The sequence below is a fragment of the Triticum urartu genome, chromosome 7A (genome assembly GCF_056163025.1).
Source record: "Triticum urartu cultivar PI428250 chromosome 7A, HENAU_Tu73, whole genome shotgun sequence".
Taxonomy (NCBI): Eukaryota; Viridiplantae; Streptophyta; class Magnoliopsida; order Poales; family Poaceae; genus Triticum; species Triticum urartu.
In genome coordinates this window covers 37318221-37390309 of record NC_141879.1, presented here as the reverse complement: position 1 = coordinate 37390309, position 72089 = coordinate 37318221, and the positions used below count along the sequence as shown (strand labels likewise).

General features: G+C 46.0%; 1 protein-coding gene, 1 long non-coding RNA gene and 2 pseudogenes across 2 annotated transcripts; all 4 read right to left on the bottom strand.

Annotated features, from left to right (window-relative positions):
- Positions 1–34483: 34483 nt before the first annotated feature.
- Positions 34484–35796, bottom strand: LOC147957420 (uncharacterized). Its single transcript, XR_015609713.1, has 3 exons — positions 35776–35796; positions 35449–35682; positions 34484–34815 (listed from the first exon to the last, which is right to left on the bottom strand). It is a non-coding gene; the product is annotated as an uncharacterized LOC147957420 (long non-coding RNA).
- Positions 35797–36483: 687 nt separating this feature from the next.
- LOC147957419 (uncharacterized) lies at positions 36484–37794 on the bottom strand (annotated as a pseudogene).
- Positions 37795–46321: 8527 nt separating this feature from the next.
- LOC125523795 (uncharacterized) lies at positions 46322–47266 on the bottom strand. The gene is made up of 2 exons (XM_048688868.2): positions 46932–47266; positions 46322–46852 (listed from the first exon to the last, which is right to left on the bottom strand). Exons 1-2 carry the CDS (start codon positions 47060–47062, stop codon positions 46507–46509), a joined length of 477 nt encoding a protein of 158 aa, XP_048544825.1. The 5' UTR covers positions 47063–47266; the 3' UTR covers positions 46322–46506.
- Positions 47267–48412: 1146 nt separating this feature from the next.
- LOC147957418 (uncharacterized) lies at positions 48413–63368 on the bottom strand (annotated as a pseudogene).
- Positions 63369–72089: the final 8721 nt, after the last annotated feature.

Genomic DNA, 72089 nt, shown 5'->3' with positions numbered 1-72089 from the left:
ATTATGCATATTGAAGATCGCAGAATTGAAGAAAAGACAAGTCGGTGATATTGGGTTCATTAACACATATCTCATAGATGCAACTGAGGTTAAATTTCATGCCACAGATACCGAGGCCAACTTGCTATGATCGTTGGTAATAAATGAAAACAAAGATATAATACTCTTTCCTTACAACTTCAAGTGAGTGTTACTGTCTTGTGCGTATTCGGTTTCCCTTATATATTAGTCAAGGTTATAGTAATGTAATTGATGAGTTATGCATGCGTGTGCAGTTTCCACTATATTCTCCTAGAGATTAAGCTTGAGCAGGGACTAGTAACCGTCTTAGACTCAAGACGAAAAGATCCCCAGGACTATGCGGACATGACTCAAATGCTCGAGAAGTAAGTTAAATCGATCATTATCCACCATATCAGCAACTTTGTTCATTTCCTGATATATCAAGTAATTGTTTTCTTTGTCTGGCAGGGTTTGGAATTTTTTTACCAAAAAAGCTCCAGGACTCCCGAAGAAGCTGCAGTTTAGACACCCGAAAGTAAGTACTATAGTAGCATGTTCCACGCATCTCCTATTGATTCAAGCGCTAGTTTCATCAATACCATTTGGCATTCTTGCTTATCAGTTTGATTGACCTCTATTTCTTGTAAAGTGGTTGTGGCAGGAAAAAGGGAATGATTTCTGTGGATGCTACGTTTGCGAGTCCATCCGCCACACGACCTGTGAGCGGGGCTACACTGACAAACAATATGAAGTACGTAAATAACAACATTCACAATTTTATTTTATTACCATCATTTGTGTTGAGTTTCATTCATTCATATATATATGTATTGACCCCCTTCTTCAAATTAGATGTTTCGGAAGCGGGATGAACTCCTAGCACCAGCTCGCATGCGAGCAATTCAAGAGGAATTGGCGGCATTCTTTCTTGACCACGTGATCGCTGAAGACGGAGAATACTATGTGGACCATGAGTCCGTATGATTATATTTGTAAGAGATAATTATTGTATATATGTAGCCGGTAGTGTCGGATAGATATACGAGAACTTGTTGTTCAACCAATCTCTCGGAGAAGGAGAGGTGGTCGATAGAACTTCTCTCTGTATGCATATATGTTCATGACGATCTTCTGTTTCCTTCGTTTGCTTACTAGCTAGCTAGTGTGTCTAGTCCTCTCTATACGTATGTATAGTACGTAGCGTCGACCAAGCACGGACATAAGAGAGGACACTTCTCTCTATTAATTATAGCTAGCTAACATAATATATGAAACACTTAAATTATCCCCCAAAACCCCCACCCCCCTTTCAAAAAAAACCAAAACCCCAGCCACAGAAATGCTGACGCGTGGATGCCTATTGGTCCCGGTTGGTGCCACCAACCAGGACCAAAGGCCCTCCTGCCTGGGCTCCGCGCACAGGCCACGTGGAGGCCCATCTGTCCTGGTTCTGGATTGAACTTGGACTAAAGGGATAGGGCATTAGTACCGACCCTTTAGTCCCGGTTCAGGAACCGGGACAAAAGGCCCTTACGAACCGGGACAACAGGCCCTTTTTCTACCAGTGAAATGGGAAGGAAGAAACAGTTCCCTTACATGGTATGCAAGAATTTTCTCACCAATTCAGTGGTTTCTTAGGTTATATATCTGTCGCTGCAATATCAAATTTTATCGTATCTTTGTAGCATGATCCCAGTTGAATCACAATTAACTAATACTCCATCTGTTCCAAAATGTATCTAGTTCTAGGTTTGTTCTAAGTGAATCTCCTTCATGTATAGGGGACTTCTTTTTTATATACAAGGCCATTTCATTTTTCATTTGATCTATTAACGGTAAACATGTATACTGCTTGGTCTATTAATCATGAACATAATTGGGACAGTTCCATCGACAGCCACTTGGTCTATTAATTCTGAGCAGCTATCGATGGAACTATCCCAATTATGCTACCGCTTGATCTATTAATGGTAAGTAACTAAGTATTCCAGAATCTATAAGTATATATATCCTATTGTTTTTCTCTGTATACCTTTGTTCAGAAATACATCCTTTCACTAGTGAAGAACCGCGCTTTAGCGCCGGTTCGTAAGGGCCCTTAGTGCCGGTTCTACAACCGGCACTAAAGAGTGGGGACTAAAGCCCCCCCCCCCTTTAGTACCGGTTCGGCACGAACCGGCGCTAAAGTGCCACCACGTGGCATGAGCCTGGCCCCACGTGGCACTAAATGTTTGGGGTGTTTTTGTTTTATTTTATTTTAATTTTGTGTTTTCAATTTAATTTAGTGATTGTTTTACATTATAATGAGTTGTTAAATCATTAGGTGAAAGTACCGCATATTAGTTTCGACTGGATGCATGTGGATCCTGGCAGCTAAGTGGTCAATTGTATATGCCATATCCATATTACTTGATCACTTAGGTGATCAAGGTAATATGGATATGGCATATACTTGATCACTTAGCTAGGATCCATCCAGTTGAAACTAATCTGCGGTTTCTTTCACAAATGATATAATAACTCATCATCATCATCATCATCATCATCATCATATTAATATAAAAACTCTTGCATCATATATATCATCACCAACAACAGTATATACTAACTAGCTAAAAATCATCATAGTCGTAATTACCACTATTTAATCATCATATAGTCATTACCGCTATCTAATCATCACCAACACTAGCTTAAATAAGAAACATTCACTTGTACCAGAGGCAAAAATATCATCGAGTTCAACATGGTAATGATATTATAAGCGTCATAACACCATAAAAGCAAATCACTCTTTGAGATTAAGTTCAGGACGAAGAACACGGACATGAGAGGACAAGTACTAAGAGCATGGACTAGCTAATCACTCCTGCTGCTCTCTCTCAGGTAAAATAGCATAGAACATGTATAGCTTTCCTGATTCATCATATTGGAGCATGCAGATGAACCCGTATCCTAATCGTGGGTTGCGCTTATGATTACTGCCCCCTAGTACTTCTCTGCGATCGTTCACAATTTTGCTCCAGTCTTTTACTATTAAGCATTCCTCACTATTAGAAATCCTGAATGCACTAAAGTGCGTTGTACGATATCTTGGTGATGAAGCTATGTACCTAGGGTAGGGTCATGGACCTGTCCAGCATACCCTCCCCAAGGACATCTTTACAAAGAATCAGAAGCAGTCGAAGAGAAAACATCATCCACTCGACCATGAAGATGTGCTCACTCGACTTCCTTGAAGACACTCGACCACCTTGAAGACACTCGACCACCAAAAGACGAGAAGCCCTCCACTCTGCAACGGTCGTGACTTAAACTATAGCATTATGGGCATTTATAACACTTTATTGTAGACGTTACCAGTAACGCCCCACCTTTATGAACATTGAACCCTGTGTAACGGAGGGGAGCTAGGGTCCTGGCGCACTCTATATAAGCCACCCCCCTCCTCTGGGACAAGGGTTCGCACTTTTGTAAACACGCACACATATAATCCAGTCAACCGCCTCAGGGCACCGAGACGTAGGGCTGTTACTTCCTCCGAGAAGGGCCGGAACTCGTAAAACTCGTGTGTACAACAGTTGGCGCCCACCGCCTCCTCATACCTACCCCCCATTCTACTGTCAGTCTTAGATCCACGACAGTTGGCGCCCACCGTGGGGCAGGTGTCTTAGCGACTTATTGGAGAAGTTGCAATTTTTCCGATACCCATCATCATGGTTCCAGGCGGAGGTTTGGCTGAGGGCCGCGAGATCCGTCTCGGCGCGCTCGTGTTTGTCGCCGACGACTCCGCTTGGCTTCAGGAGGCACCACTCGACGTCGATGCGCTCCCTGCCCGCGGGGCAACGCACTTTCACGCGTGCGTCCGCTGCGTCCTCCTGCGGCAACCGTCGACCCAGTACCAGTCGACTCCTACAGCTTTCCCCCTCCCTGCGACCCGCCGGAACAAGCGCACCGGCCGATCGAGGGTCCAACGGTGGGTGAAGCATGCGGTGGCCCGCCAGTCGGCCACCCCTCAAGTCGCGGCGCTCGAGCCCGACGAGTCTCTCTACGGCCTGTTCGATCTGTCGACTGGCTCCGTAGAGACTGCATCCGAGTGCGGCAGCAATGACTCGGCAGCGGAAGTCCTGATGGTCAATGGACCATGCGGTCCTCCTGGCTTCGATCGTGAAGACGGAGGTGATGGGAACGGTGATCCATCGCGCGTTCACGAGGAGTACCGCCCCGAGCCTCTCTCCTCGCAGCAGAGAGAAGAACTTCGTCGCCGAAACATGGATGCCCTGCATACTCCTATAGTTGGAGAAACACCCGAGGCCCAGGCCTTGGAACAGGCTCGCTTGGCCAATCTGGCTGAGCGCACTCGGCTGGAGAACCTACAGCACGCACTCGACGATCACGCTCGTCAACGTGCTCCTGAGTCCAGCCGACACCAACTTTTTCCACCTCCGGCTCAGGTATACCGGACACCGATCCAAAACCTAGCAGCTGCTGCCCGGATAGCAGAGTCGATTCAACCTTCCCAGTCAGAAGCTGGCCGAGGTCTGGCGCAGATCAGGGCCCTGCTCCGGGCGGCAGGAGAGCAGAATACGGCCGTGTCTCAGTCGCGGGATAGGATCCATAGCAGATCTGTGGTTGCAGATACGGTCCAGTCGGCCCATAGCTCGAGATCGCCCCTGAGGCATGAGGGTCGTGGAGAGCGGCGTGATCAGTATAGAAACTAGGAGCAGTATGATCGTCGAGCCAATCGCGATGGTCGCCATCGAGTGCCCACGCCTCCTCCAAGGAGTGGGTTGTATGTGCCGCGGCCACATGAGGATAGGCGCCCTAACAGCGTCGAAAGAGGTATTCCAGTCGACCCCAGGGAGCCATGCTTTGATGCGAGATCTATTCTCGTACAAGGCTTGGTCGACAGAAACAGAGCTCACCGAGATGGCCATGACAGAGGCCCGCAAACCAGCAACAGGGTGCATGTCTCTGGCCCAGAGTGCTTCAGCTGAGCTATCAGAGCTGCAGTGATTCCCCCAACTTCAGGTTGGCGACTGGAGTCAGTAAGTTCACCGGAGAGTCCAAGCTTGACAGCTGGCTCGAAGACTACCGAGTGGCTGTCCAGATTGGTGGCGGCAATGATGAGGTGGCCATGAAACACCTTCCTCTGATGTTGGAGGGCTCGGCTAGGGCGTGGCTGAATCAGTTGGCGCCGGGCAGCATCTATACTTGGGAAGATCTCACCCGAGTGTTTGTCAGAACGTTTGAGGGTACTTGCAAGCGGCCAGCAGGTTTGACAGAATTACAGTGTTGCGTCCAGAAACCGAATGAAACTTTGAGAGATAATATCCAGAGGTGGATCACCCTGCACCACACGGTGGAAGATGTGTCTGATCATCAGGCAATTTTTGCTTTCAAGGAAGGCGTTAGGTACCGGGAGTTGAATCTGAAATTCGGTCGGACAGGAAACATGACTTTGACTCGGATGATAGAAATCGCCACCAAGTATGCCAATGGTGAAGAGGAGGAGCGACTGCAGAGCGGCAAGCACAAAGCAGTCGCCCACGATGCCGGAGGAGGAAACTCCAGTCGGAAACAAAAATGCAAGGCCGAACCAGCTGCTCCGGGTGAGGCCTTGGCTGTGGTTTAAGGAAAGTTCAAGGGGAAGCCCAAAGGGCCGTGGAACCCCAAGAAAGTAAAAGATCAAGACGGAAATGACGTGTTGGATCTGTCGTGCCATATCCACACTGCCGGGGTACTGATCCACGGGCACCTATGGGACCGGCGGACCGGGTCCCTTTCGGTTCGGCGGGGGCGGAGATCGTGCAAAGAGCAAATCGAGGCGATACACGCGAGCGATTTACCCAGGTTCGGGCCGCACGGATGCGTAAAACCCTACTCCTGCTTTGTGGTTTGTATTGATTTCTTGCTCGGGAGCGCGGAGTGCTACAGTACACACCAGCAGCTAACGAGACAGAGCGTGAGTGTTTTTTGCGAACCCCCCTCTACGTTGCACACGGGCCTCCTTCTATATGCTCAAGGGGTCACCAACAGGTGGCAATAGAGGCAAAGGGTAAAAAATGGAAAAGTGCTGCAGTAGGTACAGCTACCTGCTACAGTGTATCATACCTAACCCTGACGGCAGGGGACAAGGGCCTTAAATGCCCGTCTGTGTCGCCTAAACAGTGCGAAAAGGGACCGCCAGGGACGCCACCGTTCGCCACGATGGCGATCTTGTCAGCGCCGCTTGCCACCGCACGCCGCTGGCTGCACAGCCTCCCGCCACGTACGCCTGGAAGGGCCCCAGAGCGACACGTTGGTGGATGCGCTGGAGCGCGGGCCCAGAGAGGTGGCTTGCCGTGGCAAGCGCCTTGCCGCTATCGTTATCTTGTCGCGTCCGGAAGCTTGTCGCTCACCGGGCCTTGCCGGGGCGCGTGGTGCGCCGCGGCAAGTTCCCCGAAATGCCTTGGGTGGCCTTCCCGACTAGCTCCTCTTGCCGGGGTCTTGGGATGCTTTTGTTAGCCTTCCCAGCAAGCTCCTCTTGCTGGGGTCTTGTCTTCTTGGCTTGGACACTTTGTTCTTGAATGGCTCCAAAGGAACCACGGAGGACCTTGGCGGTCACCCGGCAAGCCTTGCCGCGGGACGCTGCGACTGCCCATGCACAAGTTCGGGATACTAGGGTACCCCTACTCTAGTACACCGACAGGAGCCCCCGGGCCTGGGCCATACACGGTGCCGAGCGCTGTTGGGCCAGGCCCAAAACAGGGCACGGGCACGCGCGGCCTAGGTTACGCCGTATCTCTCTCCGTATCCACCGCGCCCTCCCAGAACGGCACGCATCGAATGCGGCGTCATGGGAGAGGTCGTGGGTGGTTTCTTTATTCGGAAATGCGGAACGTCCGCCCCCTCCCTCTTTATAAGCAGGGGAAACAGGGGCAGTTTGCCCACTCGCCCGTTGCTGTTCCAATCTCAGAAATCTCCGCCGCTCCCTCGCCTTCCCAAAGCTGAGAGAGAGAGAGAGCAGCGCTCCGCCCCCCATCGCCACCAGCACCACCAACGCCGTCAACCTCCTCCACTGCTTCCGCCATGGCTCCAAAAGCCGACAAGGGGAAGGTCGTGAAGTCGACCGAGGCGCAGCGGCTCGCGGCGCTGCGGAAGGAGCGGGCCGTCTTCCCCCCCAAGCTTGGCGCGAAGGAGCTGAGGGAGAGCTACTACCTTTTCTGGTCGGCGGAGACGCGAGCGCACCCGCGCACGGAGGTACTCCCCGCCGCCGCTTGGAAGAAGGCTCCGAATGGATACCCCTTTTTTGCTCTGTTCTTCTACTGCAGGCTCTGCCCGCCTTTCTCTGAATTTTTCTGCGACATCATGAATACCTACGGATTCCACCTCCTTGACTTCACCCCCAATGCCGTCCTGACCATGGCAGTTTTCGCACATCTCTGCGAAAACTTTGTCGGAGTCCTTCCCAACGTAGCCCTCTTCCGCCACTTCTTCATACCCCGAGTAGAGAGAGGAGAGCCTCTATCCGGCGGAATCGCCTGGATCTCAAGGGCCGGCAAGAAGGAAACGTATCTGGAGGGAGAATTCCGCGGCAAGTGGGAGGAGTGGAGGGCAGATTGGTGCTGGATTGACGAGGAGAGCCCGCAGCCATTCACCACCCGGCGCCGAATCCCAGTAGCACGCGGCAGCGATTGGAGTGACGTGGCCCCGGAAGACGACAGGCTGAAGATTGCCGTCACCAGGATCCTGCGCCTCAGGCTTGCCGGGCTTACTGTTGGCGCTGTTGGCGCAGACTTCCTTCGCCGCCGTATCGCCCCCTGCAGGAACGGGGGAGGCCCACTTGGGAGTTCAAGAATGCGGCAGACATCATGAGGCTGCGGCCGGGCCTCAACTACAACTTCACAGTCCTGGAGCTCAATGCGATGCTTCAGGAGCTCTTCAAGTATGACCCCCAACATCCCGAGGTGTTCAGGTTGCCGGGGGGCGTCGTTCCGTTGTGGAACAATTCTTCGCTCGACCGCATCCGCGCAATGATGCCGGAGTGCGACTCGCATGGAATTGTGCCAACTTGGCAGGAGCCTACAGACGATGTCGTGCAGCAGTTCTTTGATGACTTGGTGGAAGTGCCAATCCGCTCCGACGAGAAGGACAGCCTCACCCGCGACACCATCGATGCAGAGATGGCGCTCATTGCCACTAGGCTGGAAGAGGCAGTGGCAGCCGCAGCCGCGGGCGAGTTTGGATTCACCGTGAAGGAGGCAGATGCAGCGGAAGCGGCAAGCCGTGCCGAGCGAGGGGAGCCCGCCGGCAAGAAGGAGCTTGCCGGGCGTGATGCCGAGCCGAGCGAGCCCGCCAAGGACACGAGCGGCTCGCTGGAAATCAACTCCTCTTCCTCCTCATCTCCGGGCAGCTCGCCGCAAGCAGAGCCTCCATCCCCACCAAGAAGGCGTCTCCGCAAGGCCGGTGACGTGGCGGAGCGGCAAGCGGGTCAACAGTCATCGCGCCGCGTGACACGCTCCACCGCGGCAAACACCGTTGTCGCGGAAGCGCCTCATGCTGCGACGGCAACTGGAGCGGAGTCTAGCCGGACCACCGCTTCAGTTCCTGCCGCTGCTCACGCCGCGCCGACAGCCAGAGCGGGGTCGTCTCAGACCACCGCCACTGCCCCCGCCAAGCGGCCAAGGGAAGCTACCCCTCCGCCTCCTCGCACCGGGCGCGCGCCGGACTTTGACTTCTCCGCGTTCAGCTCCGACGAGGAAGAAGAAGAAGAGTAAGCTTCTCTTGCTGTACTTGTAGTTCTCCAATCCTTGCTGTTTGTCTTGTTTCTCACTTGCTTTTCTCTGAACTTGTTCCTCTTTAGGACTCTGGCCCAGAGAGCGGCAAAGAGAGCTAAGGTCCCGGTGATCGTCATCGAGGACGAGCCCACTGCAACAGCAGGTGGCGCGCCCGAGACAACCTTGTCGGACCCGACGACTTTCCTCCAGAGCAGCCCCCAGTGTAAGTGTATGGTTTACTTTCCGCTGCGAGGCGCGCATGGGTAATTGTCTTTGCTGATATCCGCTTGTTGACTCATGTAGGAGCCGAGCAGCCCCACCAGGAGCCAAGGGAGAATCCCCCGACAAGGGAGAATTCTCCGGCAAGGGAGGGCTTCCCAGTAAGGGAGAAGTCTCCGGCAAGGGAGGGTTCTCCGGCGAGGGATAGCACCAGCGGCCCCCCGACGGCGGAGACCACGACTACAGAACCTGGTGCAGGTACTCCTCTTGCTTCAAAACTTCCCTTGGGTTCTTCTTCTTTTGATCTTCTTGGGTTTTTGCTGGATTTTTCTTGACTCTTCTCCCCTTGCCGGCTGTCAGACCCATCTGCTGCTGAGCAGATGGAGACCGAGGTCGCCGCCAGAGACGTAGCCGGCGCTGGTGATACCGCCGGCGCCGAGGCCGCCAAGGCTGCCGCTGCAGCAACTGGCGAGGGGTCTGGCGATCGTACTGACGGCCCAGAGGCCGCAGGAGCGCCAGGCGCTACGCCGTCCGCCGACCTGTCCGCCGAAGCCGCAGCGCCAAGCACCGAGGAGCCCCAGCCGGGCGTCTACTTGAAGGCCGGCGATGACGTCTTCATCAACCTCCCCTGGGCGTCAAGCTCCAGGGCGCCGGTCGAGGGGGAGATCTTCGACAGGGAGGTGCTCGCCTCTGCTGGGTTGACGGTGGTTGACGCGCCAAGCAGCAGCAGCACCGAGTCTGAAGAGGAGCGGCTACTGCGGAAGTTGCTGTCGCTCTACCGCGCGCGGCAAGCTAAGCTGGAGTCCCGCGAGGCGCTTGTCGCGAAGGCGGGAGCAGACATTGAAAAGCGCGCGGAAGAGCTCGGGGGTTTCCACCGGGAAGCCCTCCGATCCCTGGCGGAGGAGCGGGAGCAGCTCGCTAAAGCGCAGAAGGCCTTCCTCCTCGAGAAGGCCGAAGTTGAAGAGCGGCAGCGACTTGCCACTGTGAAGCTAGCCGCGGAGGAGGGCGAGCTGGCGCAGCGGAAGGTCAATCTTGATGCCCACGAGGAGGAGCTTGCCGCGCGCGAGGAAAAACTTGGCGGAGCCCTCAAACAAGCAGAGGACGCCGCCGCCACCGCCGAGGCCGCCAAGGAGGAGTTGAAAACGAAGGTGGCGCAGCTAGAAGCCGATCTCGCCGAGAAGGGCAGAGAGCTCAGCGCCGCCAAGGTCTCCAACGTGGATCTTGAGTTGAAGCTAACCACTTTGACCAAGACTCTAGACAGCGCCAAGAAGCGGGAGGCGGCCTTGAAGGAGGAAATCAAGGCCGACAAGGCGCTGTTGGAGAGTGCTGCCACCGCCCAGAACGCTTTCAGGGAGACCGTGACGCACTGGACGGAGAGTCTTGTGAACGCCGCCACAGACATCGACAAGGAGCTGGCGCAGCTAGGGATGGAGGATCTCGGGTATCCCTCCGACGAGAACCTCCAACCCAGCGCCAAGCTCGTCTTGTTCTTCAAGGGCATGGCGACGACCCTCCAGCGGCTCCGGGAGAAGATCCCGAAGCAGCTGATCGACGAGTCGCGCAAGATCTGTGCGGGAGCTCTTTAGAAAGTGTTGATGAAGGTGGCCTTCCGCAATCCGAGCCTCCGCCTCACCAACGTCCTCAGGACCTTGCCGCCGGATGCTGATCTGGAGGAGCTCAAGGCCCTTGTCACACCCATTGTGGACAAGGTGAGCGGGATCAAGAGGGTCGAAGGCGATTGCGTAGATTAGGCCGCCCATTTCTTCTTTCCTTGTCGCTGTTTATCATGTCATGAAAACAATCTGTTAGAGCTGCGACAAGCTACCTTTGTAATATAACTTTGTTCTGGGTAATGATTGCAGCGTTATTCCCTTTACTTGATTCCTCCCTTTGTATGTATTTTTACCCTACGCTTTTAGGGAACTTGTCGGTGCAGGCACCTGGGCCGTGAGCGCTGAGTGCGGGACGTCAGCAGCCTGCTGGCGGTGCCGCTACCGACAAGAAACCTTGTCGCAACCAGTTGCAGCTCACTTAAGTTTTTGAGCGGACTCGAAACAAAGTAAGGGCGCAACTAGCTACGAGTTGGTTCCTCCGCGCACAGGTTTTCCATACAAAGTGCAGTCGTTCAAGGGAGATAACTTAAAATTTAAAAAATTTGATTGCTCAAACTTTGGCAACTTAGCTTTTCTGTTGTTTGCTTCCCGGCAAGGCGAAACTTTCTTGGACGACGCCTGGTCCATACCATTATCTTCTCCTTCCCCCCCCCCCCCGGCAAACTTGTGGGCGAGGGAACCTTCCTTTCTTGAGAAAAAAGAAGGGAGAGAAAATAGAGATATGGAGCCTTACGGCTCGTTAATGCTTACCGGGGAGTAGGTGCTGCACAAAGTGTCAGATCACATATGCCAAAAAATAGAAAGCATGAAATCGACAAAATGTGCGGAGCACATGAGCTTTACTTATGCACGGGGTCTGCGCCCGGCTTTGTACAAAGGATTACATGCAACAACGGCAAGACTTGTACAAAAGGTGGTTGCCAGAACAGGTTCCGACAACCGCGCCTTACGGGTAAAACTTACGAAGATGCTCAATGTTTCAGGAGTTGCTCACCAGAATGCCATCTTCGGTCTCAAGGCGGACAGCGCCAGGCCTAGTGACTCGTTTCACCCGTTAAGGGCCTTCCCACTTCGGCGTCAACTTGTTGGAATTCTTGGCGGACTGAACTCGCCGAAGAACAAGGTCGCCTTCCTCGAGACTTCTGGCGTTAACTTTGCGGCTATGGTAGCGGCGCAAAGCTTGCTGGTAGCGAGCAGCTTGCACAGCAGCCTGAAGACGGTCTTCCTCAAGGAGCAGCGCGTCATCTTGTCGCAGCTGCTCTTGCTCGAGCTCATCATAAGCGAGCACACGAGGTGACCCGTATACGAGTTCCGTGGGGATAACTGCCTCTGCTCCATAGACTAGAGCGAAAGGTGTCTGGCCAGTGGCTCGATTTGGCATCGTCCTGATCGACCAAAGAACCACCGGCAGCTCCTCGATCCAGTTTCTTCCGCACTTGTGCAGCCTGTCGAAAGTTCTGGTCTTGAGCCCGCGCAACACTTCAGCATTTGCCCTCTCCGCTTGACCGTTGCTTCTCGGGTGAGCAACAGAAGCGAAGCAGACCTTGGCGCCAAGATCTTGGACGTACTGCATGAAGGTGCGGCTCGTGAATTGTGTGCCGTTGTCGGTGATTATCCTGTTAGGGATCCCGAAGCGCAAATAATCGACCTGAAGAACTTGACTGCTGACTATGTTGTCACCTTCCTCACTGGTTCCACTTCCGGCCACTTTGTGAACTTGTCGATTGCAACGTACAAGTACTCAAAGCCCCCGACAGCTCGGGGAAAGGGGCCGAGGATGTCGAGCCCCCAGACCGAAAATGGCCAGGATAAAGGGATCGTCTGGAGAGGTTGAGCTGGTTGGTGTATCTGCTTGGAATGGAACTAGCACGCTTCACACTTGGTTACTTGTGCAGTTGCATCCTGGAGGGCTGTTGGCCAGAAGAAACCTTGCCGGAATGCTTTGCCGACAAGTGCTCTTGCGCCAATGTGGTGTCCACATATGCCTCCATGTATCTCTGCCAACAGCTTTTGTCCGTCTTCCCGGTGAATACACTTCAATTTCACACCGTTGAGTCTTTTTCTGTACAGCATCTTGTCAACAAACTGGTACATACTTGACTGTCGGGCTACTCTTTCCGCTTCTTCTTGCTCCTCGGGAAGTTCTCCTGTCTGAAGGAAACGGACAATCTGCTGCGCCCATGCTGGAGCTTGTGGCTCGACAACAAGGACTAAAGGCAAATCTGCCGCTGCGGGAACATCCGCTTCTACAGCGAGAACCTGCGGCTCTGCCGGAGCTTGACGTTCCCCGGCAAGCTTGCCGGAGCAAAACTTGCCGGGAGCTTCTGCTTCAACGGAACAAACCCTGGGGTTTGCCGGAGCAGACTGCTCCTCAACGCTCTTGGCGTTGGTCTTGGGGACTGCCGCGGGAACATCCGCTTCTACGGCGAGAACCTGCGGCTCTGCCGGAGCGTGACGTTCCCTGGCAAGCTTGCCGGAGCAAAACTTGCCGGGAGCTTCTGCTTCAACGGAACAAACCCTAGGGCTTGCCGGAGCAGACTGCTCCTCAGCGCTCTTGGCGTTGATCTTGGGGACCTTCTTGGCGGCGGCTTCGGGGAGCTCTGCCAGCAAATAGTCACCAGAAATCAACTTTCTCTTTTTGCTCTGTCCAGTTGATGGCGTTACGGACGGCTGAGTCAGCTTGAGCACAAAGATCCCTAGTTCCACAGGTAACTTAAGTGCGGCGCACTTTGACAGGCCATCGGCAATGGCGTTCTGAGCTCTTGGAACATGTTCCATTTGTAGGCCGTCAAAGTGTTCGTCTAGCTTTCTCACTTCGTCGACGTAAGCTTCCATCAACGGACTCTGATAATTCTTGTTTACTTGGCGGACGACAAGTTGTGAGTCACCCCTGACAATGAGCTTCTTGATCCCAAGGTCTGCTGCGATCCTGAGACCGGCAAGCAAACCTTCATACTCTGCAGTATTGTTTGTTGCTTGCTCCTTGGGAAAGTGCATCTGGACTACGTACTTGAGGTGCTCTCCGGCGGGTGTGACAAGCAGCACGCCAGCGCCGGCGCCTTGCAGCGAAAAGGCACCATCAAAGTACATCAGCCACTCTTTGCTTACTTCCTTGTCGGGGATGCTCATTTCTGAAATCTCTTCATCTGGTGTTGGCGTCCATTCTGCTATAAATTCTGCCAATGCTCTGCTCTGGATAGTTGAAGTACTTTCAAACTTGAGGCCAAAGCTTGACAGTTCCAGTGCCCACTCAACAATCCTGCCTGTCGCTTCTGGATTCTGCAGTATTCTCTTCAGCGGAAAGCGAGTGACAACTGTGATCTCATGTGCTTGGAAATAATGGCGTAGCTTTCTCGAGGCCATGAGAAGGCCGAAAAGCAACTTCTGCACGCCAGAGTACCTTGACCTAGCCCCCTGCAGAAGGGAACTGACAAAGTAAACTGGGCGCTGCACCATTTTCTTCTGTATCTCTTCTCGCATCTGCGCAGATCCATCTTTGCCGGGACCAGAGCTTGCCGGGGAAGCCACCTGCTTGTCGCTGGATGCGCTTGCCGTGGTTGCTGGCTCATCATCTGCCTCCCTCTCTGCTACTAACGCAGCACTAACCACTTGATTGGTTGCTGCTACATACAGCAGCAACTTCTCTTGTGGCTTAGGTGCGACAAGTATTGGAGGGGAGGACAGGTATCTCTTCAAGTCTTGCAGCGCAGCCTCCGCTTCCGGAGTCCATCTCATTGGACCTGCCTTTTTCAATAATTTGAAAAACGGCAGGGCGCGCTCAGCAGACCTAGAGATAAACCTGCTGAGAGCAGCCACGCAACCGGCAAGTCTTTATACATCCTTGACGCGCTTGGGTGCTTCAATCTGCTCAATGGCCTTGATCTTGTCGGGATTGGCTTCAATTCCCCGCTGAGACACGAAGAACCCGAGAAGCTTGCCGGAGGGAACTCCAAACACACACTTCTCTGGGTTGAGCTTGAGGCTGATCTTGCGCAGATTTGCAAAGGTCTCGTCTAAATCTTGGATCAAAGTTGCTCTGTCCTTGCTCTTGACCACTATGTCATCCATGTAGGCTTCCACATTTCTGTGTATTTGTGGCTCAAGAGCGACATGGACTAGTCTTGCAAATGTTGTGCCAGCATTTTTTAATCCGAAAAGCATCCGTATGAAACAGTACATGCCACATGGAGTAATAAATGCGGTCTTCTCCTCATCTTCTTCTGCCATGAAGATCTGATGATATCCTGAGTATGCGTCAAGAAATGAAAGCAGATCACATCCGGCTGTGGAGTCAACAATCTGGTTAATGCGCGGCAAAGGAAACGGGTCTTTGGGACAAGCTTTGTTAACATCGGTAAAATCGATACTAAGTCTCCATTTCCCGTTTGCCTTGCGCACGACTACAGGATTGGCCAACCACGTAGGATGGAGCACTCCTCTGACAAGGCCTGCTGCTTCCAGCTTCTTGATCTCTTCTGCGATGAATTATTGGTGCTCCACTGCTTGCTTCCTGACCTTTTGCTTGACGGGCCGCGCATGAGGACAAACGGCAAGGTGGTGCTCAATCACTTTCCTGGGAACACCGGGGATGTCAGACGGTTGCCACGCAAACACGTCGACATTCGCCCGCAGGAAAGCAACGAGCGCACTTTCCTATTTAGGGTCGAGAGTGGCACTGATGGTGAAGGTACCACCAGTGCCGTCCTCCTTGGCGGACACCTTTTTCGTCTCTGGCGGAGCTGCCATCGTCTTCTTACACTTGCTGGTGGAGCTCGATGGTGCGTCCTCGACGGCAGCGCAGCACTCCGAAGAGGTGCGCTTGCCGGAGTGGGCATCAGAACTCTTGCCGGACTTGGTCTTCTTCCCCCCGGGAGCTTCAGCGGCAAGTGACTCACGATCTGCTGCGGCTGCTGCTTCCCGGTAGATCTTGTCGGCGCAGATAAGAGCATCCTTCTTGTCGCCAGGGACAGAGATGACGCTTATTGGGCCTGGCATCTTCAGCATGTTGTATGCATAGTGAGAGGCTGCCATGAACTTGGCGAGTGCTGGACGGCCAAGTATCCCATTATAAGGTAACGGAATATCGGCAACGTCAAAAGTGACTCTCTCAGTCCTGAAGTTTAGCTCGCTGCCAAATGTTACCGGCAGCGTGACTTTCCCCTTCGGCTTGCTCCTTCCCGGGTTGATTCCTTGGAATGTGCCGGTCTCTTCGAGCTCGCTGTCAGGGATCTGGAGTTTCTGGAGTACAGCGGAGGAGATCGGGTTCAAGCCGGCCTCGCCGTCAACTAGCATCTTAGTGACCTTGAGGTTGCGGATAGTTGGTGAAACCAACATCGGCAAGCACCCGACCGCAGTTGTGCGATCAGGGTGGTCCTCAATGTCAAAGATGATAGGCGTGCTGGACCATTTGAGAAGCTTGCGCGATTCGATAGGTGGTTCTGCTGCATTGACTTCCCGCACCCACTATTTGAGTTGGCGGTGCGAAGTATGCAGAGAAGCACCACCGTCAACGCACAAGACCTCTGTGGCTTTCCGGAACTCCTGCTCACTGGTCTCGACATCATCCATATCTTCGTCGTCGTCGTCGTCTTCATCGTTGTCGCGGCCGCGGGGAGGTCTATCTCCTTGCCGCTGCTTGGCCTTGTCGCGGCGTCCTCCCCGGCCGGCGCGCTTCTTGCCGGATTCTCCAGCACCTCCTTGGGCCCTCTCCTTGTCGCGTCGCTCGTACTCAGCTTTTTGCTGCTGGACAAGCTGCTCGACTTTTTTGCAGCTCTGGAGGTCATGGCCCTTGGTGCGGTGAATCTTGCAGTACTGCTTGTCGATGCCGTCCTGCTTGTCGACGACTGCCACAGCCTGGTAGTTGGTGCATGCGGCAATCTCCTTGCCAGAGGTACCAACTTTGGCCTGCTTGGTGCCACCTTTGTTGCCGGACTGCTCAATGACTAGCACCTCTTTGCCTTTCTTCTTCCTGTTCCGCCGCCGGTTTTTCTTTGCCGGGGCAGCATCCTCACTGTCAGATCCTCCTGCTCCTACATCCTCTCCGGGGAGTTTCCTCCCTTCCTCGGCGCGTGCACACTTGTCAGCCAGGGCATACAGCTCACTGACGTCTCTGATCCTGCACATCGCCATCTCCTCCCGCATCCTGCGGTTACGCACGTTCTGATGAAATGCGCTGATGACCGCGGCGGGGTGGACGTCTGGGATGTTATACTGTACACGGCTGAACCTCTGAATGTACTTGTGCAGGGGCTCTCCTTCCTTCTGGACGAGCAGATGAAGGTCACTCTCTTGGCCATGAGGTTTGTGGCCGCCTGTAAAGGCGCCGACAAACTGATGGCATAGGTCTGCCCAGGAGGATATGGAGTTGTCCGGCAAGTGCATGAGCCAGGACCTGACGTTGGGCTTGAGCACCAACTGGAAGTAGTTGGCAAGGATCTTGTCATCCCGCCCCCCGGCAGCCTGCACCGCGATGGTGTAGATGCTGAGGAACTCCGATGGATGTGTCTTGCCGTCGTACTTCTCTGGTACATCTGGTTTGAAATTCTTCGTGCTGGGCCACTGGACTTGCCGCAGCTCACAAGTGAACGCAGGGCAACCTACCGCGTACGGCAAGTCGCCTGGTTCCCCTGGCGCATGCATGTCGACAGAGGTCCCAGCACGCTGGTCTGATTGACGTCGCGCTTCTCTTCGGCGCTCGATGCGAGTACGAGCGTCCTCTTGTTGTCGTTCTTGAAGAACTTGGCGCTGATCGCGACGAGCTCGCGGATCTGATGACGCGGTGGAGTCGCTGTCGAGGTGGATCCGGCGAGTCGGCGATCTTGGCCTTCGGGGCGGAGAGTGCACAGAGGTTGCACCCCCACCGGTTTTGTCGCCACCGGCTCGTGCCTGGCTGACTTGCCGCGGCTGCGACGTGCTCGGCTGCCGTGGAGTGTCGCCGTTGGCGAAGCCGATGAGACTCTGGATGGTAGCCCTCCAGTCGTCGATCTTGTCCGCCGTTGGAGGGTAATCTAGGAGCAGCTGAGCTCGCGCCAAAGCTTCTGCTGCAGTGGCGGGTGGCGGTGGCGAACGGTGCGAGAAGCGGGATATGCTCGGACTTATAACCACGTTAGAAGGAGCAGTATCCCGTCCAGGCGACCGTGTCTCGCTCGCGCCAGCATGTTGGCGTGCATGGTGGTCCTGAGCGCTACGAGATCCACCAGCTCGATCTTGATCTAGCAAATGCATGGTACCGTGAGTACCATGACGCTGCCGGTCCCGCGCCTCCTGAGACGGGCGCGGTGCATGTACGGACGTCGAGGTCTTGGAGTGCGCCCGGTCGTTGTGGGAGCCGGCTACGCCATAGATGGGCAGCGCAGCCTTGTCCTTGGACCTGGCAGCACCGTGAGCTCCCTCGTCGACGCGCGTTCTTCCGCCGGCGCCCGCCCCATCAGCCGTTTTCTCCGGCGATGGTGGGTTCGGCGCGGACGGAGCAGCCGCCTCCGAAACCTTCTTCTTCGGCGGCATGTTGATGAAGATGATGAAGATCTAGCTCGCGAGAACGCCGGATCTGGTTCACACAACTTCGATGCCCCCTACCTGGCGCGCCAAAGATGCCGGGGTACTGATCCACGGGCACCTATGGGACCAGCGGACCGGGTCCCTTTCGGTTCGGCGGGGGTGGAGATCGTGCAAAGAGCAAATCGAGGTGATACACGCGAGCGATTTACCCAGGTTCGGGCCGCACGGATGCGTAAAACCCTACTCCTGCTTTGTGGTTTGTATTGATTTCTTGCTCGGGAGCGCGGAGTGCTACAGTACACACCAGCAGCTAACGAAACCGAGCGTGAGTGTTTTTTGCGAAACCCCCTCTACGTTGCACACGGGCCTCCTTTTATATGCTCAAGGGGTCACCAACAGGTGGCAACAGAGGCAAAGGGTAAAAAATGGAAAAGTGCTGCAGTAGGTACAGCTACCTGCTATAGTGTATCATACCTAACCCTGACGGCAGGGGACAAGGGCCTTAAATGCCCGTCTGTGTCGCCTAAACAGTGCGAAAAGGGACCGCCAGGGACGCCACCGTTCGCCACAATGGCGATCTTGTTAGCGTCGCTTGCCACCGCACGCCGCTGGCTGCACAGCCTCCCGCCACGTACGCCTGGAAGGGCCCCAGAGCGACACATTGGTGGATGCGCTGGAGCGTGGGCCCAGAGAGGTGGCTTGCCGCGGCAAGCGCCTTGCCGCTATCGTTATCTTGTCGCATCCGGGATCTAGTCGCTCACCGGGCCTTACCGGGGCGCGTGGTGCGCCGCGGCAAGTTCCTCGAAATGCCTTGGGTGGCCTTCCCGGCAAGCTCCTCTTGCCGGGGTCTTGGGATGCTTTTGTTAGCCTTCCCGGCAAGCTCCTCTTGCCGGGGTCTTGTCTTCTTGGCTTGGACACTTTGTTCTTGAATGGCTCCAAAGGAACCACGGAGGACCTTGGCGGTCACCCGGCAAGCGTTGCCGCGGGACGCTGCGACTGTCCGTGCACAAGTTCGGGATGCTAGGGTACCCCTACTCTAGTACACCGACACACACCAAAAAAGACGAAGAAGGTAATTTCATTTACCCGAAGCATACCACTCGACAGTGTCGGCTCCTGATCCAGCAGTTCCGAGAGAAACAGCCCAAGGAAAAGGAGAAGGAGGCAGACAAGGCTGAGTGTGAAGGGGAAGATGATGATGGTTATCCTCACGTGAATTCCACTCTGATGATTTTCGCTGATGTTGAAAACAAGAGTCGATTGAAAGTCATCAACAGAGAAGTGAACATGGTCGCTCCGGCGACACCCAATTACTTGAAATGGTCGCAGAGTGCCATTATGTTCGACCAGTCTAATCACCCAGCGCACATCGCCACCCCTGGGAGGCAAGCGCTGGTGGTCGACCCGGTGGTCGAAGGCACTCGACTGACAAAGGTCCTGATGGACGGTGGCAGTGGCCTGAACATTCTATACGCAGAAATGTTGAAAGGAATGGGCATTCCGATGTCCAGACTCAGTGAAAGCCATATGAGTTTCCATGGGGTCATCCCAGGCAAGAAGGCTGCGTCCCTCGGTCAGATTGCACTCGACGTGGTTTTCGGTGATGCCAAAAATTACCACAAAGAAAAGTTGACATTTGAAGTCGTGGATTTTCAGAGTGCGTATCATGCAATTCTGGGCAGGCCAGCTTATGCACGATTCATGGCTCGACCTTGTTACGTGTACCTCAAACTGAAGATGCCTGGTCCCAGAGGAGTGATCACTATCTCTGGTAATCGGAAAAAGGCGGAAGAGTGTTTCCAGAAGTGCTGAAAGATCGCCGATGCCCAGATGGCCCTGGCAGAATTGCAAGAATACCAGAAAAATGTAGACCCAAGTGACTTGTTGCGAACTAAGAAGCCAGCCACGGATTCAGTATTCCAGTCGTCTGGCGAGACGAAGTCTGTTCACATTCACCCGACGGACCCCAATGCAGCTCCGACCCACATTTCGACCACACTCGACTCCAAATAGGAAGAAGCGCTCATCCAATTCCTCCGTGAGAACTGGGACATCTTTGCATGGAAGCCTTCCGACATGCCAGGTGTTCCCAGGGGACTGGCTGAGCATCGTTTGCGAGTCGACCCGAAAGTGAAACCAGTCAAAGAGCATCTTCGACGGTCCGCCGTCTAGAAAAGAAAAGCAATCGGCGAAGAGGTGGCTCGGCTTTTGGCAGCTGAGTTTATCTGAGAGATTTACCACTCCGAGTGGTTAGCCAATGTTTTCATGGTCCCAAAGAAAGATGACTCACTCCGCATGTGCATCGATTTCAAGCATATCAATCGGGCCTGCCCGAAAGATCACTTCCCTCTCCCTCGCATCGATCAGATAGTCGACTCAACTGCTGGGTGCGAGCGTTTGTCCTTTTTGGATGCCTACTCCGGGTACCACCAGATCCGTCTGTACGGACCCGACGAAATAAAGACAGCTTTTATCACCCCTTTCGGGTGCTTCTGTTATGTCACAATGCCATTCGGCTTGAAGAACGCCGGAGCCACATTTATGCGAATGATTCAGAAGTGCCTGCTCACTCAGATCAGTCGGAATGTGGAAGCATGCATGGATGACATTGTGTTCAAGTCACGTAAAGGTTCCGACCTGCTGACCGACCTTGTTGAAACCTTTGCCAACCTCAGAAGGTATGATATCAAGCTCAATCCAGCAAAGTGTACGCTTGGAGTTCCAGGCGGAAATTTACTCAGTTTTCTTGTTTCCGAATGAGGAATCGATGCTAACCCAGAGAAAGTAGGCGCTATACTCCGAATGAAACGCCCTGTGCGTGTGCATGATGTCCGGAAGCTTACTGGTTGCTCGGCCACCCTAAGTCGATTCATTTCTCGCCTCGGTGAAAAGGCGCTGCCTCTTTACCGACTGATGAAGAAATCAGATACGTTCGAGTGGACTCTAGAAGATGATACATCATTTGCAGAGCTAAAAGCCCTGCTTTCCACCCAGCTGGTGCTTGTTGCTCCAATCGGCAAATAGCCTCTTTTGCTTTATGTAACAGCCACTGGACAAGTCGTTAGTACAGTACTTACGGTCGAGCGGGAAGAAGAAGGAAAAGCGTACAAAGTTCAACGCCCAGTTTATTATATTTCTGAAGTCCTGACCCCCGTCAAAGTAGAGATATCCTCACTATCAAAAGCTTGTCTATGGAATTTACATGACCACGAAGAAGGTTGCACACTACTTCTCAGATCACTCTGTTACAGTCGTCAGCGACGCTCCACTGTCAGAGATTCTGCACAACAGGGATGCAACTGGTCGAGTGGCAAAATGGGCGATTGAACTCCTTCCCTTGGATATCAAGTTTGAGGCAAAGAAAGCTATCAAGTCCCAAGCAATAGCAGATTTCCTCGCCGAGTGGATTGAACAGCAACTGCCGACTCAAGTTCACTCTGAGCACTGGACCATGTTCTTTGACAGATCCAAGATGTTGAGCGGTTCTGGTGCTGGAGTAGTTCTGGTATCCCCCCGAGGAGACAAGTTCAGATATGTCCTCCAGATTCACTTTGATTCCTCCAACAATGAAGCAGAATACGAAGCACTCCTGTATGGGTTGCGCATGGCCATCTCACTCGGCGTCCGTCGCCTCATGGTCTACGGTGACTCAGATTTGGTAGTTAATCAAGTGATGAAGGAGTGGAACGTCAGAAGCCCAGCCATGACTGGTTACTGCAACGCGGTGAGAAAGCTTGAGAAGAAGTTCGAGGGGTTAGAACTCCACCACATCCCCCGATTGAAAAATCAAGCAGCCGATAAATTGGCAAAGATAGGTTCCAAGAGAGAAGCCATTCCCAGCAATGTGTTCTTGGAGCATATTCACACGCCGACAGTTCAGGAAGACCCTTTCACTGAAGATCCCCCACAACCCAAGAGCGCCACGGATCCGACTGAAGTCGAGGTCCCAGCTGTGGTCGACCTAATCATGGAGGTTCTGGCCATTACTCCCGATTGGACGGTGCCCTACATTGCGTACATCCTCAGGAAAGAGCTCCTTGAGGATGAAGAAGAAGCTCGACAGATCGTCCACCGATCTAAAGCTTTTACTATGATAAGAGGGCAGCTGTTCAGAGAAAGTGTGACTGGAGTCGGTCAGAAGTGCATAACACCAGAAGAAGGTCGAATGATCCTCAATGACATCCACTCGGGGACCTGTGGCCACCATGCGTCCTCTCGGGCCATCGTGGCTAAAGCATACCGAGTTGGATTCTATTGGCCACAAGCAAATGAGATGGCGAAAGATATAGTCGACAGATGTGAAGGCTGTCAATTTTACTCCGATGTGTCTCACAAGCCAGCGTCAGCCCTGAAGACCATTCCCCTCGTCTGGCCCTTCGCTGTTTGGGGACTGGATATGGTTGGATCGCTGAGGACCGGCAGAAGCGGCTTCACTCACGTGCTCATTGCAGTCGACAAATTTACCAAATGGATCGAAGCCAAACCCATCAAGAACCTTGACGCTAGCACCGCTGTCAGTTTTATCAGAGAATTGACATTCAGATATGGAGTCCCACACAGCATCATCACGGACAACGGATCGAACTTCGATTCCGATGAGTTCAGAATTTTCTGCGCCTCTCAGGGCACTCGAGTCGACTATGCTTCTGTTGCTCACCCGCAGTCGAACGGACAAGCAGAAAGAGCTAATGGCCTAATTCTCAAAGGACTGAAGCCCCGACTGATGCGTGATCTCAAACATGCAGCAGGTGCTTGGGTTGATGAACTTCCATCAGTTCTGTGGAGTTTAAGGACAACTCCTAATCGGTCGACTGGAAGAACTCCTTTATTCTTAGTCTATGGAGCCGAAGCTGTTCTGCCAAGTGACTTGCTCCACAACGCACCCCGAGTTGAACTCTTCTCCGAAGGAGAAGCAGAGCAGGCCCAACAAGATTCAGTCGATCTCTTAGAGGAGGAAAGAGAGATGGCCTTGATCCGCTCGACCATTTATCAGCAAGATTTGCGTCGATTCCACGCCAGGAATGTGAGGGGTCGAGCCTTTCAAGAAGGAGACTTGGTTCTTCGAGTGGATCAGCAGAAACCACACAAGCTCGCTCCAACTTGGGAAGGCCCCTTCATCGTCACCAAAGTTCTCCACAACGGAGCATACCATCTTTACAGTATCGAGCATCAGAAAGACGAGCCACGGGCTTGGAACGCGGAGCTGCTTCGCCCCTTTTATACTTAAACACTCTTTCGAATAAAATGTAATAAGCAACACCTTTTGTAATTCGTTTATCAAAGACAAGAGCTTACGGTTCTCTCATTCGATTGGGTTGTTCTTATTTACTCCTGAAATCCCCCAGTGGGTGGGCTTAGTCGCGAATCTGTTCCGCCTAAGTTCGAAAAAATCCTACCGAGTGAAGAGCAATCCTTCCACTCGGGGGCTTAGCTGCAGTCGAGCACTCGCCTAAGTTATCTCGCTAAGAGGCTTAACGGCAGTCCAGCACTCGCCTAAATTTGAAAAAAATCCTACCGAGTGGAGAGCAGTCCTCCCACTCGGAGGCTTAGCTGCAGTCGAGCACTCGCCTGAGTTCTCTCACTAAGAGGCTTAACGGCAGTCCAGCACTCGCCTAAGTTTGAAAAAATCCTACCGAGTGGAGAGCAGTCCTCCCACTCGGGGGCTTAGCTGTAGTCGAGCACTCGCCTAAGTTCTCTTGCTAAGAGGCTTAACGGCAGTACAGCACTCGCCTAAGTTTGAAAAAATCCTACCGAGTGGAGAGCAGTCCTCCCACTCGGGGGCTTAGCTGCAGTCGAGCACTCGCCTAAGTTCTCTCACTAAGAGGCTTAACGGCAGTCCAGCACTCGCCTAAGTTTGAAAGAATCCTACCGAGTGGAGAGCAGTTCTCCCACTCGGGGGCTTAGCTGTAGTCGAGCACTCGCCTGAGTTCTCTCACTAAGAGGCTTAACGGCAGTCCAGCACTCTCCTAAGTTTGGAAAAATCCTACTGAGTGGAGAGCAATCCTCCCACTCAGGGGCTTAGCTGCAGTCGAGCACTCGCCTGAGTTCTCTCACTAAGAGGCTTAACGGCAGTCCAGCACTCTCCTAAGTTTGGAAAAATCCTACCGAGTGGAGAGCAATCCTCCCACTCAGGGGCTTAGCTGCAGTCCAGTACTCGCCTAAGTTTGAGACCCATCCCTCTCCGCAAGGACGACGAGGTGCAGGTCGACTGCAACCTTCTTCTTCGGAGCTGCGGCACAAATACAACGTCCGCTCCATCCCTATCCGCAAGGACGAAGAGGTGCAGCAAGCAAAGTCCATCCAAAGGCAAACACAAGTACATTCGGAGATAAACCAAATTCAGATAAATACTAAAAGGTTCCAAGCAGCGAATCAAAAGTGCTCGGGCACCAAGCCCGAAGGAGTTTAACGGTTACAGAAACCACTCGGCATTCCGAGGCAAATTTAAAGCGTATCCAAGTTTCATAAGATTGTTCACTCAGCCGGAGGAGGACTGGCAGGCTCCACGAATGAGTCCAGATCGATCCCATCAGCGATCCGAGTAGCGGCAGCAATGAAAGTCTCCATGCAGGACTGGAAGTCGTGCTTTTTGGTGTTAGAGACTTTGATCGCAGCCAACTTGTCTTCACGAACCTCCTTGCAATGGACTCGCACCAGGGACAGCGCCACGTCAGCACCACACCGGGCGGAGGATTTCTTCCATTCTTGCACTCGGTCAGGGATCTCGTTCAATCAAGTCATCAGAGATTCCAGATCATTCTGAAGCATCGCCTCCGGCCAAAGCGTCGAATCGATTCGAGAGACAACCTCCTTCAGGCGTGCCAGGTAGCTTGTGGCGCTGGCGATACGGGACTCCAGTCGGAGCACGTTCATCGCAGTTTCGTCGCAGACCGGGGAAGCGATAGGGTCCAGACCCGTCTCGACCCTTCCAGTTTCTTCGTCAAAGTCTTGACAAAGTTCTGCAGCCAAAAGTCAGTTCAATCAACCGAGCAAAATCCGATGGCAACCATCAACACAGTCTGATTAAAAGAAATACCTCCCAGCATGAGATAAAGCTTCTTGGCGAGGGTCCTCAGATAAGCTTCTGTGTCGTTCCTCTTGCGGATCGCAGACTCCAACTTTTCGTTCAGGGTGACCTTATCCTTCTTCGGGGTGGTCACTTCGCGGTTAGCTTCATTAAGACAGGATGTCAGTCTAGTCACCTCTCCTTCAAGCGTTCCGACTGAAGCAAGCTTCTTGTCTGCGAGAGCGGTTTTGTCTTGGGCTACTTTTTGCGCGGCGGCGAGGTCCGAGTCCTTCTTGTCCAGAGCCAACTTTATTTTCTCTACAAAAGAAATAATCGAATCAAAAAAGAGATCAAAGAGATATATTGAAATTCAGTCGGCAGTCAGTTACCTTCCATACCAGCGGCCTCGTCTTGAGCTTTTTTTAGATTTTGCTGAGCCAATTCCAAGTCTAAGTTGAGTTGCCTCTGCTTCTCTTCGAGTTCAGCAAACTTGGAGATAAGAGTACAAGACTTCTGCAGGAGGCAAGAGACAGGTCAATCGATAGGTTCGAAAGCAGTTCATTTTCGAGTGAATAAAACCTAAAGAAGTGGACAACAAGCTGTTCAGACCCCAGTCGACTGCCAGCAGTCAACCGCGGTCTCGGGGACTACACCCAGTGGGTGCACTTGGCATTCCCCCACCGGTTTTGATCCCACTTGCCCGGCCCGCCGGAGTCGAGTGCAAGGAGTAAAAAAGAGAGAGAGAAAGAACAATTGCGCCGTCAAGAAAAGAAGAACTCAGACCATAGTCGACTGCCAGCAGTCGACCGCGGTCTTGGGGACTACACCCAGTGGGTGCACTTGGCGTGCCCCCAGCGGTTCTGATCCCACTCGCCCAGACCGAGTGGAAGAGCGAAACTACCAAAAACGACAGCAACACCTAGTGGGTGCTCTAATTCAACGCGAACAACAAGAGATTGTGCAGAAGAAGATTTTTCGATAACAAAAACAGTCGGAAAGTCTACTCACCTAGACGTTGGCCCGAAGAGCGGCACTAGCGTCGTAGGCAGCCTGACTGCTCTCGTGTACTATCTTCACCCGCTCCATCATCATATTAGCCTGTCGGATGGCTTTCGCAGCCGCTTCCGACTGGTTGTCTGGGACGGGGTAGCTGGTGAAAAAATGTGCAGACGACCCAGGTGCAGCTGCTTGAGGCTCCGTGGTGTGGAGTTGGATAGTTGAAGGAACCACAGGCGCGGTCGACCGCGTGGGATGCCCACTCGGCAAGGGTGCAACGAACGTCACAGCGGCCCTGCCCGCATCTTCAGCTTGACAGACGGGAGGCGTTGCAGTTGGTTCCTGCCGAGCCACCCTGCCAGCTGTTACCTTCTTGCTCTTCCTAGGCTTAGGAGCCACATCTTCGTCGTCGTCCGGAAGGTCAATGATGTTGGGTGGAGCTGCAAGACAGAACATTCGACCCCAAGTGAACCACTCGACCCTAAAAGGATCAAGAATCGAAATCGAAGAGTTCATACCTGGGTTAGAGGTTACCGCATCCTCCATTTCCTCGTCCCGGTACTGGTATGAAGAGGTCCCTAACGTAGCAGCACTGCAAAGGCCCGCATTCAATCGATTACACCTAGTTAATCGAATCCACATAAAGGACAAGTCAGATGGTTACCCAGAGATAGTAGGAACGGTCACTTTGATCCGAGGCAAAGCTTTGGGCGGTTTGGAAGAGATGGCTTTCGGCACTTTCGGCGCGGGAAGCGGCGCGACCTTGGATTGCTTTGGAGGCTTCTCAGTCGGCGTCGGGGAAGACGTCCTGGGACGTTTCGAGGATTACCCGATCGGCGCAGCCACCAAGTCCGGAGCACGTGTCGGGTCATGAGTGAGCTTGGACCCCCTCTCCCTGCGAGGAGGCGAGTCGACTTCTTCCTCACTGGTCGATTCATCGCTCTCCTCGTCCTCCTCGGCTTCCGAATGCTCCTCGCCGCTCTCGCCCCCGCTTCCTTCTTCTTCAGCGCCGGGGTCCTGCACTCCGTTGGGCATCGAGTACATTTCAATGAGGGCCTGAAAGATAACAATCAAAAGACATTCAGTCGACCACAAACGGGACATCACGTGGTGAATCGGAAAGATACTTGATAAAACAGAAATATACCTGCTCTGGCTGGCGCGAGTTGTCGAATGGAATCACCCTCCTGGATCCCCGAGGGTTGTCTTTGTTGCCAGTGATTCCCCTCAACCAATTCTCCAAGATATCCTCGCTGACCTCCTCCGGGTGGATCTGAGTGGTATCCTCGAGCCCAGAGTACATCCACATCGAATGATCGCGCGCCTGAAGAGGTTGGATGCGTTGACCAAGAAAGACCTCCAGCAGATCCATCCCGGTCACTCCGTCGCGGACAAGCTGGACGACCCGTTCGACCAGCTCCTTGACCTGCGCCTTCTCTTCTGGAACTACCTTCAGGGGAGCAGGCTTCTCCACTCGAGCCAAGGAAAAAGGAGGAAGTCCAGTCGACTGGCCAGGGGTTGGCTGATCCTTGCTGTAAAACCAAGTCGACTGCCAGCCCCGGACCGAGTCAGGAAGGATCATCGCTGGGAAAGTACTCTTGCTCCTCATTTGGATCCCCAGGCCACCGCACATCTGGATCACCCGCGTCCTCTCGTCACTCGACTTGGCCTTTTTGACCGACTGGGAACGGCAAGTGAAGATGTGTTTGAAAAGCCCCCAGTGCGGTCGACAGCCCAAGAAGTTTTCGCACATGGAAACGAAAGCGGCCAGATAGACTATGGTGTTCGGAGTGAAATGGTGGAGCTGAGCCCCAAAGAAGTTCAAAAAACCCCGAAAGAAAGGGTGGGGAGGCAGTGAGAATCCGCGATCTACGTGGGTTGCTAGGAGGACGCACTCACCCTCTCTAGGCTGCGGCTCGGTTTCGTCCCCCGGGAGCCGAGCCGACTTGTGGGGGATCAATCCCCCCTCCACCAGGTCGTCGAGGTCGTCCTGCGTGATTGCCGAGCGGATCCAGTCGCCCTGGATCCAGCCCGCCGACAGGCCGGACCTTGACGAGGATCCGCCCCGGCTGGTCCGCTTGCCCTTCACCTTCGCGGTCACCTTCTTCGCGTGTTCCAACGCCGCTGTCTTATCCTTCCCCATGGTGGCAGATCGAGCTCGAGCGGAGGTCCGGCGACGAGGTGGAAGCGAGAGTGGCGGAGAGATCGGGAGAAAGAGAAGAGAGAATGGGGGCGTGCGGAGCAGAGGCCTGGCCCGAGACCTTTTATAAGGCCTTCCACCGAGTGGCTGACTAGTGGACCCTTTTGAGGATATTTTTCCTATGAGAGATATGCAAAGCACTTCTAGACAGGAATCTGAGGAGACTCCTGAGCCTGGCATTCCTATGGATTATTATGAACAAACACATGATGAAAATCCTGAGGAGGATGATGAGGAAACCCTTGGTAGGGGCAAGAGACAAAGGACTGCAAAGACCTTTGGTGATGATTTCATCGTGTACCTCGTGGATGATACTCCCACTTCTATTTCAGAAGCATATGCCTCTCCAGAAGCTGGCTACTGGAAGGATGCGGTCCGTAGCGAGATGGATTCCATCATGGCTAACGGGACATGGGAGATCACTAAGCGTCCCTATGGTTGCAAACCATTAGGATGTAAGCGGGTGTTCAAAAAGAAGCTTAGACCCGATGGTACGATTGAAAAATACAAGGCTAGGTTTGTGGCCAAGGGCTATGACCAGAAAGAAGAGGAAGATTTTTTCGACACTTATTCACCTGTGGCTAGACTGGCCACAATTCGAGTATTACTCTCGTTAGCGGCCTCGCATGGTCTTCTCGTCCACCAGATGGATGTTATGACGGCTTTTCTAAATGGAGAGCTAAACGAGGAAATCTACATGCAACAGCCAGATGGCTTTGTGATAGATGGTCAGGAAAGAAAGGTGTGTAGGTTGCTGAAATCTTTATATGGCCTGAAGCAAGCACCTAAGCAATGGCATGATAAGTTTAATACAACTCTGACATCTGTTGGTTTCGTTGTTAATGAGGCTGACAAATGTGTATACTATCGCCATGGTGGGGGCAAAGGAGTTATACTGTGCTTGTATGTTGATGACATACTGATATTCGGAACCAACCTCAAAGTCATTGAGGAGGTCAAGTCGTTTCTGTCTTAGAACTTTGAGATGAAAGATCTTGGTGTGGCTGATGTTATCTTGAACATCAAGCTACTGAGAGATAATGAGGGTGGGATTACACTTCTGCAATCCCACTATGTTGAGAAGGTGTTGAGTCGTTTTGGATATTCGGACTGCACACCATCTCAAACACCATATGATCCTAGCGTGTTGATTCAAAAATCCAAAGGCACGGCTATAGATCAATTGAGATACTCTCAAATCATTGGTTCACTAATGTACCTAGCGAATGCAACAAGGCCTGACATCGCGTTTGCTGTGAGAAAACTGAGCCGGTTTGTTTCCAAACCAGGTGATGTACATTGGCATGCTGTTGAAAGAGTTATGTGCTATCTGAAGGGTACTATGAACCATGGACTTCACTATATCGGATACCTGTCGGTACTTCAAGGGTATAGTGATGCAAATTGGATCTCTGATGCTGATGAGATGAAGGCCACAACTGGGTATATGTTTACTCTTGGAGGTGGCGCTGTTTCCTGGAAGTCTTGCAAGCAAACGATCTTAACGAGATCGGCAATGGAAGCAGAATTAACAGCATTAGACACATCTGGTGTCGAAGCAGGATGGCTTCGAGATCTTTTGATGGACTTGCCAGTGGTTGATAAACCGGTTCCGGCTATCCTTATGAACTGTGACAATTAGACTGTCATCACTAAGGTGAAGAGTTCAAAGGACAACATGAAGTCCAACAAACACATAAGAATGAGATTAAAAGCTGTCAGAAAATTAAGAAACTCCGGAGTGATAGTGTTGGAATATGTCCAAACGGCTAAGAATCTAGCAGATCCCTTTACAAAAGGGCTATCCCGTGTGGTGATAGATAATGCATCGAGAGAGATGGGTATGAGACCCACATGAGTTGCCATGGTAGTAACCCAACCTATGTGATCGGAGATCCCGTGAAGTAGGACATGGGAAAACAAGCTAGTGGTTAACTGAGGAGAGTATTTTAGCTAACCCACTCCGTTGGAGATGCACAACTCTCGGTAACTGTATGGTAGGTTGACTTTTGTCTTAATGTGTTCCAAGACTTGTAAAAGCAAGATGCTATCCTACAGAGCAATCTTTGGAGGAACACACCTATATTAGCCTGCCTACTGGTCATAGTCTATGAGATTAGGGTGATCTCTAGTAAGTTCATGAACAGGCCAGGAGTGACCAATATGCTCCACCCGAGGGGTCAGCCTTCGGCAGCCTAGTACTGGTAAGACACTTGGTGAAACTTCTTCACGCCAAATTGACAATTCAAGGCCTAGTCCATTATTCAGTTGTGGAAGAGTGTAGCTATTTGCTCTAGATGGATGTTCAACCTTAACGGGTCTCCACTGAAAATACTGGTATATCAAAACAGAGTTTGGAACAGAGGACAACACCATGGGCCTTTGGGATCTGGTGGGGGATTGCTGAATATTAGTTGGGCTACATGCCCATTTAACAATTTCAGAAAATCCCTAAGGGCCCATGCTGTAAATTAAGTGGTGGGAAGTTTAATCCCACATGGCTAGTTGAGAGAGGTGTACACCAACTTATAAGGTGAGCTCTTCTCCCACTAGTATGAGTTGGTGTGAAGGAAGGAGAGATGTTCCACATGTGCGCTCCTCCTCCGCCGCCCGCCTCGCCACGCCACGCCTCGCCTCGCCTCGTCACGACGCGCGCCGCGGGTTGCGGGTTGCGGGAATGAGCCGAGCCGATGCAATGTTTTGCCGGTCAAAAATTAAACGCGTTTTTATGAAGATGAAACGTCTGTAATTAAACGCGTTTTTATGGAGATGAAACGTCTGTAATTAAACGCGTTTTATTGCTGGACCGTTCTCCTACCCGACTGGCTATATATATGAGACATCGCAGCTCAGCTCCATGCGCTTCACACCTCCACTACTCCCTGGTCGTTCTTTTCACTGCTGCTGCCCTCGGTGATCCCATCCTGTCTACCGCGTACACGGCTGACGGGAGAGCAGGCCTTTGAAACCCCGCTTCTCCAGATCCTGTACGGGAGAGAGGTGATTAGGTTTTTGGGGAGCGTCTCCTACGCGACTGCTCGCCTTGGTTTAACTACTTCATCGACGTCGACTACTTCGGTGTCACCTTCGTCTTCACCATGAGCACTGACTCCGATCATGCGGCTGCCGAGAAGGCTGCTACGGACAAGAGGATTGCTGACGAGGCCGACGCGTCCGCTGCTGCTACGGCCGACTGGCCTACTGGAGGGTATAACACATTTACACCGCTCCTGTTTACTTTCATGTGTGCAGTACTAGTAGTTTGCATAGATGTCTCTACTATCTGCCTAGTACGTGCGTACATCATCAAAATTCAGTATGTCATTAGCACTGCCTATGTCATGTTCATGATTTATTATTGGATTAAATTAATCGAACAATTGCTTAATTTCTCCACATATATGTGTATTTCATCATTTAATATAGCTTCACAAAAGATAGATGTATTTTGAATTCACTACACCACAACACCGCAACCCCAACAGCTAGATTGGTCGGGAAAACAGCCTCTGCCAACAAATAGTCGGTCGGGAAAAACTACTGCCGACCGACCATGTTTGTTGGGGAAAGTCCAGACGGGAAAGCCTTTGCCGACCAACATACCTTTGCCGACCGACTGCTTGACGGCTAATTAGAATCTTTCCTGACCGACTGTCCGATGATGTTTTTTACCGACCAACTTTTTGTTGGCCCCTTTCCCGACCAACTGTCTGACAGCATTTGTTTTGCCGACCAACAATCCGATGGCCCTGCCAACCTTTGCCAACCAACAATCCGACGGTGTGTTCTTTTGCCGACCAACATTACGCCAACATTTTTTTTAGCCAACCATAATTTAATTAACATATGGTACTAATTGTCACATACATATAGTTCTCTTCAAAACATAAACACAAGACACCATACATCAGGTACACCAAACATTTTTTTATTCCATTAAAAATTTGTCAGATACATATACTTCAATCTGTTCTAAACATAGCCACCAAGACAACATACATAATGTTCACGAAAGGTTCTAAAATAAGACGTAGTTGTACAAAATGAAAGCTAAAATATCCAGTTGACGTGGATCACTAGCTTGATGTACCCTTGTGAGAGCAGTCCTTCTGTTTGCTTCCTACAAAAGTTAAACAAGTCCCAGTTATAATACACTATCAAAAACTGAATTTCCTTTGATTTTTTTAATTTGCAAACATTCCATATGTGAAGCAGTCCCTTTTTTGTTCAGTGAACCACATGCTGCTAGAAATGATATTATATCTTAAAACATTCACATGTAAATAGTGTTGACTGCTTACACACTAGTTTCTAGAAATAATAGAAGGGCTTAGCTATCCATACCAAAACTGGAAAAAAAATCACCTAAGTCATGCAATCAGAACATGTAACAATTCAAATAACAATGCAAACTACAGAAAGTGTCATATGGGGAACTAGGTAAGAGGAGCAGATACAACAACAACTAGGCATACGTATGCAGTAGCAGTTGCCATAATTGAAAGGAAGGGGCAGAAAGAAAATGGGGAAGATGTCTACAAAACTATGTCACGTGTCCATGGCTTAACTAATTCCTGATGCGATAAACCAAGGTACTACAGAGATTTAACTCGAGATTTCACCAAACATGAATAAGAAAATGATGGTATTAGTGGCAGAACTAAAATCTCTAGCAAATAATGTACACAGACAATTTCCGATGCTAACCACGACTTGACAATCTACGCCTCTTGAAGTGGCATATATTTAATTGTCTAAAAGAGGCTACATTAAAAATAGGGATTCTAATACTAATTAGCTAGCTCGACATCAAATCTGAATCTGAAAATATTTAAGAGGGCATTTCCAACACAAATATATGCTCACCTCCAATAATAAAAGTCAGGTCCATATACATATTCTAGTTTGTAGTTACAACAAATGAACTTGGGCATAGCTTTTAGAACAGAGTAAAGAAAGTGCCTCAATTGTCATCTACACAGAAAAATTGGGATGGATATTTATATTTGGTATATAAAGAACGGAACATGGCAATATTCCTAGATATCTAACATTTATAGAGTAACATGAATATGAATAGAAAATATGAATGTATGTGTGAATTTACATCACGAGACCAAAAACGTCTGCAAACCAAAATAGACTCAGAAAAAAACGTGACAGCGTAATAAGTGCACTGAACCTGAACGCTGCACTTGAGGCCCCTTTGCACCTGAAGATGGAGAAAGCCTGGTAAGTTCCTCACAGAATCACTTCATCATTTTCACATATGTTCGATCCCTTGTTCTTCTCTTCACATCTGGAACCAGAACTCATTTCAGTAGTATATGAAAGCAAATAATGTATAATTCAGAAGACCACTTAAGTATTATATAGAAAACATTCATATATACAAAAAGCTATAAATTAGATAGAGAAAAAGTAATCTATACCCAACTGAACAGTATATATATGCAAACCGATACAAGTTAATTTAGTCTATGTGTAAATTACAGAAAAATGCAACTGTAATATATATAGAAAAAGACTGAGAATAAATTAGAACAGCAGCTTAATTACTTCATTCCAGAACTACTGAGGAAAAATTACAAACAAAATACAGCTGGAAATCTATAAAAGCAAAAAAGATAAATTACAAAACCACTTAATACATATTAACTCTTCATTCCAGAAGTGAACTATTCTGAATGTTTTACAGAACGACTGAAACAAATTCACAGAAAATACAACTGTAAAATGTGTAGAAGCATGACTGCAACTTAGGAACTGATAAGATACGTATTGAATCTTGTTTCCAGAAACTAAACTGAAGTTTTACAGATACGTATTTAATCTTGTTTTCCAGAAACTGAACTGAAGTTTTACAGAACAAATGTTCCAAAATTACAGATAAAAAAAGGTTGCAGACGTATACAAGCCTAAGAGTAAAACCACTTAACATCTGAACTATTCTGGAAGCTACAGAACTACCGAAGCAAATTTATGGAGAAAATACAACTATAAAATTTATAGAAGCATGACTGTACAAATACAAACTGCTAGATATGTATTTTATCTTGATTCCGGAAAAAATTGAACTAAGTTCTACAGAACACGAAATTACAGAGGAAAGAGTTGTAAGTTAATAAAAGCCCAGGTGTAAAACCACTTAAGGACTGAACTAATCTGCAAATTTTACAAAACTAATTTTGCAAAAATATAGAAATACAACAGTAAATCTATACAACCGTGAGTGATGCTATGTCTTCCTACCAAAAATCCTTCTGCTAGAATTAGACCATTGAGACTAACAATTTAACAAACACTTGCAGTGTGTTGCCCTACAGCAAGAAATAAGCATGAGGCACAGGAACAGGGAAGAATTGGATGTGGGGGGAGAGAAAGTAAACGATACCTTGTTGTTGAACGGAAAGGGTGGGAAAGCTCCAGCCTCCAGGTTAATATCATCCTTGGAGAAGTCGTTGACGAAGAGGTCTATTTCTGCCCGCTTGCAGGGCTTGTGTATGGTGTCTCAACTCTCACCTGGTTCAGAGCATTAAAATTGGATATACTCCTATGTTTGCAAGAATTCTACAATGCTTAACTAAAGTCTGAAACATTAGTACGATTATTTGGACTTTTTGTGGAACCTGAAGCTAGTTCTCGGGGTTGTCCCTCTTCTCAAAGCACAGATCCGGGGATACATTTATATATTTTCTATATATATAGGACTCCTCTTTTGTATTCTTGGGAGTATGTACTCTCATCCTCAATATACCTCATATACGCATTAATTATACATTTTTATTATTCTCAATATACTTCATTAAATATTCTAAGATACCCCAATATGAGTTTAGTTGAAAAAATATCATCTGCGACGTACTTTTTGTAATATACCTTTTCACGTACAAACACATCAGTATTTACATAAATATTTAAAAATATATAGACTCACATGAATTTTTTCATGAAACTCGTTTTGGGATATCTAATAACTACTAATGAAATATATTAAAAATAATAAAAAGGTATAAAAGATTTATCTATGTGGTATATGAGGAGCGGGAGTACGTACTCCCAGGAGTACACAACCATTTTCCTATATATATATATATATATATATATATATATAAAGTAATGAACTAGGATTTCCTGCAACACTGAAAGGATTACCTGTAGTATAGATTTTTTTTTTTTGCAATCATAGCACCAAGCTTGTTCCTCTCAAGTTATCGTCCTCTCATCTCCAGAAATCACACGAGCAGTAGCTAGCTCTTAGACTGCATTTCGGGCTACCCCATTAGCAGATAGAGCCCCTGTTCTTTACAGTCTGCTCGAGCTCAAGCTCCCGACCGAGGCGCTGCTTTCTGGGTAGAAGTACTACCACAAGTCATCGTGGATCTTCTTCTGAAGAGAAAAGGGAAAAGCAAACAAATCAACTAACGACAACACTGATTGGGGAGGTGGGAAGAAGGAGAGGAGAGGGAAAAGAACACTCACCCCCGGGGAGGGGAAGCACCAGCAGTCAACGGCCAGATCCTCCTTCAAACAAACCGGCGACTGCAGATCGGAGGAGGCCCATGGCGTCGCGGGGGCGGTGCGGGCCTGGGTGACGAGCGAGGGTGTGAGTGTTCTGTCTCCCAGGTGACCCACGTCTCTCTCACACCTGGATCTGAGATGAACGACGGCGTCCACCACTAGGCCTTGGTGTATGAAGGTGACCGGGCACAAGCTAGGTTAGCGGTAGGGGTGCAGGAGGATGATGGGGACAGGGCTGCAACCTCGCTGCCGCGGTGACGGCGTGCGGGCTGCTAGATGGCTATTGGCCGGCGGGGAAGGCAACACGTGAGAGGATAAGAGCATCTCCAGTCGTTCGCCCCTCAGGACGCATAAAAAGCGCCCCCTGGGGGCGAGCCGGCGATGCAATCGGCGCTGGGGGCGGTTTCGCGCCCAGTCGTCGTTTCCAGCTCGCCCCCAAGCGCCAAAATTGGCCCATTTTTCAGCCCCATTTTAGCAAATAAAGGGCCCATATGGACGACAATAGGTCCATATTCGGCGTGGTTCGCCGTTGTTCGGCGTTCAATTATGCACATAAAATTTTTTTATCACATATTTCATCAAAAAATGTCAAATACTTTAACAAAATAGTACAACAACAAATAGTTCAATACAAATTATATAGTTCAACAAATAAAAACTCATATTTCATCACACGTCGCGCCCGGCGTCGCCCTTGAGCCTCCACAGATACTCTATCAGATCTTGCTGCAGTTGATGATGCACCTGTGGGTCTCGGATCTCCGGACGCATACTGAGATAGGCAGTTCAGGTTGCCAGTAGCTGGTGATCAACTTCGGCTAGAGGACCCTGCCTGTAGTATGGTTCAGTGTCAAACACTGGGTCTTCTTGCTCGCTCTCGATGATCATGTTGTGCAAGATGACACAACAAGTCATAATCTCCCACATTTGATCTTTCGACCAGGTCTGAGCGGGGTACCGGACAACAGCAAATCAAGATTGCAGCACACCAAATGCCCGCTCAACATCCTTCCTGCAAGCCTCCTGAACCTTCGCAAAGCAGGCATTCTTGCCTCCTGGCACAGGGTTTGAGATCGTCTTCACAAATGTCGACCATCTCGGATAGATGCCATCAGCTAGATAGTACCCCTTGTTGTAGTGCCGCCCATTGATCTCGAAGTTCACCGGAGGAGAATGACCTTCAACAAGCTTGGCAAAGACAGGAGAGCACTGCAGCACGTTGATGTCATTGTGAGTTCCTGGCATACCAAAGAAGGAGTGCCAAATCCAGAGGTCCTGTGTGGCCACCGCCTCAAGCACCACACTGCAACCGCCTTTGGCGCCTTTGTACATCCCCTGCCAAGCAAATGGACAATTCTTCCATTTCCAATGCATGCAGTCGATGCTTCCAAGCATCCCAGGAAATCCTCTTGTTGCATTCTGTGCTAGGATCCGAGCAGTGTCTTCCGCATTGGGTGTTCTCAAGTATTGTGGTCCAAACACTGCCACCACTGCCCGACAGAACTTGTAGAAACACTCTATGCTGCTGGACTCGGCCATGCGCCCATAGTCGTCGAGTGAATCACCGGGAGCTCCATATGCAAGCATCGTCCTCGCTGTCGTGCACTTCTGGATGGAGGTGAATCCAAGAGCGCCGGTGCAATCCATCTTGCACTTGAAGTAGTTGTCGAACTCCCGGATGGAATTCACAATCCTGAGGAAGAGCTTTCGGCTCATCCGATAACGGCGCCGAAATGTTTTCTCGCCGTGAAGTGGAGCATCGGCGAAGTAGTCGGAGTAGAGCATGTAGTAGCCTTCGAGACGATGCCGGTTCTTTGCTTTCACCCGCCCAGGCGCCGAGCCACCTCGCCGCGGCTTTTCATTGCTCGCCAGCAGCTGGGCGAGGGAGGCGAGCACCATGAGATGCTCTTCTTCCTGGACGTCGGCCTCGGCTTCCTCCTCCAGCAGCGCGGCGAGCGCTTCCTCGTCATCCGAGTCCATCGCCGAGGCAGGCAAATCGCTGAACACCTTGCGCTCGGTGGGCGTGTACCCGCCGCTAAACCGCGCCTCCGTGGCCGGAAACGGCGGCCGGAAACGCCCAGCTGCTGTTGGAGGGGCTGCCGCGGCGAAGCGCTGCTATTTTTCGGCGGGGAATGGCTATCTAGCGGTGTAGGGCGGCGGGCGGCGCCGGGATATAGCTACTGGTGGCCGAGGGCGCGGGGGGTGGGAGGCGAGTCAGGGAAGAAAACCTTGACTTTTCCCCTGACGGTGTGGGCCAGCCACGCTTTTCCCTTCCGCCGGAGCCCCCAACTGCTCCTCAGTGTGCCGGGTTCGGCCTGTGACCGCCGGGCGGAAAAAATGGCCGAACCGGCGATTTTCGGCGTCCTAGGGGCGCAACTGGGCCGTAAAAGTGGCCTGGGGAGGCCTGTTGGGGGCACGGCTGGAGATGCTCTAAGGTTTGGGGAATTTGGGTGCGCCGGCGGCGGAGGGAGTGCGTGGGAGGATTAGGTTTGGGGAATTTGGATCTGAGAGCGCCGAAGGCCGAATGGAAAAATGTGAGGGAGGTTGGGCGCCAACTTTTGGGCCCTCGCGCACGAAGAGATCGACGGGCCAGCCCAATTGGCAACCAACAGTCGGTCGGCATAAATCGCCGACCAACAGTCAGATGGAGACAGAAGCTTTCCCGACCGACTGTCAGACATCAAATATCTAAGTATTCCCGACCAACAGTTGGTCGTGGTATGAAAATATTGCCGACCAACAATCCGATAGAAGTTTTCCCGACCAACTGTCTGTTGGCGAAAGTGACTTTTCCCAACACTCAGCAGTAGGGAAATCTGGTGCGTGGTGTAGTGATTTTTGATACTAGCGGGATTGTTACATGCTTGCAGATACATGTAGTTTCGGTTTGGCTTGTGATATTGGTAATTTTTCAAAACTAGCTTCATACTTGATGCACAAAGATCATCCATAAATGAGCACAATTTATATAATCTGGGTGGCACTCACCCATATATTGTATGTATGGAACTCATCGTTTGCACAACACGGGAACATCAGTAACATATTTTGGCTTTGTTGACTTTGGCACTTCTTCTTTGGTCTAATGAGCGGCATCTTCAGTCTATCGTGCAAACTTTCGTGTTTTCCCCCATTATTATTGAACTTATTAATAAATTTGCCATTTGACTTCCATGTTTTCCCCCATTGGCTTATTTTAGGGAGTTGAATATGGGTATTACTTCCATCTTTTGTCCCATGAATAGATGAAGCTTCAATAACTTGTGAGCCTGCATGCTGCTACGGTGTTCCACCAAATTGGGAATGTGTGCGAACTTTCGCATGAAATTGTTTTGTGTATTTCTCATGCTTTAATTCACAATTAGCTTGGCAACATACATCAATCAAGGTATGTTACTAAATTTCTGTTCAGTTTTGAATATATCAATATCCAACTCAAAGAATGACTTTGTGTACTGTTTTCCTTTTTCTTTTTATGTTCTTAGTTAGGAGCATAGACATTGAACTCTACAGAGAGTATGCATTTAATAGGTATACCTAAGATTCTTTGTTCATTTCAAAGTAAGTATTACAATTGCTTTAATGCGTATGGGTTCCAGAGGTATAAACTAGATGTGTGTATGGGTGGTAGGTAAATTTCATGCAGTTATGCACTAACCCAAGAAACACAACAGCCCCTAAGCCTCTTATTATCGTAGACATCATAAAGCAACCATCCTATCTTTATTTCAAACAACGATATTCTTTTCAAGGAAATTTTTGGGACGCTCTTCCCTTTCCGCAGTTCATGCATGACAGTATTCCATAGATTGAAGAGATGTCACTTCATTTAATTTGTGTGCTTACATTATTTTCCCAATTATTCTTTCTATTTTACGTAGCATCACTGAAATTTCACTATCTGAACTGATCAAGTTGGAATCTAGTCTTACTTCGCGTGTTATAGTCTTGTGATGTATTGTTGCAGTACATTTCCATCAGATGATTTCATTTCCATTACTAATGCTGATTTTTTTTTGCATAGGCATGTTCACACATTATATTTCGTCTTCGAATTCGAATGGAAATGATATTTCTCAGACTTCATGTTGCAAATTCTAATCTGAATGTTGTAACAAAAGAAACAAGACTTCTCTTTACCTTGAATAACATATTACTCCCTCCGTCCGGTGAAGAGTGTATATTTGGCTTTAAAATTTGTCCATAAAAGAATGTACTTCTATCTTTCCAATGCACTTTAAAGTTAAAAAAATGCTTCTCTCTCATACACATGGTCTCCTTACTTTCTACATGCACTTGGCTCATTGGGGGTTGGATAATTAAAGAGAAGAGAGATGGTGGATTGCACCTTTCTGATGCATTTTTTACATCACTTCATAATTTGTCCTAAAATTTCTATATGTTCACTTTTCACCGGACGGAGGGAGTAGGTATCAACTTGTATGCAATCTACTTTCTAGCAAACAAGATAGATGGAGTGTCATTTTGTATAGAATTGTCACTAATGCATGATTGAGGTGGTGATGATAGTTGTAGTGAAGAATGACGGAGAGCTACTTGGAGGTGGTTGCTAGAGCAGTGCTATTTTGCCATGGAGAACTACAAAATTGATGTCAAGTTTCTTTCTATTTGGTGTTTTTGTTTCACTAAAGCTTGTATCAAGCAATGATGGTGTGTTTCATGAATGGTTTCCTTCAGATTTGTAGTCTGGATACAACCGACCATCACGCCCACCATTTTCATGCATCACTGGGATTGAGCAATTGCACTACCTTACATACTCAAGTTTTTTACTCTTAATAATCTTGCTACAAATTTTACCATGTAGCTTTATGTTTCTTTGAAAATAACTTCATGTCATACCTTAGTATTCTCATAAAATTATCTACCAATTTTACTTTAAAAATGGGCAGGCACGTTCAAAATGACTTCCGTATCTTATAGAAGTACCTACCATTCTATTTTTTTTAAATGACGGGCGCCGCAACGCGCGCCTTCCATGATCTAGTCTAGTAGTAAAACATAACCCTATTAATGTACTATGGCGATATAGCCTTTGCAACTTGCATGTCTTGGTTAAATCTGTAACGAACGGCTTGCATCAGTTCTTCGTGCCTCCAGGGGCCATGATAAAAATGCAATGGACGCATGACCGTTGCTTTCAGCCTTAGCATCTCCCTCAATTAGAATTTAGAGGTGTGAGAAGACTAAGTCTTATCCCCTCACATGAAAATAAGGATAACAAACACGCTAGTGCTCATGAGTTGTGTAACTTGGTGTCATACTTGTCACATGCATTCGTTTCCATGCCAAACTTCCTTTGGCGATGGGCTTAATATATACCCTCTCATATTTCACCATCAAAGCCTGCCCTATCCATTTGCCCTGCTGCTTGGAATCACAATGTGACTTTTATCTATCAAGCATCATCTTTAGTTGGCTATCTACATTTCGTTGTAGGCATGGTGCCACTTGAGATATTAGAGGGAACTGACTGTTGGCACTAGCTCTACACCGACAATCCTTTCTAGGATCATCTATGTACTCCTCGTCAAAAGCAACAGCCACGCACTTGATAAATCAATGGAAGCTGATTGAGCCGAGCGTACAGAGCTAGCTCACTACAACCAGATTGGTCTCCTCGGTAGTTGTACTACTTGCCGATGGCTACCTGGCTAACCAATGCTGTTTACGCACATACAACCCCTTTCACTAAACATATAAAAGGTAATATAGACTTTTGAAAAATCATACCCACTTTCATATGTATGATGGGTCATATACACGTACATTTTTTTCTGTACATGGGAACTCCTATATGTTGCATTCTAATATTCGCAGAGGGCGCCTGCGAATAGGCCGGCCCAACAGAGCGAGCGCGAGCGAGTGAAAGGCCACTGTAGCTTATAAAGCTAAAAAATTAAGTGTGCCGTCAAGGGTGTCAAAACCGAGACCAGGTGCTGCTGAATGAATGTTGACAACCACCTGAGCTAAAGAGGGTTGTTCAAGTGGTTCCGCAAAATTTTAAAGAAGTAGCAAAAGAGGAAGATCGAGCAGCCCAACTAGCAATCTGGCGAACCACACCGGGCACTGTAGCCGCCACAACACCCACTATGGCGACACAGACTAGATACTGCAGCAATTCTATTTAAACTTCAAAAACTTTTCTGAAAAAACATGAACTTTCTTTGGAAAGCATGAATAATTTTTGTAAAAATTGAATAATTTTTTAACACAAAACATTGAACATTTTTCAGTAACACAAACAAAATTTGAAAATGTGAATATTTTTTAAATATTTGAAGAAATTTTGAAACCATGAACATTTTATGAAAATCCAAACTGCGAACATTTTCTGAATTTGTCGTAAAAACAGGAACACGTTTTGAACTTCCAAATTCTTTTGAACCGGTGAACATTTTGGAAGTTCCTAAAGAAAAATGGAAACATGAACATGTTTTAAAATCGTGAAAATATTTCGAATTTGTGAACTAATTTTGGAAAACAGGAACACTTTTTTATAATGCAAACAAAATTTTGAACCCGCAAACCTTTATTGAAACTTCTGACCGTTTTTGAGATTGTGAATAATCTCATAGCAGGAGGTTGCCCAGGGCGAGGCCGCCGACGTTGCAAGTTTCTCTCCAATTGGACATTGCACGCAAAAGTAAAGTAGGCCCTCAGCAAAAAAAGGGGTAAATCATGTCCAAAGGGTTCACCCATTGGTGATTAATTCTGGTTGCATGAACCTCACTGAAGCATCGTCCAATTAATTTCATTAAGGATCACCGTCCTACATGAATACTCAACTTCAAGCGGAAGTTAGATGCGAGGATTCATGCTACATACATACATATAGTGTGACGGACATGTCAAGGCTTTTGCACCCAAAAATCATAATCTGATTAACAGAACATCTCATGAGTTGTACATGTTACTTGGTGTCATATTTGGCACATGATTGCCTAGTTTCTTTGGGGGTGTTGGGCTCATTATATACCCTCCTATATATGTTACCATACCCATTCATGTATGCAATGCATATATGACCCTCCGTTTATTTAGCGAGGAACCAAAATGCAACTTGTATCCATCAAATATCATATCGATGATCTATGCATCACATGTACAATATAACTTCTATTGTGTGATGGTGCAAATTAAGATATTAGAAGGAACTGACAAGGTCATACATTCTACTTTGACTCTGCCTTCAATGCTCGCTGGTGCACTAGCTCCGATTCTGACGAGGGCTCATGTTCTTTATCCACATCCGCTGGAAGGACAACATGCCATGTTTGACAATCTCCAAGGCTCACCCAGGCTCCGAGCTGTTGTCCGAGCTGGCAACATTGTCAATGTTGTGACAAAGCTGCCGGCCGGCTGTGGCCCTGCCTGCTCCATGATATGCATGGCACCCTTGATCGACTCTTGCAAAAGCACTGCTTCCCATTCCTGTTCTCTATTCCGAGCTTAACTCTACTGGCGCCGAGGCACATCACGGGTTTGGACTTGTTCAGATAGTGATGCTTGTGTCTCGGGAGTCATGAACCTCACTGAACCTGCCGGCATTGATAACTCCATAACAGAGCTCCCGTTGGCCCTACCCTGCTCCATGATCCGGCAGCCATGATCGACCCCCACTAATTCACCACTTTTCGTTCATGTTTCCTGTACGGAGCTTAACTGTACCTAGCGCCGCGGCACATGCGGCACGTCTCTGGTTTGGACTTGTACGGCTATTGATGCTTGAGTCTTGCGACCCATGCATGCAGCCGTGGATCTCGCCGCTGGTTCACATGTTCACATCACCTGTTAAACACAGACGGGCCCAGAAAGAAAGAAAGAAAGGAAGGATATTTTCGTTACACTGCATGCATTATGAGTGATCCTATCTTTTTTAATCTAAAGAATTGCAATGTACTACGCCTCTATAACTAACTTAATCTATCACGTCCACCTATCTAGTAGTCAAACATAACCCAATAATTGTACTATGGCGATATAGCCTTTGGAACTTGCATGTCTTGGTTAAACCGTAACGAACGGCTTGAATAAGTTCTTTGTGCCTCCATGGGCCATGGTAACAATGCAATGGACGCATGACCGTTGCTTTGAGCCTTAGCATCTCCCTCAATTAGAATTTAGAAGTGCGCGAGGACTGAGTCTTATCCCCTCACATGAAAATAAGAATAACAAACACTCCTGGTCATGAGTTGTGTAACTTAGTGTCATACTTGTCACATGCTTTCGTTTCCATGTGAAAGTTTCTTTGGAGATGGGCTTAATGTATACCCTCTCATATTTCATCATCTAAGCCTGTACTATCCATTTGCCCCGCTGCTTGGAATCAGAAAGTGACTTTTATCTATCAAACATCATCTTTAGTTAGTTGTCCACAATTTCGTTGTAGGTATGGTGCCACTTGAGATATTAGAGTGAACTAACTGTTGGCGCAAGCTCTACACCAAGAATCATTGCCGTGATCATCTATGTACTCCTCGTCGAAAGCAACAGCCACGCACTTGATGAATCGATGGAAGCTGATTTAGTCATGCGTACATACAGTTTGATTTCTTCGGCAGGTGTACTACTTGCCGATGGCTACCTAAGACAAGAATTTAGTGTAAGATACATCCATAGCTAGACAAATCTAAGACAAGAATTGCGGGATGGGGTGATACGAAGCACTCATTCTGCATGTGTACTCAGCATTTTGTATGTTGTCTATGCTACACGGAACTCAGCATCAATCGATGTTCAAAATGATGCGTATGCGGTTGGAGCATGTGACCGGAGAGGTTTTTATCCATCATGGATGGCGGCATAACCTTCAAATAGGTCCACCTTCTTCGTCAACATAGGCCTTCTTTCGGTCTCATAGGGCTCTACTGTTGCCAATTTGTTACTTTTATATACTTTGTTAAGACTTTTTTTGGCCGTATGCATCTTATCTATGCAGTGATTGGGTGCCACTCATTATATTCTTTTAGAGAAAAAGACATACGCCAGACTTTACAAATAAAGCCAACAGGTAGAATTCGAGCCAACAACAAACATCATACATCAAACCCACATAAATAAATGTTTGCGAATTTTAAGAAAAGTTAAAAAAATTGAAAACAATTCGCCAAATTTGAAAAATGTGCACAAATCTAAACAGTGTTCATAAATATAAAATATATTCACGAATTTAAAGAATTTCATGGCTTCATTTGTGAAAACATTTACAAATTTAAATATTCTTCACGGAACAAAAAATGTCCATGTACTTTAATAGAAAAAAGATAAAATGAAAAACACCAAAAAATAATGGAAAAACAGAAAATAAAATAAAAATTAAAACAAATTGGAAGTATCCAGACGTTCCAAATGGAGTGCCCTAGTGGCTGCGAATAGGAAACATCGCCTAACTGGGTTTGACCTTACAACTCTTGTTCAACACGCGCTGCTCTTTCCCATGGGCCGGCCCATCTTCCAGTTCTGTTTTTTTTATGTTATTAGTTAGGCTTGGGTACAGTACAATAGCGTTAGCCGCCTCTAAGTGGAGAGCAACTAACTAGAGGTCCCTAAATAATTAACTGGAGGTCCCTGGTGGTCATTTTTAGTGGCCTAGGAGCACGCCAAGTAGTGTGTTCAGCTCCTGCCACATGTCGCTTGTGGGGCTTTTTTTTCGTGTGTTGGGTGCTTCCTCTAGATCTTTGTATGTGCTTTCGGGTTTTTTCTATTTTTTGTCTTTTCGATTTTCACTGGTTTTTCTTAGGTTATGGAGAAATCTTTTGCATGGATTTTTATTTTCGAGCAGGAAAATTTTGTATTTCCATGATCATAGAAGTACAGATTTGCTTCCGCGGAAAGCACAACCATACTTCTCGAAAAGAAAAGAAAAACTGAAAATTTGGGCGGTGTGCGTGTCTATGGGCGACATCGCGAGTATTGGCAGCTCCGCGTTAACGAGGCGAAGCACGTGCGCCTCTTCGAGGTGATAGAGGCAGAGGAGGACAATATCTGGAGAAGCACGACAATGATGCCTAGAGGCATCATTTGTTGAACAAATTCCATCATTTACATAACTTGAGGTCAGTCTCAGACTGGAAGCCCTCACAGATTACATCAAATTCCGGACACAAACTGGGGAGATAAAAACATCTAATAAACATGGCAAAGGAAGGCTGAACTGCTGACACTCAACATAAGCTGCAACCAGGCGACCTGAAGGACAGCACCATCAGCTGAAAGACCAAATAGAACAAACAAGGCCTCCATAATTGATTAGCCACCAATTCCAACCTGAAGAAATGTCGCAGTCAGTCATCTGTCATGGATCACTATGCCATGGCTAGAGAAGCTTTCCATATTCAACACGACTTGAAGCCCACAGTTATCCAAACCAGGCTAAATTGTACTGTAAGAGGCAGGTCACTGTCATGAATCTCCTGATAGAGTAGATGATAGCGTGCAGAGATGGTTACGGCGGCTTCCGGACCAATCAAGCAGATTTCGTCTATTGATCTACAACAACACGAGCTTCCAATGCAGAACATCAAGCAGATGTTAACATTCTCACACAATCAGCCACTGTGACCCAACTATGGATCACTGAAGCTGTAAGGATGGATGGTTAATTTTCAATTTCAGAGCAGGATTCACAGAAGGAAATCACTGAAACTTAATAAGGATACATGGTTAATCTCAGAGCAGGAGGTTGCCGAGGGCGAGGCCGACGACGCAGACCGCCAGCGCGACCCACCACGCGGCGGCGACACCGCGCCGGGCGGCATCCCCATCTTCCTCATCATCTTCAGGCTCGGCGCCGGCGGCTCTGAGCGCGGAGTTCTCGGCCTCGAGCATCATGACCCACCGGCGGTGCGCCGAGAGCAGCACCGAGTCCCGCACGAGCAGCGCTGCCAGGCCTCCGCTGGCCGCGGCAAGCTTCCGCTCCGCCTCCCGCGCCCGCGACTGCGACAGCCGCAGCGCCCGCCGCAGCTCCTCGTTGCCGCCGTCGCCCTTCTTATCCGCCCCCGCCGCGCTCTCCAATCTTTCCTCGCGCGAAAAGAGAACAAGAAAAAAAGCTGAGCGATGCGCCATGGCCAATCCGTGAAGGGGACGCGCCTTACCTGTGAAGAAGAGTCGGGAGGGGGCCGAAGAGTTTGGCCGGAGGGGGCAGGTCGCAGTTGAGGAGCAGATCGGCGGGCGAGGGCCGCCCCCGGCGCCGCTTCTGGTGCTCGTCGGCGCCCGGGCCGGCCATCAGCTCGCTCCGCCGCCCGAGTGGTTGGCTGCGTCCGCTCCGCCTCCCTCGACTGAGGCCAGCGGCAGGGTCTGGTTGGATTGGGGCAGGCCGTGGGGGTTGGTGTAGAGCAGGGGAAGGGAGGAGCGGTTGCTTCAAGAGTCGTCGCGTCTCTGCCGTCCCAGGCGAGTCTTAAGTGGCGGCCAAGTTAGATTATGTGCCAGCGAAGTGCGCGACACACAGGTGAGTGAGTACGGAATCACGGTGGCCAGTTGCTGTCGACAAGTGATGGACGGAGGAAGGCGACGGAGGAATCTTGGCCCGGACTGACGACTTTGTTCCAAACGTGTCCACACGGTGCACGGGGCGTATTTGGTTCACCGGCATTTTGCCTACTTGTTCTTGTTCTAGTTGAGCCTGATTGAGCAAATGCTGACTAAAAACCAACATATGCATGTAGTTTGGTTGCCTGCATTAAACTTTCTGTATGAGGAAATCAACTAGTGAGCACGCTGTTTGGTTGCATGCGTCGCTGTTGCTAAACAAACAACATGTTGTTGGGTTGCAAACGGCTAAAGATGCGATCATCACTTCTCACTGTGGTGATCTTACTACACACACTGGACATTGTCTTGTCCTAACTAGAAAATAAATGGCAGTTTGTCCTAACTACTAGCAAATGACAGTACAAATTATTAAGAGCCAACATGGCTGAATAAGGATAGTTCAATGATAATAACTAGGTGCGATTTCATCATCTTTCTCTTCCTATCCCTCTGCGGCTGATGTGTTGCTTCCTCTTACTCGCTTCTGTTGCTGCCTCTTTCTTCCTCCTCCTCTTGTTCTTATGCTTCTGATTCTTGTCTGACCTCTATTATCCCACATTGCCTGAGCCCACTTTGACCTTTTGTTCTTCCACGCTTTGTTGTCGAATGCCTCCACACCATGGTCGGAGCTGATCACCTCATCAGGAGTCACATCTTCCTCCTCCGGCACAAATTCATCAACTCCCCATTGCAGGATCCAATTGTGAATGATGCAACATGCAAGAACAAGCTTCACCTGGGTAGGGTAAGGGTGTAATGGCTTCTGATCCAGGATCTTAAACATGTTCTTCAAAGCTCCAAAGGCCCTCTCAGTAGTCACTCTAAGGCCGGAGTTTCTGAGATTGAACAGTTCCTGAGGAGTCCTAGGATAGTTCCTACCAGCAAACTCATTCATATGGTACCTGGTTTTCCTGAAGGGCGGAAGAACACCTGGTCTACATGCATAGCCAGCATCTCCAAGGTAGAACTTGCCATCGGGGATGTTGATGCCATCATGACAACCCATGCCGTCACTGAGAATGTTAGCATCATGTGCTGATCATTCCTAGCCAGCCAGCACATATGTGAACTTCAGATCGAAGTCAACAGCAGCTAGCACATTCTGGCTTGTGTAGTGCTTCCTCCCTCTATATGCTGCAACTTGTGATCTCGGCACTTTGACAGTGACATGAGCACCATCTATTGCTCCAATGCAATCCTGAAATGGTATTACAATATGTTGTTAGTCTACTACAGATCAATAACAACATATGAATGCATGAAGTAAGCTCACCTTGAAGTATGGATATCATCTTGGGCTAGTGCGAATCTTGGTAAGAGTCCGGCCGGTTGGTGACCTGTTCATCTCTCCTCTGAGCTCCCCAACAACATATAACACTTGCTTGAAGTACCTGGAGATTATCTCCATTGATCTCCTGAAGGTGTTGTGTACAACCCTGAACCTCTGGTTATGACCAACAACATGAAGGAACATGGCCACTTGCTCTTCCATAATGATGTGGATGCTATCTTCTAGAAGCCCCTCCTCCTAAACGTCTGCATAAGCCTGGCGAAAGGTGCTCTTTTCATTCGAAGCATCCACATAGCCTCTGTGTCGTTGCAGTTGTGGATGTACTTCAGATTCGCTATCCTCTCTTGATCCCGGATTAACATCGGAGCATACCAGATGCTAGGTCTCCCATTCCGACGAATAGCTCTCTTATGGACCAACAAGATCCAGGCCTGAACCATAGCTATCAGCGATGTTGCCCGAACTATAAGCTTCGTCCATTCATCCACAACCTAAGTGACATCCATAATGCGGTCAGCGATGGCGCTATCGACCCTAAACGTTCCTATCAAACGACCTAACACATAATAGAGGAGGGGGAGGGGGTAGCTTACCAGCTTTGAGGTCGGGGGAGGCATGGCGGAGACGAGGATGGCTGAATAGAGACGAAGAAGAAAGGGAGAAGCAGCTGCCCGCTGCCGTGGAGTGCTCCTGCCGCCTCTTGCCACTGTAGGGGAGTGTTGCAGCCGCCGTCGCTACCGCAGATTTGAGTAGCCGCCACTGTCGGTGCCAACAACAGAGGAGAGTTTGTCCTACAGCTAGAGGTGAGCAAGTAAATGGGGTGGAGAAGGTATATTTGGCGCCACCTCGCCTCGGCCAATTTTCCCCTCCCACCATCTCCGCCCGCACCCCCCCTGTACCATGCCCTATGTCGCGCCTTCTTTTCCGCCCACTCAGCCCGGCTCACTGGAAACGGCCGATTCAAGCTTTCCCAGCAAGCCAGGCGCCGGGGTGCTTTAAGTTCTCTGCAGATGCGAGCCAGGTCGGCCTGCAGGCTACCAAACAGCCCATTTTCATCCCGACCGGGCCTGGTTGCGCTGTATGCAGCCTACCAAACGCGTGCTTTACAACTGTCCTGAGTTTTGTCCAGCAACACACACATCATGACATGAAGGTGCAGGGGGGAAGTTTGTTTTTAGCAGAATCTCGCTAAGCTTTTAGAGGGACGAAAGAAAGATCGTCGGGTTGGCCTAACCAAACATGATGGCCGGTCCCTAGAGACAAAAGCATGCTTTGCTAGATTCAGAGCTTCAAAATTCGATCTCCTAAACTCATGGACTATATAACAAATAATAAGAAACTGACGAATAGCCAATGATCTCATGGATAATTGCTCTGTAGCTCGCATGACTTCCTTGCTTTATAGCGTCAACCACCACCTTGCAGTCCGAGGCAACATGAATTCGTTGATTATATGGATCATCTGAAACGTCCATGGCTTGTCTGGCAACAAGTGCTTCTGTTGTAGTTGGGTTAGAAATGCCCTTGAAAACAACTGCAGACTTGCTCCCAAAAAGGCCACGTCCTGGTTTGTGCATATTGCACCAAAATCACCAGACCCGCCGTTTCTCGACACTGCCGCATCGATGTTGTATCGGTCCTCCTTCCCCTCCAACCACATGATACAACCTCATCCGTTAATTTTAATTTCGTATGATTAATCCATAGGTGTAGGATAACTTGGCAGATTGGTCTCGGTATGGGACGATCTTGTATTGTCCTTCTCCAGTATTTTCTCCTCCTTGCATTGTCGGAGCGCTCACTTAGACAACCTGATCAAACAACTCACCTATTCGTATTGGGAACTTTTATGTTGATTGCACCTATATGCGGACATAGCTGCATTTTTCATGCGCATTGATTCCGTGCTTCCCTTGATGACATGTTATGAGTGCTCCTAGCCTATTCAAATCTTGCTGGCGGCCACGTAGAAACAAATAAAGATGGTTTTTGTTCAGCCGAGACAAAAAAATTAGTGAGGCTACGAACGCCCTCACGCTATTCATCTCCTTCTTCTCGGCCGCTCTTGTATTCTCATGTGTAATTAATTGTAAATAAATGTAAAATGTGATGTGAGCGCACACACACTTAGTATACATGTAGATCTCTCATAACAAGACCACGACACGACATGAAACAAAATATAAATCCCAGGGTCACCACTCTCGTATGGAACTTCGAATAATTCTGCAATATGCTTAGTTGCTCGGACGATCATAGCACAAACTACTACATAATCAAGTCTAGGAAAGGTCGCACAAAAAGAATCCATGAAAAGTAGATCATCAAGATAGTGTGATAAATCATGCGCAAAATCTTGTCACATGCTACTTGGATGGATATATTTTTGCAACCAATCTATACCTACTATTAAAGCAAGGTGATATTTTTGGTCTCGTCCCGCTTAGGTGATTTTATATTTACTAGCAAACATGTCCGTGCGTTGCAACGGTAAAAAAAAAATTCACAAATCCGTAACCCGATAAGCTCGACTCTATACGCAACTTATCTGTGTGCAATACGGCAGCCCATCATTGCTGCCACGTATCCTACTTCCCGTTCTCTCTCTTTCTATGTGTGAGAAAGAGATTAAGACCTAAACTGATAACTAAGACATATTATCTGCAATTATCTCATGATATCCGGAAGTTTAGAACCAACTAAGTATGAAAAATCATGTTTATCTATCAAAAAATTAGGTTGGTGTTGCGATCTATCTAAAGGACAAAAGGTTGGCACATACTCTCAAAATTCATATAGAAAATGTTTGAAACAGATATACTTTATTACATTGATTTTTCTAGAAAATTTATTTCTGTTACCGGGATGAGAAATTTAAAACCTAATAACCTATGGAGAGGCAAATCAATTACATGACTATAGATGTCGAGACTCAAGTCGCATCTACAACATCAGATCCATTTTCACATCAATCAAATAATGTGACCATACCGACATTTGCAGTAGTTGAAATCATTTAAGATGGAGATTACAGATCCTATTTACGGTCCACATACCAATATTATATTGTATTAAGAGTCTGCTCATATAAGTTTTTTGAGAAGAAGGCATGCTCAAATGTCCTAGTATACTCCTTAGAGAATAGAATGGACATAAATTTGCATAAAAGTTAATTAACATAGCAGTCATGCAATGAGGTAAAAAAACATAGCAGCCATGCAAGAAGTATTGCAGATCAGAAAAAAGAAAGAGAGAGAAAGAAGTATTGAATTGGCCATACACCCAACTTAAAATTGGAATTTTTTAACAATGTATGCTATGCAGATTTATATTCCTTATCCCTCTCGTTGGAATATAACATGCTATAAAGTTTTAGATTTTGCATGTATATGTGCAAAGGTAGCAAGTGGCCAACTATAAATATTGGTTTGAACTATGATTCAAGTCTGAAAACGCAAGGCATATTCCATACAATACCGTCTGCGTGTAATGTGTTTTCTTTAATTTCGTCCATAAACAGATTGCAATAAACAATTGTACATCTATTGATTGGAGAAGCACCTATTGAATGGAGGAGCACATGCCTGAAGCGAGTACTGTTGTTGCTACTATTTCCATCAATGAACCAAAGGAGATCCAGACGTTCATGATTTAGATCCACAAATTGTCACTGCTGCAGGTCTCTGAAGACCACCGGTGGTGTCTCTGCGAAGTTGGAGAAGAGATCGGACCTCTCTTTACATAAGTATGATCAATGTATGCATCAGGTCCAAGACCAAGACGTGCAAGAGTCAACATGCTTGTGCAGTCCATGTTGTGGTGTCCCATGTATTCGGTCCTCCTGCAGTGGGACGTTCAGGAGGTGCAGGACCGTAGGTGCTGCTGAGCTTTACATGACGACGCATCAGGAGATGTGGGTTCGAGCTTCTATGGACGTCACGCACATAGTTACAGATTTCACATTTGATACGACTGATTAGGAGACAAAGGGCCTGAGCCATCGTCTGTTTGTAAACAAAATCATGATAGCAATATACTCAGAGAAACCGGCGGATGTGATGATGCTGGAGACGCCAGCACGTGACGATGTATATTATGAGAAGAACAAACCATCTTTTGCTCTGGCCACGCGGGGATAGCAGGCCACCTCGACATAACCAGCAGCCTGATTTCACACCTCCATCCTTGTTCCCTGATGAAGCAATATATGGGATCCTTGAGAAACTCTAATCTATCGTGCAATTACCTTATAAAGTGCGCCCTCCTTTACCGCTCTACACGTCCAGGCTGTCCGCCGCCGTGTCCGCCAGCACGGCGTGCAACGCTCCCCGGAGCTCCACCATGAAAGCGTTCAACAGTGTGGGTCGCTCATCCAGTATATTGCCTGGCCGACGCTGGCCTGCGCACCCGTGGGCGGTGACACAGCCAACGGACGCTGGTCCTAGCTAGGCCGCCGTTCTCTCTCAAAAAAAAAAGAAAAAAGCTAGGCCGCCGTGTGCAGACCATAGGGCCGGCATAATCTACTAGGTCTGGGCAAACCAGACGAGGATCGAATCCAACATGTCCACTACCCTGCTCTTCCTCCTACCTCCAGGCTCGTACACTGCCGCCCCCGGAAGCCCCGCAAGGAAGCAGTGGACAGCGAGTGCTTAGCGGGCGATTATGCGTAGGAGGCTTGGCAGTGTTGATTGACTCAGGTTTCGTGGAAAGACTCGTTTTGTATGCTTTATTCCCGTTGTTAGTTGGGGAGATATACTTAGAGCACGCTTCTATATAAGACCATATTCGTATGAGAGGCCTGGTGGTTTACGTCTAGCTGTTGTGATGAGGAGTCCTAGGTCCGAATCCCATCAGCCAAGATTTCTTTTTTTTTTATCCTAATTCCGAGTTGACATAAAAACAATTGACCCAGACGTATGAAGAACTATGAAATCTTCCGTCCTTTGATATTAGGTATATAAATATAAATATAAATATAGATATAGATATAGATTTAAGATATATAAGCGAGGTGGTACTATTTACAGGTAAATCCACGTAGTCCACTAAAAATCGTTTCGTAGGTCACCTGGGCAAGAAGTCTAAACGTGGCTGGGCTTCCCAGGGGTGCTAATTTTGCGTTTGGGCCTGTGAAATTGCTTCAACGTAGCATTGGTTCCAGCCCACTTATGGGCCATGAGGTGGGCACGCGGGCCTCCTGTAGCAAAATGAGGAAAAAAACAAATTTTCCTTTTAAAGAATCGAGCTTACAATCTCATGTACAGCTAGAGCTGCGGGTACCAACTGGGCTAAGCATCTGCACGTGATTACAATAGAGAACGCACAAGTTTTCACAGTTTTTTTTTCATTAAAAGTTTCCACGGTTTAATAGTCCCACCTCGGCTATTTACATCAATTTCTACCAATTCAAATATGGTCTCGAGTTACCTGGCAACAAGCGAACTCGGTCGTTGAACAAAAAGTGATAACGGATAAGGCCTCGGGGTGCATGACATTAAATCAGGAAATTTTGGGTATTTAATCGCAGGAGTATAACGTATGATTCAAAAGAGTTTCCACTTATTAAATGAGGACGTGTGCGCTAACTTGTGGGATTAAAAAATTACTTTATTTTTTATTGGGTGTCCTCATGTTGGCGTTTTTTAATAAAAGAAAACTTCATGAGTACCACGCACTAGAGCCGAGGTTCGAACATGGATGGACTGGCTGCATACTCAAGCGGCCAGACAATGGAGCCGTGTCTTCCTTAGGTCTCAAAATGGAACTACCATTTTTTAGGCGCACGTAGAGGCTATTTTCAGACAATGCAATGTTTTCGATGTAGTAAATTTCTTCCAGGTCCATAAATCTTATGTGCATGGACTAAATTGTTTGTGTAATCGCACCTATTAACCCCTCTTTGTGTGCCCATGTCCAAACTCCTCCTTCATATGGTCTCGTTCAGCTGCGACGGCCCGTAAAATTAGCAAGCCGACTCGCTCCCTATGAAGAGTTTGGCTTGCCACCGGGTGAGTTATCAACGTGGTGGTGGAGGAACATCATACCGTCGTCCTTTGGCAAGAGCCATCATTTCCCATGAGCCCCGTCTCGAAGAACCCTATGATCAATCGTTTTTGACATTAGAGACTCTTCTCCTATGATCCAGTTCGTCACCCGGGCAATCCGATTCATGACAACTAGCATTTACATACTTCATAGCGAAGCATGAGTGGTTCAACATAGTTCAATTTTTTTAACATGGTTCAAATTCACCCGTTGCAACGCACGGGCATATGTGCTAGTAATAATAAAATCTAAGTAGCAATGCAGCTCATGAGTTGTACATGTTACCTTGTCATACTTGCGACATGCTTGTCAGGTCTCTTCAATGGTATTGGCCCAATATCTCTCTCTCTCTCTCATGTTTCACCATATTCATTCGTGTTTACACTTTCCGGCCCTCTGCTTATTTAGCCAAGAATAAAAAATAATGTAGCATTTCTCTACCAAACATCAGTTTGATGATCTTGGTATCATATCTACACTATATTTTCCTATTGTGTGATGCTGCAGGACTGCAAATTGAGATACTAGAGGGAACTGATGATCAGGCGCCTCACGCCATGAGGAGCATGGGTGGCACGCTCTTTCTCACCACCATAGGTCTCGGGGACTATGGGAGCACCCTGCGGATGCCAATCATCACACGTGCGATGACCAGGCATGGCACCCTCGGGTCGATCAAGCACCATCTCTGGGTTGGTCACCTTGACTATTATTTCTGGCAGCTTGCATGTGTTAGTCTCATGCATGCGCATTGCGAGTCGGTATACCTACCGCAGATCTCAAGGCGCATTGGTGAGCAGTAATCCGTAATCTTTGTGCTCATGTGTGTGAAGCGTCCATTCATATTTAATCTGGTCTGTAGATCATTATTAATGTCAACGTGTACCCAATAAGTATACAACTACCCCGCTTTTAAGTAACGGTATATAGAATCTTGAGAATGTTTGTGAGCGGCTTCTTTCCTAGCTACTTCCCTCGTACCAGTAGAAAGTTCGGCTTGTTTACTCCCAGCTCGGAGGCTTGTCTCCATAGTTTTAAATAGTCGGCTATAGCCTCGCTATAGCTCCGCTATAACTGTTTGAGGATGTTGACGCTAAATGATTTCATGTACAATTTGCCACTATAGCCCCGCTATAGCTCACTATAGCTGTTTTTAAGGGTCGCCGCTAAATGCCATAGCCCGCTATTTAAAACATTGCTTGTCTCCTTCAGATTAATAAAGCTAAATCATGGGGCTTGGCGGTTTCAGAGTCCGCGTTGAAGATGCTCTAACCATACTCCATGTTGTTGTATCTGGTTTGGACTTCCACGGAGCTCGACGTGTGATGGCTGGTTCGCATGTTCACACAACCTGTTAAACACACACTGCATTATGTGTGATCGTTTACTCTGGAAAATTCAACTCACCGAGGAACAAAACTAAGGCCGCCAGGGAGTTTACCACTACAAGCTAGGCTGACAGTGACTCGTCCCGCAGCAAACAACCAACCGTTCGGGTGCCCGTGGCGTTTTTGTTTTGAACATACTACAATCACATACGCCCACAAACACGTTTGTAGGGCTATATACCACGCAGGCCGTCTCGGTCAACAATGTTACAGCTTAAATCTTTCTTTTTCAATTAGTGTTACAACTTACAACTTAATCTTGCCTAAAGATTATGACCCTCTTAGCTGGCAAACGTTTGCTGGGGAAGATGGAAATCACGAAGGATTTCGATGGCAATTTAGTCGAGGGAGGTGGCAATTTCTTCAGACTAGCTAGCATGTAAATTTCATCGCAGAGAAGGCAATTTTTTTCCTAAAACTGCTACCGTTTGATCGAGATCAAACGGCTATGAGGGTGTTCCTTCCCAGCAAATGTTTGCCAGTTTGCATTACCGTAATATTAAGCATGGGCAAAACCTATTCCACTTGCTGAATGGCGAGATAGGAGTGGAAACGCTCGCCACTCTCTACCGTGGGTCGGCCCTCTGGCTTTCCTCTTCTTTTTTTACGGCCGTCTATGTCGGTATAGTATAGTGTCATAGGCCAGAAAACACCTAAGGTAGGCCACAGTCACTTTTGAGATGGATTTATTTTTATAAAAACCATTCATGGCTTATTAAAATATTCAAAAAAATACAAAACACAGAAAAATTTCATGACTTCTACAACAACATTTAAAAAAAATCACTGATTAAAAAAAGGTTTGGAAACTTTAAAAATGTTCCCGGAATCTGAAGAATATTTTTGAATTCAAAGAAGTTAGAAGACTTGCCCAAATTACAAACATAGATGATAAAAAAATATTTTCCGAATTACTACATTTTGTACACCGTTTTACTAGATTTTGTACATAGCGTTATTAGGGGGTGTAGAATAAGCTATATATATCACCCAGGGTGCAGAATAAGTTATTCTTCACCCGACATAATTTTACGATCGTTTCATAAATAAATTACATTTGGAATACAAATATTTGCATTCATATTGATTCACTATGTAAAATTTGGCATATAAAAATAAAAGTATAGGTCATAAGACGAGGAAAAAAATTATTATTATAAAATTAAATACTTTATTTAGCTTAAAATGTGATTAGATTTTGATTAGGTTAATTTGGGATTAGGTGAAAGTGGTAGACAGATATGCTTTTTATCTTGAATAGTATTTACTGTTCACTAGGTAGGACACTATTTACAATAATATTTACTATTCAGTACACTATTTCGAATAGTACTTCACTATTCACAGCAATATTTAATTCAATATGGCTACCTTCACGTTCTGACTTGATTATATATTTGTTACAGGATCTATTCTGGGCTGGCGAGGCCAACAATTCGTCCGACGGTGTGCGCAGAGGTGTAAAAATACTACTCAGTACTCACCATATTTATCATTATGTTGTATCAGATGTAGCTAGTTACATTCACTTAGCAGTTTTAATTGCAAATTTATAGGGTAAATTCCTATCGTCTTCCCAGGCAATTCCACCCGAAGGGAACACTTCTCTACGGCCACAAGGTTCTCATTCAAACGCCACTCTGGGCTACATAGAAAACTACACACGCAGAGGTTTCTCCTATAGGATCCCTAGCATAAGAACTCGTCCCATAAATTCATAAATAAAAATACCAAATGAACCAAGAAACTACATCATTTCCACAACATAATTTACATATGGTTTTCCATTTCGGGAGGCCCCGAAGGGATTACACACAACTAGGAAATTACCTTCAAACTCTTGGCGATCGAAGCGCCTTCTTGGCTATTCTACTAGAAGTGGCGGTGGCTAAACTACGAAGAAAATGCTGCTCTGGTAGAGAGTCTTGATGCTCTGAGTGCTTCGCGCTCTCCCGTCTTGTGTTGTGTTTTTGAGCCCAACGTCTCCTTTTATAGCCGCGAGGGAGGCCTTCGAAAGCCTTCCTTCACTTATTTTACACACGGTAGCATGCACACGTGTCCTTCTAGGGTACATGCGTGTCCTTCTAATAATATAGAAAAGTGCACAATAGTATGCATGCGTGTCCTACTAGGGTACATGCGTGTGCTTCTAATAATATAGAAAAGTGCGAGAGAGAGTGCCGACAAACTTCAATCTTCAGGAAACTTTGCTTTCTTCACGTGGCATTGTCTCTTGGTGAATAATTGGCTGGCCTCTATGTACCAGTCTTTGCTCCTCGGCTATACAGATCTTCATGCGATTAGCCTTCAGAGCTTATTCTGCCTTCAAGAATCCATGTGCCAGTGTATGCGTACATACATGCCAAGGCTGCTTAAATATTCAGCATTGCTTTATTTATTTTTAATTTAACTTGCTTAAATATTCAACATTACTTATTCATTTTTTAATTTTTTTACAGGGGGCCTCCCCTGCCCATATGATTGATAATACCTTATCAATATTTAAAATATCTATTCTTGAGATTTCTATCAATATTCGGGTCGGGTATAGTCCTCCGCGCCCGAATAATTGATAGCAATATCAATATAGGCAATTTGGGCTTTATTCAGGTCGCTGCCCGTGCCCTGGTTATATTTTGGAGGCTCTTCCTTCTTTATATTTTTTGAGCTTGATGCCTCCCCCTTTGTGGGAGTTGGTGAAGCATGCATGCCTCTTTTCATTTGGATATAATCTTTAGCCTTTGGGTCAATATAATAATCTGGTCCAAATACCTTTCTTGCCCAGAATAAGGCATCATCTATATTATAATATCTTCTGAATGTTAAATCTTGTCCCTTTCTTTTTGCATCTATTTTTTCAATCATTATATTTTCCCATTCCAAATATATACCAGGTTTATTTCCATCAAATATAAGATATAGTGTTTCTCCTTTTGGTATTTAAATCTTTTCCGGCTTTGGCAAATTTTTGTTTAATTCATTAAAATATTCTGCCAAACTATTGAGAATTGATAAAAAATATCCTTTTCCTCTCTCTTGAGAGTATATTGGAACCAGAAATTATCCAATATGCATCTTTGAGCTTCATCAAGCTTGATATGGGGTTTTGGCTTGAAATTGAATGTATTTGGCTGAAACATTTTCAGCCTATTTTCTTATCCAAAGAAGAGATATTCATCCTTGTTGGCGAATAATCCTTTCCTCATTTCTGCAAATTTGATGCATGAGAAAATATGTCAGGTAAGGTATTATCCTCCCCCTTAATATGCTCAAAAATAACTTTGTAACCATTCCAGCTATGGTGTCTTCAAATAAGACCCATCTTCTGGTTGAGCTTTTCTTACTATTAATTTTATTGTAATATCGACATATAGCTTCACAGTCTGTTCGGACTGTAAATTCTTTAAATCCTAGATATAGCCTAAATGCATTTATTGCATTTACAACTACAAGGATTTCCCTATCAATATTATTTACCGTCTTTAATTTGTAACTTCCCGAAGCATATCTGCATATTTTTTCATCTGCTTTTGGGGAGTATTTATTGGGTTTTTGTTTTAGTATCGCTCCCCATCCTACCTTAGATGCATATGTCTCAATTATAAAATAATTTTCTTCTAGAGGTAATTCTAGGGGTTTTAAATCCTTGACCTTTTCCTTGATGGCCTTTACTAATTTTATATCTTCGGAATTGAAGTATTTTTGACCATTTTTCCTTAATTTAGCATACAAAGGTCCTGCTAACTTTGCTAAGTTGTCTATATAGTTTCGCGCATAGTTTACAATTCCTAAGAACTGTTGTAAAACCTTTTATCACTCATATTATCAGGAAAGTCTAATATTTTCTTTGCAATATGTTCTTGTAGATATATCTTTCCTTCTCCTATTTCATGACCAAGGAAATTTATTTTTTCTTTGCAAATTTCCATCTTCTTTTTGGATAGTATGAGTCCATTTTGTTCTACCTTTCGAAAGAATACTTCAAGATGGGCTATATGCTCTTTGTATGATTTTGAGAATACTAACAAATCATCTACATATACCAATATAAATGCTTGATTCTCATTAAATGTATTTTGCATTTTTCTTTGAAATAGTGCAGGTGCATTCTTTAGACCTAATGGCATTACTAGCCATTCATAATGGCCTTGTGGACAAGTAAATGCTGTCCAGGGAATAGATTCTTCAGCCATTTTTACTTGCCAAAATCCTGCCTTTAAGTCGAATTTAGAGAAATATTTACTTCCTTGTATTATGTTAATCCATTCTTGCTTATTAGGTATATTGTATGCATCATCAACTGTATTATCATTAAGCCTTTTAAAATTAATTACCATTCTAGATTTACCTCTAGCTTCTTCAGCATGGTTTCTAACTATAAAAGCAGTAGATCGATGAGGAATTCTACTTTCTCTTATAGCTTTTAACTCTAATAACTCTTCAATATGCATTTTGAACTCTTCGATATCTTTTGGAGTAGCTTCTATTGGTCCTGACTTAATTATATAATCTAGATTTATGATATTTATTTTGCAGACTATAGAGTTCTTATCCCAATGTTTCATTGGTATTTCTCCAATAATTTGTATGCTTTCTAGTATTTGCACAATCTTATCAATATCATTTTTAGATTTTATATCTCTATACCAATTTTGGAGAGAATGATTGTAACCCAATGCATTCTGTACATGTATTTTCTATATGATATTCTTCTATGGTCTCACTAAGTTCTTCGTCTTTACAGAATTCAAGGGGATCTGGACTTGTGCTATATTCATAATCTAAATTAGATATTTCTACATTTTGCAAGGACTTTCTTTGTTTTCTCACTTTAGATATGTATGGAACATTATCTTAAGGGATAAATGTTACCCCTTCTTCATGTATGATTGTAGTTTGTAAAGATTGTTGTAAAAATATTAACCCTATTATCATGTCATCATTTATTAATGACAAACATCTTATTGTAATTTCATCTATTATATATTTTGTGCCATTTATGTAAGCTTCAATATTATATGCTAGCTGATTATGGATCTTCTTTATTCCTGACATATCAGTAGATGCTTCATCTTTATTATCATCTATAGTTTCAACTATTTCGGGACACCTCGTAAAATATTTATCATGGATGATATTCTTAGTGCAACCAGTATCTAATAGTGCCAGTATTTCATATGAAATATTTGGCTTTAGAACAATCCTATCTGGGATCCTTATTCCTAACACTTCTTTGAATGGTAATCAAACAATATATTTGTTTCCAAAACTAGTAATTGCATCTTTCAATCGTATTAATTTGTCTCCTTTTTTATCCCTTACCGTTACCCTTTGCTCTTTCATTTTCGTGATTTCAGCAACATTATTGTCTTGCTTATTACTATTTTGTAACTCATCTTTAAGTGTTTCTAGTTCTGCTTCTAGCTTATTTATTATATTTTCTAAATTTCTAACCCTACTGGATAATATTCGTTCTTCTGGTTCTAATTCTATTTCTTGTCTCCACTTTTGATTATTGGCTCTTAGACATGAGGCACATGCTTGTTTTAAACACAAGCTACATGTGAACCTATTATCTTGGCTTGGGTAATATATACAGAAAGCACATTTTATGTTATAACCACCTTTTCCTCTAATCCAATCATGTTCGCAATCTACTTGGTTCATCATTTCAATTTTTAAACCAGCTAATTCATCTATTAGGTCTATTTCATCTTCACTTGATTCATATTCTGGAGCCTCATTTTCTACTTCATCTGTCTCTATAATTGAATATATTGACTCGTCATCTTTTATTTCATCATCACATACTAATATTTTTTCATTAACGCTATCTATAATTAATACTCTCTCTTGTTCTTCATATTTGCTAGAGTACCTTTTCTGGTCTTTATTAGGACAAGTTCTACTTAGGTGATCAGGAGAGTTACACATGAAACACCTGCATGTTTTATCATATGTTTTCTTAGGATTATATCTTCTTACATTTCTTTTATGCAAGAATGGGGCTCTATTGTCTGACCTTCTTAAGAAATATCTTTTCTTTATTCTAAAATTTCTATTATCTCTCCTTTGTGGCTTATAATATTTGTTTTTCCTATGCCTTTCTTCTCCATATGTTAGTGGTATTTGGACAATGTTATTAAATTGTAATCTGATTTCTTCATAGATCTTTGTGCTTGAATACTAGTACACACCTTTCTTAATTGTTTAAAAACAAATGTTATAGCTTGGGATATATTTACTACATTTCCTCATGTTTCTTTTTTATACTCCTCAAATATTATGGAACCTAGAGGATCAGGCAATTTATTAAAATATCTTTCTACTACACCTACATTAAAACCTTGTTTAGCAGTAGTAGCATTATACAAATAATGTTGGGAAAATTCTTTTATACCTTTCCATCTAGTTAATGTTAATTTTTCTATTTCTCTTAACCTTTCATTTTGTAATGAGGTATGTCCTAATTCTGGATCTTCTGCTATGATCATATTTGAGATAACATTCGCAAAGTTATTAGGGTTACTTCCTGCCCTTTTTAATTCTTCATATTGACTAGGGTATGACTCTACCCATTGTTCCCATAGAACTTTTACAGATTCTCCTAAAATTGTTTCAAGATATGTTAACATATCTTCTACCTTAGTGCCTATATTATACTAATTTTGTATATATTTTTGCACTATTAAACCTTTCCATATGCTGATTATATTCGGCCAATCTATTGGATCATGAGCTGCCAGGTTAAATATAGTGCCATCATTCTTATAATTTTGAAATTGCACTGGTTTTTCAAAATCTCTTCTTTTAGTACCCATATATTTATGTTGTCCAGGGATATACGTAGGTTGATAGTCATCTTTTTCTGGGGGCCATTGTCCAGCTGATCTGGTAGGTCTCTCTCTTTCTCCTTCTCTTTTTACAGACGATTCTCCATATCCCTTTCTTCTTTTACCACTATTTTCTACTTCCATGGCTTCCATTTCATTGTCTAAATTATGCAGTCCCACATCATCTAGTGAGTTGTAGAAATCACTATTTTGTTCTGAATCATCGTATCTTTCATCTTCTAACCACATTTCTTTTATTAATTCTTCCTCCTCCTCATAACTTTCTAATAATAACTTATTATTGATATCCCATTGCTCTTCTTCACTAACGACTTCTTCTTTTTGAACAATATTCTTATCTTTATTATTATTATTAATGATAGCATTTTTATTAATAATAGCATTTGCTTTTCTGTCTGTGGATGCTATAATTTTATCTTCCATGGTTGAACTACTTGTGGCAAACTTTTTATCATTTCTTAGTTTCCTTAACCTTGCAATTTCTCTAATGATAAATAGTTCTCTTTCTCTAATTTTAGGCCACTCCTTTGTCATAGAATGACTATATTCCCATTCAATATGTTTTAGCTTCTTTTCCCAATGAATTATTTCATCATCTAAATTAGCCTTTTCCATGCATTCAGATATACCTTTATTTTTATCATCATTAATTTCTGATTCTGACAAAAAAGATTCAGAGTCTTCTATTGATGCAGCTTTATAGTTCATAAATCTAATACTGCTACTTCCTTCACAATTTTGATAGCTTATGTAGTTTTCGGGTTGCTTTAATTCTTTTTTCTCTATTAATTCACCTATCCTCCATTCTTCTCCAACTCTTTCTTCAGAACCAATTTTAAGAGGATTCATAAACTTTATACCTTTTGATTGCATACTATCAATTACGTCGTTCACATTTACTCTATATCTGGAGCTACTTCTATTAGTGAGCCTTCCTATAAATTCTATGCTTACTAGAAAATTTGTTCCTTTAAAATCTTCATAACCTTTAGTTTGGAAACTAAAACTCATTTTTTCAATATATTCTTTTACGGGCATCATTAGGTCTGGAGCTATATAGGTTATTAATCTATTTTCATTCATGTCTCCTTCCGAAAATCCTAATGCTGCTTTGTCTACAGATTCCCATCTTCTGTCTAATAAAGTTATCAAACCCTTCTCACCTAATTTCTTCCTTGTCATACATTTGACTCCTATGATATACATGCCTTGATGAATATATTTATAACCACAATATTTTAGCTCATTTTCAATATTTTTGCTTACAATTCTTAAATCTACTGGATGTGTTAACACACTTAATTCCACTTCTCGAGATATTCTGTATAGACCACTCGTACTTTCAAACATACCCATGTGATATACTTGTTGAGGTTTTATTTTTCTTAGGGTATCTTTCTGGTATCTTTCTAGATCTCTTTGTATATCTATAACTTCTCCAATACTATCAATATCATCAGCTTTGCATGATAATCTATGCTTCATGGCCAGAGGTCTTGAATCTTGCCTTACTAATTGGAGAGTTTTGTCTCTTCTAAGGAAGCCTTTAGATACGTCCATTTTTCTGAATTAATATTTCTAGTAGAGGAAACTATTCCAGATGATGATAGCACAATTTCTTTGTTGCTTTGAACACTTTTTAGCTTATCTAATACTTGAATTAATAGTTGGATGATTGTGTTATTTTGTCTTATTATTACTTTGGAATCTTCTTTTGGGGAGTCGTGATCGGAGAACCCGACAGGAGGTGACAGGTATTTTGCTACTTCGTCTAATGCTTGACTATATTCGGTCATATAATTATGAAATAATCAAAGTTTTAACCTCTTGCACCAAATTTTTTATTTCAAGTATATCTTGTCTTGTATCAGTGCGTGGGAGTGACTCTTTGCCTTTACTTAGGTAACGGCTTATTGATAACACTTCCTCTTTAATATAATAGTTATTCTTGCAAACTATATTCTGTCTTGCTTTTGCTTCCTCTAGCTTATGTAAAGCTAGATCAATTTTATTATTCAACCCTGAATACTTATCAGCAAGTTTTTGGTATTCTTTGAATAAACTTTCAAATTTTTGGTCTAAATTATCTTGTCTTTTTCCCCAAGATATGTAAAAGTTATATATCAAATCGATGACTGTATTTAACTGGCTATGAGATGTATACCAGATATGCCCTTCAGAGGGATTTACTCTACACCTTATATTTAGATTTTCCTTAGTATTTATTACTTTACCTGCGCTAACTTCTAAGTTTAAATATTTTAACCTTTCAATGATTAAACGCTGGACCTGATACCAACAATATAGGAAAAAACTATTATTATAAAATTAAATACTTTATTTAGCTTAAAATGTGATTAGATTAATTTGGGAGTAGGTGAAAGTGGTAGACATGTATGCTTTTTATCTTGAATAGTGTTTACTGTGCACTAGGTAGAGCACTATTCACAATAGTATTTACTATTCAGTACACTAATTCAATTAGTACTTCACTATTCACAGCAATATTTAATTCAATATGACTACCTTCACGTTCTGACTTGATTATATATTTGTTACAGGATCTATTCTGGGCTGGCGAGGCCAATAATTCGTCCGACGGTGTGCGCAGAGGTGTAAAAATCCTACTCAGTACTCACCATATTTATCATTATGTTGTATCAGATGTAGCTAGTTACGTTCACTTAGCAGTTTTAATTGCAAATTTATGGGGTAAATTCCTATCGTCTTTCCAGGCAGTTCCACCTGAAGGGAACACTTCTCTACGGCCACAAGGTTCTCATTCAAACGCCAATCTGGGCTACATAGAGAACTACACACGCAGAGGTTTCTCCTATAGGATTCCTAGCATAAGAACTCGTCCCATAAATTCATAAATAAAAATACCAAGTGAACCAAGAAACTACATCATTTCCACAACATAATTTACATATGGTTTTCCATTTCGGGAGGCCCCAAAGGGATTACAGACAACTAGGAAATTACCTTCAAACTCTTGGCGATCGAAGCACCTTCTTGGCTATTCTACTAGAAGTGGTGGTGGCTAAACTACGAAGAAAATGCTGCTCTGGTGGAGAGTCTTGATGCTCTGAGTGCTTCGCGCTCTCCCGTCTTGTGTTGTGTTCTTGAGCCCAGCGTCTCCTTTTATAGCTGCGAGGGAGGCCTTCGGGAGCATTCCTTCACTTATTTTACACACGGTAGCATGCACGCGTGTCCTTTTAGGGTACATGCGTGTCCTTCTAATAATATAGAAAAGTGCACAATAGTATGCACACGTGTCCTACTAGGGTACATGCGTGTCCTTCTAATAATATAGAAACGTGCGAGAGAGAATGCCGAAAAACTTCAATCTTCAGGAAACTTTGCTTTCTTCACGTGGCATTGTCTCTCAGTGAATAATTGGCTGGCCTATGTGTACAAGTCTTTGCTACTCGGCTATACAGATCTTCATGCGATTAGCCTTCAGAGCTTTTCTGCCTTCAAGAATCCATGTGCCAGTGTATGCGTACATACATGCCAAGACTGCTTAAATATCCAACATTGCTTTATTTATTTTTAATTTAACTTGCTTAAATATTCAACATTGCTTATTTATATATATATATCTGTGTGTGTGTGTAGTGATACTATTCATCAGCCAGGGTGCAGAATAAGTTATTCTTCGCCCGAGATAATCTTACAATCACTTCATAATTAAATTACAATTGGAATTCAAATTGTTACATTCCTATTGATTCACTACGTAAAATTTGGCAAAAATATAGGTTATAAGACAAGAAAAATTGTAGTTTATGTATATTTTATATTATGTTTTTACGTTTGTAATTTTACATAATATAAAATATTTTTTACGGTATCCTTTTAAGTTGAAAATAAGTCAAAACTTATGGAACGTAAAATTACGGTGCATTCATGGTAAAATAGATGGGGGACGGGGGGGGGGGGGGGGGGGGGGTTGAAGAATAACTATTCCTCACCCGTGTGTGTGCGTGCATGTGTGTGTCTAAATTTTGAACAAATCCCACAAAAATCTTTATGTTGTTCATTAATTCAAAAGGAGAGAAATAAAATACCAGTAGAAATTCAAAAAACTAGAAACTAATTTAAAAACATAGAAAACGGAGAGGACAAGCAAACAAATGGTTGCCTCGCCTCTCATTGGCCGGTCCAATCGGCGATGGAGAGGGGAGGGGCGTGTTACATTGATGTTCCTGGTTTTATCGTGTGGAACAGGATTTCATAAGAAGGGAACTCCTAATTGTCCCTATAAAGTGTGGTTGGGACGATCCTATAAGCGCTCCCTCGTGCCCTCTCGATCAAGGAAAAAAAGGTACATATGTCACCGGATAAGAAACTCGATTGAAAACAAGACGGCGTCTGAAATCAGCTATTGGTTTTTGCTAAATATTTACCATATTATTATAAAATATTCAAAAAATTAAAAAATATTTTAGAGTTTGAAAAATGTCCATGTGTTAGCAAGAATGTTGACAAATTTGAAAGTTTTACCCTAATTAAAAAATATTCATAAATTTAAAATGTAAGCGGTTTTTTATAAAAAGATCATGATTAAAAAATGTTCATGATTTTGAAAAATATATTACCAAATTAAAGACGTTCACTAATTTGTAAATTTGCTCTTGAATTTGGGAAATTTTACATTGAAGATGTACACGGGTTAGCAAGAATGTTCACAAACTTTAACCAATCCATCTTGACTAGTAGAGTGACCGTGCGTTGCCACGGGCTTTTGAAATATTTTGCTGGAGTTAAATTTCACATGGAGAGACAATATAATACATACACACTTGCATAATAATTGAAGTCCACTTCACTTGCAATGTAACAAAAAGGCAAATTGACTATGTATACATATAGAGCGACGATCCAACTAAATGTATTACCCCTATATGCTCATTGGAATACAAATATTACCGTTTAGATGAGATTAGTTTTTCTACACCCAGGCTCGGTGCACACACGCAAAAAACGTAGCAAAACATTTGGAAAAATTAACTTTGTGTGAGTGATTATAAACAAATGTTATGGGCGCTTCAAAAATTTGGTGCTCAAATAACATTCGAGGAGCACTCTACAAAAAAGAAAAATTCACTGAAAATTAGCCAAAATGTAAGTGCACTGTTTGAGCAGATTTTGTAATTTTATCTTTTTTCTAGAGAGCTCCTCGAATGTTATTTGACCACCAAACTTTGCAAGCCCCCCATAACATTTGTTGATGATCATTCCCACAAAGTTTCTGAATTTTTTGATTTTTTTCTATGTTTTCTTGCGAGGGTGCACGGAAGGTGGGTGCAGCCACTACTTTTCCCTATTTAGATATATCATAATTCCAGTCGGGTTGCTTTATTTCGAGTGCTTCTTTGAATTCCCTCACAAAACTTTTTAATTTCACTCAAGAACAAGCAGGACATGCACTTAACTCGAGACTGTGGCTGAAGAACAAGATTATAAATTCGAAAAAAATCACAACCTAAGTATTTGGGATCGAGAGGAGAGTGAAGGAGGAGAGTAGCATATAGGATCAATTCTTTACCTACCTTGCACTTGTGGGTCACAGGCGGGAGATTTCACGATCGTCGGGGCTACACGGAGGAGAGAGGATTTCCTCGATGGAGGCAAAGGACAACATCTGCTCCGCCGCTGCCACAAGGCCTCGACCTGCAGCCCCAAGGCTTCAAATCACCACCACATTGAAGGCCCTCCGCCCTTGCTCCCAACATCCTCACCCTTTCTCCTTCTCCTTTTTTGAATCAAGGATCAGTGGCTGGGAGACGGGTGCAACATTGACGGCGAGGAAATCGGGTGGTGCGGTGGCAGGGGAGTAGTGCAGATGGAATCCTAGCCGGGATGGGGTGAGGGGTCGTGTGTGGTATGTGGGTCGGGCCTTGGGGAGAATGGGTGAGGAGAAGAGGAAAACTGGAGTGGAAGCAAACCGCGGGAGATGGGGAAAATCGGGGGAAGATGTCTTCATTTGTTTGATCGACGGGGTACGAAGCAACGATACCACCTACCAACTCACCCATTAGCAGTAGAGATGCGGTAGCCAACGACGATCCTGAACCTAAACAGCTCAAGGCGCTGTTCTCAGCTCATGGACCAGCGACCATTCCCCCACCAGTGTTGAGACCTTGTGTGCCATAAAATCCAGTGAACACATCATCCCGATATCTTTTTTAAAATCGAGGCAAATGATTTGCCTCATCCATTAATTAAACAGAAAATAATTATCTAGTTAATTAACGAAAGCATAAGAAAAATCCATCACAAACCGCTGAGCGACACACACATGTTTCACTTCGTTCAGAGAAAGCCAAACTACATGAACCACACAACTCACCTCTTCGTTTCGCCCAAGTGAATACGCAAACTAGGGTTGTTACCTTACATTAGCGTTGTCGTCAATCTGCCTTGTCACTTACGGCCTTAGGCCCCTGGGACATCAGAAGACCTCGATCCAATTGTTGACAGAAATCACAAAGGATCAAAAGGTATTGATGAGATATCCATTAACTATATTGATTCAGGAGAATCATACAACAGAAAGACTACAATTGTCGACATTTATTTCTCCTCTAGAATTGCAGAAGGCCTTGATTTGGATTGCAAACCTAAGTCCATGGCACAGTGCATGAAGCGCTCAGACTGGTCCAAATGGAAGGCAGCAATTGAGGATGAATTGCGTTCGCTCATAAAAACAGGGGTATTTACTGCAGTAATGCCCACTCCTCAACATGTGTTCCCCGTGGGAGCAAAATGGGCTTTCGTTCGTAAGAGGAACGAGACCAATGAGGTGGTGACATACAAGGCAAGGCTTGATGCGGCTTGAACTACGTCGGTATTTCCCCAAAGAGGAAGGGATGATGCAGCACAACTATGGTAGGTATTTCCCTCAGTGATGAGACCAAGGTTATCAAACCAGTAGGAGAACCACACAACACTATGTAAATGGTACCTACACACAAAGAACAAATACTTGCAACCCGACGTAAAAAGAGGGGTTGTCAATTCCTCTTGGGTAAAAGGATAGATAAAATTGTAGTAGATTGGATAAATAGATATCACGGGAACGCGAGACAAAATAAATAAATAAAAATTGCAGCAAGGTATTTTTGGGTTTTTGGATTAATAGATCTGAAAATAAAAGCGAATAAAAATAGATCTCGAAGGCAAATATGATAAAGAAGAGACCCGGGGGCGTAGATTTCACTAGTGGCTTCTCTCGAGAAAAATAGCATACGGTGGGTAACCAAATTACTGTTGGGCAATTGATAGAACTTCAAATAATCATGACGATATACAGGCAATGATCATTATATAGGTATCACGTCCCAGATTAGTAGACCGACTCCTGCCTGCATCTACTACTATTACTACACACATCGGCCGCTATCCAGCATGCATCTAGTGTATTAAGTTTATGAAAAAACGGAGTAATGCAATAAGAACGATGACATGATGTAGACAAGATCTATTCATGTAAGAATAGACCCCATCTTGTTATCCTTAATAGCAATGATACATACGTGTAATTTCCCCTCCTTTCACTGGGATTGAGCACCATAAGATCGAACCCATCACAAAGCACCTCTTTCCATGACAAGAAAAATCGATCTAGTCAGCCAAACTAAACTAAAGATTCGAAGAAGAAATATGAGGCTATAAGTAATCATGCACGAGATCAAAATTCAAATAGCTTTCATGGATAAAATAGATGTGATCATAAACTCAAAGTTCATTGGATCCCAACAAACACACCGCAAAAAGAGTTACATCAAATAGATCTCCAAGAGACCATTGTATTGAGAATCAAAAGAGAGAGAAGAAGCCACCTAGCTACTGCCTATGGACTCGTAGGTCTAAAATGAACTACTCACGCATTATCGGAGAGGCACCAGTGAGCATGATGAACCCCTCCGTGATGGTGTCTAGATTGGATCTGTGGTTTCTAGAACTTGTGGCGGCTGGAATTGTGTTTCATCAACTCCCCTAGGGTTTTTGGAATATTGGGGTATTTATAAAGCAAAGAGGCGGTGCGGGAAGCCATCGAGGTGGGCACAACCCACCAGGGCGCCCCTGGGCCCCCAGGCCTGCCCAGGTGGGTTGTGCCCCCCTCGGGGCACCCCTCTGGCACTTCTTTGGCCCATCCTATGTTTTCTGGCGCAGAAAAATTCTCCAAAATGTTTCGCTGCGTTTGGACAACGTTTGCTATTGCTTCTCTGCGAAGTAAAAAACAAGAAAAAAACAACAACTGGCATTGGGCACTATGTCTATAGGTTAGTCCCAAAAAATGATATAAAGTTGCTATAAAATTATTGTAAAACATCCAAAATTGATAATATAATAGCATGTAACAATCAAAAATTATAGATACGTTGGAGACGTATCAGCATCCACAAGCTTAATTCCTGCTCGTCCTCGAGTAGGTAAATGATAAAAATAGAATTTTTGATGTAGAATGCTGCCTATCATGTTCATCACATATTCTTTTCTTTTGTAGCATGGACTTTTGGACTTTTTATATGATTCAAGCAATAGTATAGTTTTGACATTAAGATTTCAATACTCAAGCATATCAACAAGCAACCATGTCTTTCAAAATATCAACACTAAAGCAAGTTATCCCTAGCCCATTATGCTCAATCATTGATCCATTCATGAAACACACTCGCATATTAGCTACACCCAATGCTCAAGTACGATCATAGTGCCCCTTAGTTGGTGCTTTATAAGAGAAGATGGAGACTCAAATAAAAAATAAAAATTGCATAAAGTAAATATAAAGGCCTTTCGCAGAGGGAAGTAGGGATTGGTAGAGGTGCTAGAGCTCAAAGCGAAAAAGATAGAGATAAAACATTTTGGGTGGCATGCTTTTCTTGTCAACGAAAATGATTGAGTAGTTCCCAATACTTTCCATGCTAGATATATCATAGGCGGTTCCCAAACAGAAAATAAAGTTTATTCATTTTTCCACCATATATACTTTCACATTCCACGACAAACTAAATCCACGGGTACTGTCCATACCAACCCTTTCCAAGGAATTTATTATTTTACTACATAAAGTAAATTCATTTTTCATTTCGGGACTAGGCATCCCAAATACCTTTGCCATACTCTCGTGCA

What these genes read in the sequence shown, in the direction of transcription:
- LOC125523795 (XM_048688868.2), bottom strand. Translation starts at nt 47,062, where the DNA reads ATGGCCGGCCCGGGCGCCGACGAGCACCAGAAGCGGCGCCGGGGGCGG. An exon ending in CTCCCGACTCTTCTTCACAG is followed by an intron (nt 46,853 to 46,931) that starts GTAAGGCGCGTC and finishes GCGCGAGGAAAG; the next exon opens with ATTGGAGAGCGCGGCGGGGG.